The sequence below is a fragment of the Pteronotus mesoamericanus genome, unplaced genomic scaffold, assembly GCF_021234165.1.
Source record: "Pteronotus mesoamericanus isolate MK-2021 breed Mesoamerican mustached bat unplaced genomic scaffold, CSHL_Meso_final contig_947, whole genome shotgun sequence".
Lineage (NCBI taxonomy): Eukaryota > Metazoa > Chordata > Mammalia > Chiroptera > Mormoopidae > Pteronotus > Pteronotus mesoamericanus.
The window spans coordinates 182,147-232,641 of NW_026555287.1; the positions used below are offsets into that span (position 1 = coordinate 182,147).

A 50,495-nucleotide genomic window follows, 5' to 3' on the forward strand; every position below is an offset into this window, starting at 1 on the left:
CCCACAGGGTATGATTCTGGGAGCAGGATTAGGTGACCCCATCAGGGGCTTCTGGTTCTTTGCTGGGATCCTATATCTCAGACACCCAGCCGCAGAGCAAAAAGGTGCCACAGGAAACCATAGGGTCTGAGGCAGCAGGCCCAGTTGAGGAAGGATTACCAGAGGAATGCCACTCCCTGGTGTCCAGGCCTTGGGGACAGAATTGCTGGCTTCCCACTCAGCAGCATACCCTTGTGCAAGGATGTCCTGGGGCTGAGTGCCTGGCCTGGCCTGGCCTGGCCTGGGGACTGACAAAGGGACAAGACAGCACTCTAGCCCCCGAGGGACCAAGGACGAAGCAGCTCACATAGCCTTCTGCTTGCAGGTCCTGGGCCGGCCCTGCTGAGGCACTGCATGTTAGGTGGTTGAGGAGGCCCGGGAACTGTCTCCCTTGTGGTTCCCACACCCACTGGCTCTGGGCAGGATGGGGACAGGCTTCTAGACCCAGCCACTATTCAGGTATGTAGTGGGGGTACAAGAGGAAAGGTCTGGGGTATCTTTGCCCCTTCCCTCCAGGGGACCCACTGTCCTTTATCCTGTACCCCAAGCGCTCCCCTCTGAGAAATATCTGGGGTTTAACCAATGGGGCAAATGGACCTTGGCCCTGAAGCTCTGGACAGAGGCTCTCTGGGAGCACCCACAAAGGTTTCAGTTGCTCCGGACATCCTGGTCCAGGTTTGGTGTCATGGAGAGGTCCCACTGAAGTCCCACAGGTGGATGGAGCCAGAAACCTCTCTGTGTATGTCTGGCAAGAACCAGGCCTGGCACCAGAGCTGTCACTCAGGAAATGGGCAGGCAGCCCAGAACCTGACACAGAGGGTCATAGCTGTCAGGCTGACCTGTGACATGGCCACCATCTTGTAGTGGTCCAGGCCAAGCAGCAGGACCCTCACCTGACGGGAGCCACAACAGGAGGGGTACAGGGCAAAAGTGAGCAAAGGATGAGCCGGCTGGCCAGGGAGAGTGGGGAGAGAATTCTTCAAATTCTAGAAATACAGGCGTGGAGGTCATTCTCAGCAGGCGCTGGAGGCACAGTCCCTGCCCACCAGAACCCACGGGGGCCCACTGGGGGTGGAGGTGCAGGGCTGGAAGTTGCTGAGTGACTTCTCTGGGCCAGCTCCTCCCTACACAGTCAGGACAACAGATGCAGAGGAGGCCACCCGAATATTCCTGGAGGCTGTAGGACAGTCAGGGAGTGCCTGTGTAGAGCCCTTGAGTTTCAGGTGATGACATATTCATCAGAGCCAGGAGTGTGGCTCACCCTCAACAGCAGGGGGGCCTGCACCCTTGACCTGGGGGGGCCCCCCCCATGCAAGGGCAAGGCTGAAACCAGAAAGCAAGTGGTCCTGGGCCCACCCAACCACGCTAGAATATCTTCAAGGGGCCAGAGCCTACAAACCCACCCACCCACTCACCAGAGCTGCAGAGAGGCCCGCTCCAAGAGGGAGGGTGCCCAGTGCCCCCAGTCTTGGCATCACCAGAAAAGATGTGGCAGTCACCTCAGAATAAACAGTGGAGACCAGCTGTCCCACCCCCCCAGGAGAAAGAGGTCCCCCACTCCCACTGCACATGGGGTGATGAAAAGGCAGTGTCACACTCAAACACACGGAAGACTTTAATGTCACAGCAGAGAAAGACAGAGCCAGGACTGGTCCTACCAGATGGTGGGGACTTCCCCAGCAGCCCCGCTCTGTGGTCTGCAGCCCAGGAGTGTGGGAGGCAGAAGTGAACAGTCCTGAGTGCCCACGATGGACAGGGAGCGCCATCCCCACTCCCTGGACTGTGGCACGAAGTTTTCAATTCCAAGGTGACAAACTGCATGGAATGCCACCGTACCTTCAGGCTTCCTCACCCTGGGGACTCAGTGACTCACACTTATACAGATTTTGCAGCCAGCCAGCAGGCAGGTGCAGCCTGAGTGCCAGGACCCTTCCCCAGGGGGACACGGAAGCATCCTCCCAGGAGCTGCCTGATTTGGCAAGAAACTAGTGAGAGGAGATGCGAGATCTGGCCAAGAGAGCTGTTTCTGCAGGAGCATGGAGTGGGAATGGGGCAGGAACTGGGCAGCCAGATGGGCGGGCACTCAGCTTGTAGCAAGGCAGCTCTGAGTACCTCATATAGCCTGGCTTCACATCACACAGGGACTACCAAAGGCCTGTGAGTGGCTCCTCCTGCGTAGCAATTTCCCTAGGAAGCATCAGGAGTAACCCCGTGCAATTTAGGGTGTGGGGGCCACTGCTGCTTGGCTTCCCGGAAGGTCCTGTCTCACTGGGGTTGCTGATTTGGGCCAGGAGTCAGTGGTTGCTTAAATCCCCCATATTGGCTGGTTGCTGTTCCACTGAGGCAGCTTGGATATACTGGGGACCCAGAAGTGTATATGCAGAAAAAAACCCAAGGAATGAGATGTTTGAGAGTCAGGGTCTCAAGAACTGTTGAGAGGCCCCTGGGAGGAGTCCCTCAACCCCAGGGTTGAGCTACCATGGAACATCCAGGGAGACTTGTCAGCTCACCCCACCAGGAAAGGACATGGTGGGCCGAGGTGGGGCTCTGTAAACCCCTCCGAGGCAGAGTCTGGGTCTGAAGGAAGTCAGTGGGCGCTCCTGGGTAGGCCTGGGAGGCTGGAGGGATTGGGCTAATAGTGTCATCATGACAGATTGGAAGTGAGTCCTGAAGCAAACAGGGCTCCTTATAGAGCAGAAGCCAGCTGACCTGGCTGGGCGCCCCCTGCATCCTCCTGCTCACCACCCCATGACCTCAAATTCAACCTCATAATTGGGGGGGATCTGCGACAGGCAGGGCCCGGCAGGGCCTGCAGAGGTCCCAGACGACTCGGGGCAGAAAAGTCAGAGTGCAGGACAATGTGCTGCCTGCCAGTCAACGTCACCCCAGGGTAGAAGGCTGACCGTGGCCATGTAGTGGTGCTGGGCAGGCCGGTGGCTGGCGTCCCTCAGTCCTGTTTGTCCCCTCTCTGCCTCCAGGGGTAGATGAGCTCCCCGAAGAACAGCTTGCGGCACAAGGAGCCCCAGGAGTGCTTAGGGTGGCAGCCACAGCTGGGGAGGCGGTAGGTGTCTACCACACGATAGTAGGGCAGGGGGTTTATCTGAAAAGACAAGGGCAGCAGTCAGCCTCAGCAAAGCCCCCAACTCCCTGGGGCTTGAGGTCTCTGGGCATGGAAAATCCTTGTGGGAAGGTCCCTGGGCTAAACAATTGTGTGACAAAGCCAGCTCTGTGCCAGATGTGCTCTCACCAGTGGTCCATGAGTTGGATGAGCAGCTCAGGAGGGAATGATCTGCTCTGAGCAGGCTACGGGGAGGACTGGGCTGGCAGATGGCAGACCCCTCAGCATCTGACCTCTCCCAGTGATCATCAAGCCAACCCCAACACTGGCACCCAGTGAGTCACCCAGAGGGGGTCACCCGGCAAATAGCCTGCTCCCTTCTGAAGGCCAGGGGCCCCAAGACTGTTCCAGATAAAGGAATCCAACAGAGAACACATCTGTGTCCTGAGACTTTGGCCAAATCTGTGCTACTCTACCAGGAACAAAAGCTCTTTGGACTCAGGGCAGGATTCGGGGACCCAGGGACAAGCAGGCAGGAGCTCTAGGTATTTGACAGTGCAGGGGATTCAGTCCATGGGCTCTTCTGGGGAAGGTTCCAGGCAGAGATGGTCATGGTGCCCTGAGGCCTTGGGGGTGGGAGTCTCCCCTTGGGCTCCACCTGTCAGCTCTGCTGGGCCCTTCTGCTTGTCCCTTACCCTGGGCCCCTGCTGTTCCAAACCCAGGGTGGCAGAGAGGAGCCTGATCCCAGCTGCCCAGAAATGTGATCAGTATCATGGCGGGAGGGTGGGATGTGTCCACAGGCAATAGTGTTACAGGTGCACAGAGGCCTTACCTGCATTAGGAGGCGGAGAGGCCTGCCAGCCTCATGCTCTAGGACTCGAAACTTCACACCGGCTGGAAGGAGAGCAAGGCAAACGCTCTTTGTGAAGGAGGGGCGTGGCCTCCCAGGGCTCCAGAGCCCAGCAGGCAGCCCCCTTTAGTCCTTCTGCTGTGTGTCAGCAGAGGCAGGCATGGACAGAGGGGCTCTGGCAGTGAAGGCCCCTTTGTCTCTGGGTGACATTCAGAGGGCTACCTGGGCTCTTCCGCCCCTCTCACCCTTTCCATCTGCCTCTTTGAATGGGTTGCTGGGCAGATATCAAAGCCTCCTGCACAACTCCACTGAAAGGAAAAGGCTGAATGGCCAGCAGCAAAGAGCAGCTGGGCGGTGGCGCACAGCCTGTGCTGTTTTCCAAACAAGACGGGTTTTCCCACAGAGCCAACGGGCACTTTATAGGTGGCGGCTGTCCTACTGGCATCTAAATCTTCCAAATTCTGTGTGCATGGTTGACTAAAATCCACCACGTCCCTGGCCTGCAGTTTGGACCCCCAAGCCTGGGAATTCCCAGGCTGAAGATTTTTTGAAAAGAGAAATAGGAGCTAATTATCATTTGATGAAGAGGCCCAAGGCAAACTCAGGGAAGAAGAGAGGAGGCAGCGGCATCCGTGGCCTTTCATGTGAAGTTAAAACAACTCTGCTCTGGCAGTGAGCCAGGGTATGGGGGAGGAGGCTGCCGAGTCTCGGGCTCTCCACTTGCATTGTTCTAGCATTCTGAGGTGGGGGTGGAGACGGGGGGTGAGTGAACATGAACAGTAGATGGGTCCCTGGCCTGGCCACTGGTGGGGAGAACGCCTTGGAAAGAGGATTTGAGGGTATTCAGCAGGCAGACTTTAGGCCCAAAGCCCATGGAAAACCATATTCACGCCCTCTGGCTCAGAGCTGGCTGGGAGCAACTACCATGAGCTCTGGGGTGTGCCCCAAGCTGCCCAGTTGCAAACTGGGTGCAGGGCCTCCTGGGCATTGTGATCACCTTGGGGCCATCTGGACAGCTGCTAGATAGGGGCTGTGCTGGAACTCTCCAAGTTCCCTGATATGTTCAAAGCCCCTGCAGCAACCCACAACCTTATGGCCAGTTAGGTGGGCCCCCTGAGGTCTGAAGTAGGGACAGCCTCCAGTTAGGGGCATGTGGCCAACACAGTGGTTAGTGTCAGCATGCAAACAAGCAGCCACCTGCAGAGGGGATGGCCAGAGGCAGCTGGGATGGGGGAATGTTGTCCCAGCAATTACTGGTGTGCTGGGTGCAGAGCGGGAGGGCACTCTTGTCACACAGATCTGGCCCACCCAGTGTCCTCCATCCAGGCCTGTTGCCTCCAGAGTTGAGGGGCACCAGCAGGCACACATAGCCCCATACAACCACACAGGGACACATCTTCTCTGAGCCACATTCAGGTACTACCTACACCACTGTGGACAGACCTCAGGGCAGATATTCACGGTTGTCACAGAAAAAGGTGAAAACAAAGAAAGGTCATCTCTACGGCCTCTGAACCTGAACACCAGCTGAACTCTCTACAGCCAGCTCAGCGCAGGCAACTGGCCCAGCAGATGCCCTGGCACCAGGGGTTTCTGTCTTCCCTGCCTACCCACCCCATGCACACCACCACTTCCAGACAGGAGGCACAGGCGGTGCAGTTGGTGCTTCTCCAGGGCCCACAGGTGTGTGCCTGTCCACCCAGCACGCAGACCTACCTGCGAGTCTGTAGGGTCGGCAGAGCCGGAGGCCGAGTGCATACAGCGGTAAAGAGTTGATAAGATCCACGAGCAGATGGATCAGACCCTGCACAGCAACCACCAGGAGCCGGAGCTGCAGCACAGACAATGCTCAGGGCCTCTGAGCCGGGACCACGGCCAGAACCACACTGGCATGCCCATAAGCAGAGCAGCCTGATGGGTCCTGGGCCACAATGAAGGGAGACCAGAGTCTTGGGAGAGCATGTAAGAGCATGGATCCCACCCTGAGGAGGGCATGAACCTTGTCTGGACCCTGAGGCCCAAGCACAAAGAGGTGAGAGTGGGTGGTCCTCCCATAAGATCAGAGGGGATGGTGCTCTGATCCAGCAAAATGAGTCACTGACATCTCAGCCCAGGCTACCTAGGTGCTGCTCCCCTCCTTCTGTCTGAGCCCCCATCCCCATGCCAGGCACTAGAGGGGAGACCACCACTATGACCCACCCACCATGAGTCCTGCCCTCCCTGTACCCAGCTGAGTGTCCCAGAGCAGTGGGTGGTATTCCTGTAGAGTAAAACCCCTACCCACTCCAGGGCCCAGCATATACTGCCCAGAGAGTCTAGAACAGCCATACCCCACATGGCCTGCAGCAGTGGATGGCTTGCCCAAAACTGCCAGACTGGCAAGCACAGCTAGCAGTGACAGCTCTAAGCACTGTGGGTAAGGCCCCTCAGCTAGGTGTCACACCCAGAGTCCCCCATGGCTCACCAGGGTGAACACCAGGTAGTACAGGGCCGTGGTGGGCAGCAGGAAGACCAGGACGGTGAAGAGCAAAGTCCCAATGAACAACTGCCGGGAGAAGAGGCACCCTCAGCATCAGCTGGAGCTTGCTCATGCTGGGGACAGCCCCACTAGCACTGGCCACACCCCTGCTTCCCGTCCCCACCAAGCCTATCCTATAACTGAGCAGAAACGGGGGACACCTGCTGTTCAGACACTGGCTTTCTGAAACAAATCAGGAAAACCCACTATGACAGCCCGCTCCAGTACTGGGAGGGGAACGACTGCATGCCCTCCAGACTTAGTGACACGTGGGAGATGGGGGAGGGGGAGAGAAGACCAGCCAAACAGGCTGTACAGCCATGTGCACCAAAGATAAAACAGTTGTGAAAATTAGGCAAAAACAAAAACAAAAAATAAACAAAAAAATGTACCTAGGAGAGCACCACTCAGGGTCCATATGTTAGGTCTGAGCAAGCTAACAGGACAAGCCAGAGCCAGGCCCTGTGCCCAGGCCACCTCTAGGCCCCCTTTCTGGGCCATCTTCAGGGCCTACTGCCAAAGTCACTTCTAGTGCCCGCTGACCTGAGGCCCACTGGCCTCTTGAGAGCAGGGTCCACCTTCCGCCTGGAGCAAAGTTCTGCACTGTCTAAGGGCCCCACACTGGCCCTGTCCCTTGCAGACTCCGCTGCAGCAAGTGAGCTTCTGGGCAGGAGAGTGGTTGCCCCCTCATTGTGCCCGAGCAGCTACATGGGTCAGGGCCATTCAGCAGGGTCTGTTGGACTGGAGCTGGGAGGTCACACTGGCCACTTGGGGCTAGGGTGCCGCCTCCCCTGCAGTCCTTTCCAATACCTGGTCCAGGTCGTAAGAGCAGGAGTCCACCCGCTGGCGCAGAACATTCCACTTCTTCCCCCGGAACAGGCGCCAGAGTGAGGACAGGCCACAGATCTTCAGGCAGTAGAGCCTATAGGACACAGGCGCCATCAGGGCCCAGATTGGGCGCTGCACTACCCCATAGCAACTCAGTCCAAGGAGCCTGTCTGTGGTGCCCAGGGCATGGGAGAGCCACACCGGGCCAGCCTGTAGGGGTTGGGAGCACACACCCACCTGGCACCATAGACATAGAAGCAGTAGATGTGGAAGGTGAGGAGGGCGATGATGTCCGACAGGGTGGACAGGGCAACTGTGAGACCCAGGCAGGCTGAGAGGCCCACATGCCACAGGATTCGCTCGATGAAGGGGGACATGAGGTGGATGTAGCCTGGCAGGAGGGGGGGTCAGCCCTGAGTGGGTGCTCAGGAGGTCCTGGTCCCCCCAAGTCCTCACTGAGGATGGTGCCTGAGGTTGCTGGAAAACTGAGTGACAGACTACGCCACTGGCCATCCTTAAGGAGAGCAGCCAGCCTAGCACAGTAGGGCTCCACACACAATGGGCGCAAGGAGGGCAGGACACAGGGACCAAAGGGATGGTTCCCGGTCTGGGCCCCACTGCCCTGCTCAATCAGGGCCTGCATCCCTGGAGCCACACGCTTTAGGAACCAAGTCGGGGGTCCTTGGGAAGTACCTCGTCCCACCCACCCACACCACTCACTGATCCACAAGTGGATGTGGTACAGGAAGAATCGGCCTAACACCTGGTCCAGTGCCCGGTTCATCTTGAGCCCAGCAGGTGCACCCATCAGCCACTGCAGCAGATGCTGGAGCTCCTCAGCCACTCGCTGGGAGAACACAGAGGGGCAAGTTGTCCATAAACTGGGCTAGCCCATCTGCACAGGGCAAAGGTAGACTGCGCTCCCTCCTCCAGGTGTCTAGATTGCCATCTCCTATCATGACGGGCACATGGGGTTTCCCACACTTGTCTGGCCATGGAACCCGTCCTCACAGATGTTGGGGGATGTCAGGTTGAGGCACAACTTTCGACGCTGACAATCGGCTCATGGCCATCTATAGTTAGGTAGCCCCTGATGGGAGTCAACCTCCAAATAAAATGTCCTCTTCCCATCTCACCACTCTGGCCACTAAACCCACAGGAGCCCTTGGCCCTAGGCTCCAGGATGTGGGTCAGGCCCAGGCCCACTTTGAACCTTTCACGGGGAACCCATTATGCCCACCCAGTCTTCCTCCACCAAAGACCCACCCCACCACCTGCCACAGCAGAGGCCTGGGCCTGCCCTGGTGGATGACCTCAGGTGAGGGCGAAGGTGTCATGCCCATCAGGGGCAGAGATAGAAGGGAGGAGGGCAGGAGTGTCCCCTAGAGGGAATTACAGATGGGAGCTCAGAGTCAAGATCAGCATTGAATGAAGGCCAGAGACAGCACAGGGAGCCTCGCAAGCAAGCAGGGAAGCTGACCAGTGTCCTAGCTGCCTCAAGAGCAAAGCCAATATCCGTGCGCCATGCCAGCCCCAGTGGGCAGGCCCTGAGGACTCACAGCCTCATCACTAATGCTGAGGCCACAGGAGTGACATCCCTGCCTCACAGTCAGAGGTCTGCCCCCACCCCCACCCACTCCCCTTGCAGGCCTCTCCCAACCCTGCATGAAGGCTTTAGCCACGTCGGGAGCAATGAGAAGGGGAACAGAACATTCTTTATAAAGAGAGCTTATTTAATATTTAAACGATAAGAGCTTGGCAGCAGGAAGAGGCTTTCATTTTTAAATTAAATATTTATATTTCTGAGCAGTTTTGCAGAAGAGAGGTCTAGGGTGAAGCTGGCCACAGGCAGAGCATAGAGGAGGAGGCAAAGCAGCCAAGCCCCTTTCCCAGCCCCCAGACTCTCCTTCCTCCTTCCTCTCAGCTGGGCCTGTGAGGGCTCCTGTCCAGAGTCTGGCCTGGCCACAAGTAGGCCCAGTAAGCACCAATGGCTGGACACTGTCATGGCCAGTAGGGGTTGAGCCCATATGGGCCACCCAGTCAAGCTTCAGCCACTCAACCACAAGAGGTCCCTGAAGAGGCCTGTGGGTAGCCTGAGAGATCAGAGGGACTGCTCTAAGCAAGAAAACCAGCTCCCAACAGAAGTGACAGGACCTTTGGCTCTGAGGAAGGGAAGCAGAGAAGCTGAATGCAGCAGGTGGACCCTGGAAGAATGATAAGGCAGGGAGGAGGGCAATGGCACCCAGGGCCTGGAATCATTGCCCAGTGTGCAAAGCAAGTACAGGAGCACAGCAGATGAGCTGGTGCCTCTGGCTCTCAGCATGGGAACTGTAGAACCAACGCTGGGAGCGATGTGACCCCTGAAAGGAGGGAGGCCACAGCTCAACTGCACGCAGACACCCCTGGACACATGTATGTTTCCACAATGCTGACTGAGTAGAGGTGTCAAGCCAAAGGCCAGCCAGGAGAGCAGAAAGAGCCATGCACTGAAGGAGGTAATGGGAACAATGTGACACTGGGCTGGGTGGAGGGAGGTGGGCTCCCCATAAAAGCCTCGACCACAGGATGGCTCCCCAGAAACAGCCACCTTCGGGAAGAGAAGGTGGAAGGCAGGAGCAGCAATGTGATAGGAGAGTGGGTGCCTGGCAGACCCAAATCGCTGAAGGTCTCAGGGCCCATGGTAAGGGCTGCTCTTATGGCCACAAAAAGTAGAGGGGAAGAGCTGCTCTGGCTGGTTGAGAGGCCTCTGGTGCCCCCAGAAAGGGCCCCATCCCCACCCCAGGAAACAGGTGCTGGAGTCTAGACCTGGCTTGACCCCATCCAACTCACATCTGCCACAGGTACTAGGGCATCAGCCAGCTGCCCGATTCGGTCTTTCCCATGGAGCCAGGACAACAGCGCGAGGCCTAGGGCCACATCAAGGAGCACGGAGACAAGCATGTTGGCCTTCCTGAAAGGAGGGGTCCAACAGGAGTGGGCGGTGAGGACAGTCTGGCTAGAAAGGATCAGGAAGGATGGGTCTGGTGCAGAGAAGGGGGTAGGGAAGGGGCTTGGCCTATGATGCATCTGGCTGCTGCAGAGAAGACCCAGGGCAGACCCCAAACCTCATCAGCTGGGCGGGGTTCTCGGCCTTCTGGGTGCTGAAGACGAGTGTGAGCTGCTCCAGCCGATGCCTGAGCTGCTCACACGTGGAGAGCTTGCTCCAGATGAAGGACAGTGGCCACAGCTTGAATACCCTGTGAAGGAGCAGAGACAGACAGGCCTTCAGCCCCTCCTGGGGCTCTCCTGGCTGCCAGGGAGCAAGGGCTGCCTCAGTGTTGTCAACAACCCTCACTGTGCAGACAGAAGTACCAGGCCAGGCACAGCCAGAGTCACTGGTGGCTCCAAACACTGACTGACACACCCCTGAACTCAGCAGGGCAGGAACACAGGTTAGAGGGCCCAACGAGCAGTCCAGTGGGACTCATGGTACATTCACGACCATTAACTGGGAGACCAACCATCTCACAAAGTGCTGACCCCAGGCCACCTGTGCCCCAGCAGTGAGAGAATGGGCTGTCTCGTCACCCAGCGCCTTGCTGTGCTAGATAGGCAACCTTCGTCAAGGGTCTCTGGGCTGACCTGGCTGTCCAACAAGACTGATTTCTCACCAGGCAAAGGAAGCACTGAGACGCCTCCAAAGCATTCAAATGTTCAGGGGAGAAGCTCGCTAGCAAAGATGAAGAGAGCGCTGCACTGCCGCTCAGCCGTGCCCAGGGCCCCTTTCCACTCACAACCTTGCTGCCAGCAGGGGACAGAAAGGGCTTGTGCAAAGTGTAGAGCCACTGACCAGCACGCACTTAGATTCTTGGAAGGAAGAGGTCTAGACTTGGAAAAGTTTAAAAGCTTTGTCTCCGACTGAGCAGCTTTAAAACCAATGCCAAGAAATGAAAATGAGAAAGCAAGCAAGCAAGCATTCAGTATACACACCGCACCGCCCCCCCAACTCCAATCAAGTGGCAGGTGGCCTCGCATTGGCTGCACAGAGACTCCTGCCTGCACAGCGGTCTCCCCAATGTTAAGACCAGCCCTGGGCAGCCTAGGCCCCGAAAGCATCCCTGGGCCTGCCTGGGGGAAACAAGGGGGCTCCATTACTGCAGTGACAGCCATGACTCGTATGAATATCCCTGTGCTCATAACCACTACCAGTCATTGACCGACACCTGACGGATGGGCTAGTCCATATTCGGGGCACATGAGCAGTTCTTAACCTTTCTTGGTTCCTTTGAAAGCTGATAAAAGCTAAGAACCTTCTCTCCCCCAAAACTGTACCTAGGCCCAGACATACTTTGACATGCTTCATTCCAAGGGAGTCATGAAGCTCTGAAATCCACCCATCCCCTGCAGTCCCCACAACCCATGGTGTGTCCACACACAGCCGCCAGGCGAGCAAGCAAGACCAGTCCGCGAACCAGGCAACTTGAACCCTGGACCTCAGGAAGGGGGTGCCTGAGGGTGTGGCACAGCTGCTCCCCAGTAGGGAGATGGCATCTCACAGAAAGTGGAGCCCCTACAGCCCAGCCTGAACACCCTGGTGCTGACCCCAGCATTCCCTAGGGCCCTCGGGGGCCTTTGCAAATCCCTTGGCCAAGCCTGTAGCCAGGAGTGTTCCAGGTGACTCTAGAAAGTAGCCAAGGCTGGGGACCACCACCCCATACCCATGGCTGTCAGTGAATGGCTGCGCCCCCACAGCCACCAGGGCTGTCCGTCCTCCTATGGGTGCCAGGGCCAAGGAAGTGGACAGGCCTATGTGGGTTCAGGAGCACAAACAACTCCCGGGCAGGGCAACATCGGCGGTTGGCCAGCAACAACCCTATGTGCCCATCGCCTCATCGCCCTCTCATGGGCTGGAGCCGTCTGAGTTTCACCCAGTACCCCTACCTGGTGGGTCCTACACAAGTGCAGAGGTTGCCAGGAAGCCTGGCTCTTCCTCAGGAGTGAGGGGCACCAGAACAGCCACCACTAGGACACCCTCTGACATACCAGGGGTGGGAGTATGAAAGAGCAGAGGTGTAGGGGGCAGCTATGAACCTCAGAAGGGCTCGTCTGGGCCTCCGCACTGAGGGGGTGGGCCTAGAACTCAGGAGCACTTACCGGCAGGTGCTGGCAGCTGAGATGAATGAGAGCAGGCAGGCCAGCAGTAGGCAGACAGGCCCCGAGGCCTGCTTGGCCAGCTCCACGAGGATGCTGGCTTCCACACCATCTGACTGCCAGTGGCTCAGCCGCACGAGGCCCTCGTCAAATCGGTCACTTCGAAAGAGTGCCTCACTTCGCGCCACTGTGTCAAAGACAGCAGCCAGGCCGCAAGTGCTGGCTGTGGCATCTCCAGCCTGGTGATCAGGCACGGCTGCAGGCGGGTGCAGCTGGGACAGCAGCACCTTGCGCTGGTCGTAGAAGATGAGCATGACCTGGTCCTCCCTGAGGGCACCAGGGGAGGTAGGCACCTGCCGATACATGGCCTTGCAGCTCCAGAACTTGCTGTCCCTCTCCCGGCACAGTTGGAGCCAAGGCTCGTGGGAGAAGATGGCACCCAGGCCTTCTAGGAAGTGGCCTAGGCTCTCCTCAGGCTCCTGCCGACGGTGGCACCAGGTGCCCAGCACGGCCACACCTACTTGGCTGGCCTGCTGCACCTGGGCCAAGAGCTCCTTGACCTGGATGGGGATGAAGGGAAAGTGTACCACAGCCAGGACCACAGCGCTGCTCTGCTCTGGGACCCATCGTCCAACCAGTAGGCCGCTGTCCACCGAGGCGCAGCACGTGGGGAAGAAAGCTTTAAGCACCATGCTGTAGACACTGGAAGAGAGGGGAGTGGCTCAGCTCAGAGCTGTTGCCACCACCACTATGCCTGCCTCCATGACCCCAGGGCGGCTGGAAGCGCTGTGGCTGCAGGCCACAGCCAACATGTGGCACAAACACCCTGAGGAGCACATCCCACGTGGCCACATGGTTGGGGTCACCCAATTTGGGCTTTGGTCATGAAGGTTGATGGGGGGGTCCCTGGCTGTCCATCTCCCATGGGTGCTGCCCTCATTTTGCCCTGGGCTGTTGTAAGCACAGGCCCCCAATCACCCTTCATCCTCACCCCAAGGCAGGTCAGTGCTTTCCCCTATTTCAGGAACAAGCAGGCTGAAACAGGCGTGAGGTTACATGACCTTCTCAGTACCACTCGCAAGAAGTGCGGAGGTGAACAAGAGGTTTTAAAGAAACTGATTAGTTTTTTTATGTGTAGCACATGGAAAAAACATACAGTCTCATTGACAAAAATAACACAAATTAGCCCTGACTAGTGTGGCTCAGTGGATTGAGTGGTGGCCTGCGAACCAAAGGGTCGCCAGTTCAGTTCCCAGTCAGGGCACATGCCTGGGTTGCAGGCCAGGTCCCCAGTAGGGGGCACTTGAGAGGCAACCACACACTGATGTTTCTCTCCCTCTCGTCCCCTCTCTCTAAAAATAAATAAAATCTTTAAAAGAGAAAAGTAATGCAAACTCTGAAAAACCTTGATTTATTTATTAAGCTAGCAAAACTAAAGATGAAAATGTAAACAAATTGCTGCTGAGCTGAAGGAAATCAGACATGGGCACCTTGCTGGTGGCTGTGGACACCAGTAGAGATACCCCAGAAGATACCCAGAAGCATGCCTGGTAACCTAAGGCCGCCTCCCTGCCCAGTGAGCCTCCTAGAGAAGCCTCAGTGCTCAGAGAGCAGGCTCAGCTCACAGGGCTTCTGCCTATACTCTGATCCTCCAGCCTACAGCTGGGACTATCCTGCCCTGGGAGCCCCATTCACATACCCCTTCAGGGCAGGGTTCCCAACAGAGGAGTGTTTCCTCTTGTCACAGCTGAGCACCTCCTTTGGGACGTATTCTTCTAACCAGGTAGCTATCTCCAAGTGGGAGTGGGAGAAGTTCACCAGCCCTGGGACATGAAGAGATACCATCATCTTCTCTCAGGATGAGGGACACCAGCCTTCCTGAACTCTCACTACCCTCACGTAGCCCCTAAGGATTAGGAATCCTCCCAAGCAGCTGCAATTCCTGAATTCTGTGGGATCCTAAGCCTTAACTTGCCCAGAAGTAAGCTCACTGGGGATGAGCGTTTCTCAGCAAGCACCTCATTCTTCCACCTGAGCCCCTCTCAAACGGGGCCAGAGAAGCCGCATGACATCACCCAGCACAGACTGAGGGTACTCATCGTGAGGCACGCCCATCCTCAGACACTGACTGCCACCATACCATCAGCACACAGGGCAGAGCACCACCTTGAGCTAAAATCCCCAAGTTGGAGCCCATACCAGAGGGAGAAACACAGGCCTTGGACTGAGGCTGGGCCTCCAGGCCTCAATGCTCACCAGCCTCTTGGGGACAAGGGGACAGAGAGAGGCACACATGTTGGGGCAGTGTGGCATTGTGGGAGGCAGAGGGAGCCTTGTCCTGGGGATCAGGGGGCACTGGGAAGCCTCACACAGACAGAAATGCCCAGGGCTTCAGAGGCCACTGATGCAGCTGCTTTCCTCCCCCGTGGGTAGCCCAGACTGGGGCTGGAGGGCGAAGGCCTCTCACATCCAGCTTGGAGAAGGGACCTCTCGCAGCTGTAGGTTCCAGCTGAAAAGGGTCCCTCTGAGTCCAGCAGCAGCAGGACTCAGTGACCAGGGGGAGCAGGCAACAGTGGAAGCTGGCAAGCAAAAGCCTGGAGCCTGATAACAGCCTAGGGCCAAATCCATCATCAAGGGCATCCAGGGCCAACTTGTCTTCCTTATCCTTCTTCAGGGACTGTCCTCCTGATGACATCGTGAGAGGAACAGAGCAATTCTGCCTGCAAGGAACCTGGTGCGTCTGGCTTGGCAACTATAATGAGGGCCAGCCAGCACAGTCCAAGCCTCTCAGTGCCAGCCTGTCAGGACATACCAGTTCAGCCAAATGACAGCATCACGCCCTGCTTGGGGACTCCTTTCACAGGAGCTAAGGAAAGCTGTTAATGGCTACTGTTGGAAAAGAAGCACGACTGGCCTAATGACAAACAGATGCTCTGGGGGAAGCTGGTTACAGGATGTTCACTGTGGGCAACTTTGTCGCATTGTACACTTTCTTTGTCCGTGTTATGCTTCATCTACAAAGTTTACTGAAACAAAAGAAAAAAGAAGCAGCTCCTCATGTTTAAGGAACAGCAGAAGGCAGAAGTTGATGTTCTTATCCGTGGGGTAGTGAGAAAGAACTCTTAACAGATTATGGGGCAAATTCCCATTCCTGCTCCCACCTCAGCCTCTGGGAGTGATGAACACAAAGAAGTCTGCTCACATCACACAGACAGAAAGAGATGAAAGAGCAGGCAATCGATAGCAGAGGTGCAGATGGGAGAAAGCAGGGCAGCAACTTAGGCAACGTGCACATCTTTAAAGACTGTGATTTAAAAAAAAAAATTAAAGAGAGAAAAGAAAAACCCCCCAAACCAAGAACATACACCTGGAAAAGCCTCCCCTGTTAAGAAAGACACCAACTTCCCTTATGAAACAACACATTCCCAGGTCAGTCAGGATCTCTGGGACGCCCCTTCCCACTGAGCGAGAGGCCAACAGTATACCTTATTAAGTGGGACGTGTACTTCCCTCTGTCCTCTGCACGAACTGATTCCAAGGCAAAGCCCAGATATAACCCGCCAGGGACATCTCACTGGCTGAAATCCTCCTCTGTGAAGCCTCCCAGTCACTGCTCCTCAATAGCTCACAATAATTAGCTTTTACCCCATGTCGTTTGTGTTTTAAAAAACATTTTTTCCTCATGTTTTGTGAACAGTGCTTTTCCTCCTCTCATTTCAGAAGAATGGACATGAATCTAGGATTCTATGTTTTGCCCTTTACTGCAGTCAGGGACAACTATCAACCGCCTCTGACCCTGAATACCCTTCCAAAGAGGCCACAGCGGGGCCCAAGTTGCGTGGGTCAAAGGAACCCAGCCAGGCGCCCTTCACTCTGCAGGGTGTTGGAGGCAGTCTCCTCACCAAAAGAACCCACGCCACCCTGCCACAAATCCTCCAGGTCTGAGAAAACGCGCCCCTGGGGCAGGAGACGCTGGCGGGGGCGGGGGGGCGGTGTTGGAAGCTGGCGGGGGGCCTCCTAGGTTGCGGGCCGGCCCTGGGCTGTGGCCAGTGGCGGCCCCATTTTACGGATGATGAAACAAAGGCTCCGCGTGGCAAGAGGCGTGCGTCGGCCCAGGGAGGAGGCTCAGGTATACCCATTCGCTCTCCTTCGCCTGAGCCCAGTTCCGCAGCCACCAAGGAGTCGGGGCCCACAGCCGGGTGCCCGTGGCCGGGAGGGGCGGCGCTCCAAGGTCAAACCGCGCGGACGCCGGCCCTCCCCGCGAATGCTCACCGGCTGCTCCCGGGGGAAGCGCGCCCTCGGGCGGCTGGTTCGGGATGGGGTTGGGGACAGCGTTAGGCCGGCACGAGCGGACGACAGCAGTCGCAGCTCCCACCCCAACGGCAGCAGTGCCACGGGACACGAGCCCCATTTCCGCCGGCTCCTAACGTTGCCGCGCGACGGTCCGGCCCCCAAAGGCGCTCGGACTGCCGCCGGCCTTGCCCGAGCGTTCCGCGCACGCAAAGTTCCCGTCCCCGGAGCCCGTGGCCGGCGTGCGCAGCGTTCTTGTCCCTCCAGAGCCGCCTTGTTACCCAACCCCGCAGCGTCCTTGCCCCTCCATGCAAATTTTGTGCTCCCCAGTGTCCTCGTGCCCCCCTCATCGTCCTTGCCGCCCTCCCATCCGCTCTACGCGCAACATCCCCGGCACCCCTGCCTCACAGTCCCTCCACCTTCCCACAGCTGCCAAACCTCCCCGGATTTCCTCCTCTGAAGAACTGGGGCTTTTGAGGGGCCCCCACTCTCCCAGAGTGAAAGGACCCCCAGGCTCTATGTGTGATTCCAGAAAGAGCTGCCTCCCAGCCCCAGGCTGGCCCCTTCCCTTAGCACACTGGTCTCTGTAGAGGCTGCCCTTAGGCCCCATCCCACCCCGCCTTGCTCCAGGGACAGGTGGACTAGGAAGTGGTTGGGCCCTGGGGGGCCAGCCCAGAGGCCTCGGTCACCTGATCATCAGGAGGCCTCCTGGCGCCCCCTGCTCTGGGGAACAATCACCCTAACACCAGCAGCACCAACTATTGAGCACCTACTGCACACGCTTTACACTGACCCATTTAGTCTCCCGTCCACAGGGCTGGGACATATGGAGGGAAACTTATCAGAGGTGAATGACCTGAAAACCACGGACCCCAATGTCCTGGTGATAGACAAGAGCACCCCCTCATCAGCCCTCAGGGACAGGACCAGGCACTGTCCCCTCCTGCTGAAGACCCCTCACTGGGACTAGGAGCCTGGCGAGGCACCAGACACAGTCACCCAACACTTCCCCACCCTTTTGGGGCCTCATTTCCCTGCCTTTTTTTTTTTTTTTTTTAATGTATTTATTGATTTGAGAGAGAGAGGGGGAAGAGGGTGGGGGAGAGAAACATTGATGTGAGAGAGAAACATCGATTTGCTGCCTCCCACATGTGCCCTGACCTGGAATCAAACACACAACCTTTTAATGTATGGGCCTTTCCAATCAGTTGAGCCACACTGGCCAGGGCTCCCTGCTGTTTTTAAGCAGCAGGAGTCTGTCCTCATAGGAAGGCTCTCCTAGACTTGACCACCACCTAGAACCCTCCTAGCACCCCCACCCATGAACTTGGAGCTGTTCAGTCCTGGTTTACAGAGGAGAAAATGAATAATTAGACAGACTGTGAGATAGTCTCACATGAGAAAAGTGGCTAGGACTATGGAAGCTCCCAACCCAGCCATGTGACATCCCAGGGTAGCCCTTCCTCTGCCTCCCCCTTACCTTAGCTAGGCCCAGAAAGGCTGCAAGAGGCTTGGAACCTGGGGTGTTTCTGAGGATGAGGGACTGTGAGGGGCCGCACCCTTGCCCAGGTCACCCAGCCTAGCCTACCCCAGCCCAGCCGCACCCTCTCTGCCTGCCTGTGACTGATTATGAGACTGGGACGGGGGCACTTGGCGGGAGAACCTGCCTGGGTAAGTACTGGCTGCTGGCCTAACACACAAAGATCTCCAGGCTTCAGCTGCTGGCCCCAAAGCTCAGGCCTCCTGGGCCGTGAGCCAGCAGGCCAGGTCCTGAGTGGACATGAGGGCGGTGAGTGCTGGGGCACAGCGAACTGGGGCATGGAGAGGACGCAACTTTGGAGGCTGAGAGGCAGCTGATTTGTGACTTCTGACAAAGTCTGAATTCTTTCCAAGAGGAAGACAGGGTCTGGCCCACTAGGTGCTCAGCAAAATGTGCAGGATCAGGAAGGCATGGCTGGCGGCCCTGGAGGACTCCACCACCCTGAATGCTTTTCTCATGGTGGTCTGGGAACCTGGAGGCTGGACCTACGCACAGTGAGGGGGCTGCTGCGTCTGAGCCCACCTGGTCGGGCCAGATGCAAGTGCTACTGGTGTTACGGGACAGAGGCCTAGCCCTGCGTGGGTCTGCCTAGGGCCTGCTGTAGAGTGTGGGTTCCTGACTTCATGTAGGAAAGACTTCACAACACAAGTCCAAGTGACTGTGCGGATACATTTGTTAAAGCTGGGGACAATGAGTTAAGGAAGGGCTTAGCATAGAAGAAGCAACAGGAGAGCCAAGGCTGGGCTGCCTTAGCTCACTGGGAAGTCAGAGAAAAGGGGGCCTTGGGGACGGGTTCAGGGGGTTACCCTGGGACAAGCTGCCGCTGCCCATTGCCTTAGAGACACGTGCCTGTGGGGGAAGGGGTGGGGGAGAAGAAGGGAAAGGGAATGGTGCAGGCTGCTCCCCAGAGGGAGAGTGCTCTAGCTGGGTCCTTCCTCTTGAGGCTTTTATCTCTCTCTTGCAGGTGGGAATCTTAGGGGAGTCTCAGGGGAGGCTCCAGTAGACTATTCGTCAGTTCTCCAGGTGTGTCCTTTCAGGGTCATGGTCTCCACTGATTGGTCAATGACATGGCAGGGGGTCATTGCAGTTGGTCCTGGCATCACCCCCACCCAGTTTTTGCTGTTTTTCTGGGCCTGGAGCTGAAATACAACTGAAGCCTAGCTGTTATCTCCAGGAAGGAAAAGCCAGGAGAGAAGAGGTTACTCTTGGGGCAAGGTCCTTGTTTCCCCAGTTTTGCCTTGTGCCAGGCACTTGGGCTCCCCCGGTGGCAATCTGCACCTGTCTGTAAATCGCTCGGCCATTGTGTTCAGCTCTCTGTCTCAGTTTCTCTATTCAATTTGCCAGAGAATTTTCCTAGCTTCTCACTATCCTGTCTCACTGGTACATCTTGATGTAGCTGTCTCCTGCATCCACCACCATGAGCTGTCCCTGGGGCACACAGGTCATGCACAAGGACTGCCCCAGCCCCTCAAACACCAAGCAGATGGGTGCCCCAGCCCGGGGAAACAGGGTCAACTTGGCACTGCTGCTTGCCTGTCACAATAACACTACCCTCTGTATCAGTGCATACACAGGCTGGGCTGCCAAAGGCATGCCTTGTCAGGCCCCCCAGGAAGCCCAGGGGTGGCAGCCACTGCTGAACAGCTGAACATCCCCAAATTCTTCACTCACAGGAAAGCCCCCATTGGGCCCCAGGCCCACCCAGCAGGGGCCCTCCAGACCCAGCATGGAGGCTGGGGCCAGCAGCTCCAACGCAGGCCTGATGTGAAGCTGTGTACAGGCATATAGTCTGTTACCAGGAAGCAGCCAACAGCATCCACAGTCAGCCCCTAAGGGGCCAGGAAAGTGTCCCCTGCCACCCAGTGGCCTTGGGGGCTTGGGAAGTGTGCTGTGCTGGAGTGCATGGACAGCCCTGTGGACAAGGTCACCGACCACCATGAGCCTAGTAGCTGTCACAGCTATATCCTCTAGCGGGACGTCCCTGACCCCCGGAACCTGGCAGGGTAAGCGGCAGAGAGTCTCTCAAGGTCCAGTACATAGATGCAGGGAGCAGACCCAGCTGTCAGGAAGGACAGGCCATCTGGGGAGTAGTGCAGACCCCGGGACGGGGGGCACCCATCCAGCCTCTGAAGGCACCGAGACCTGCCTGAGCATCCAGGAGTGAGTGGAGCCTCCAGGTTGGTCCAGAATGAGGTGAAGGCCCTGGGGGCAGCTGACCAGCTGGCGGGGAAGGCCGAGGAGGTCAGAGCAGGAAGCCAGAGGATGAGGGATGCTGGCTCAGCCTCTCTGAGGTAAGTTGCTATGGTTGAGTCAAGTTTGGGGCTGCTAGAGAAAGAGTGCCCCACTGTGTGCCAAGCAGCAGCTACCTCGGTTCCCCTGTGCACACCCAGGCAAGTGCTGGTGTTCTCCTGTTTTACAGATGAGGCAACTGAGGCACAATTGAGGGGTGGGAAGTGGAGGAGCTAGATTCAAACTCAGTCCCACCAGGTCCTGAGTCCAGCTCAGCCTGCAAACCCAGCAGCTAGCTGTGTCTCTAAGTCCTGTTTTCCCAGGTGTGGTACCTGGAATACAATTCTGGGAAACGTGGACCCATGAAGGTCACTGTGGGTTTTCCTCTGATGCCTGTAAGAGCTCAAGGGCATTGAGGTGTCCCAAAGTGGGGGCTGGGATGATGGATGAACAGTTTCGCAAATTCATCTGCCCACAAAACCCTTCCTCCCCTTAGGCAGGGAAAGCGACCCTTATTGTGGGACAGCCCAAGCCCTTGCCCATTGTCCTCACGCAGTCCCCAGAGACTTCCAGTCCCTGAGGGATGAGGCAGGGGTCCTGTCCTAGGCCTCTCCACCTGCCCTTACCCAGGGAGGCCAGCGGGAAAGGTCTCCTCCTACCTGGGGCCAGGTCCTGGGCCCTGCTCCACCAGCGGTTACTAGAGCCTGAGGGAGTGGGAGGGCCCGCCTTGACATGGGCAAAGGAAGAGCCGCTGGACGCTGTGCAGTCCTGACACTCCAACCCCAGGGACTCCCCAGTGCTGCTACATTCCTGCCTTGTGGCCTTTGCACTGGCCTCTGGGACATTCTTTCTGCTGCCCCTGCTTGGTTGGATGCCACTCTTGGTCAGCCCAACAAACCCCTCCCCAGGGAGGCCCCCCCAGCCGTCCACACCCCATACCCCACACCCCTCTGCAATGTCAGTCATGGGCAGCCCCACCTACCATCCCCCAGCGGGGCCGGAGTCCAGGCCGGAGGACCGCTGGGGGGCCATCTTTTCCCCCCACCCCCAGACTGGGCAGGTCGGACCCTATCTTCCTGATCCCATTTCTGCACCTGTGAAGCTGGGGTGATCTCCCCCAACAGGGCCAGGCTCACATCTACCCTGGGGGTGATGAGAAATCAAGGACACCATGCCGGCAGGTGCCGATGGGACGCTGAGGGCTCAGGACTTCCTAACTCAGCCCACAGTCCCCTGCAGCTCCTCCAGGAAGCCCCTAGCAGGTGAAGGGTCAACCTTGGCCTGTGATTCACAGCTTTCCCCACCTGGCTGGCCTGCACCCCCCTCTCTGGACACTGGCTCTTAACGCCCCTTGGTGGGGAGGGCAGCCGATGCTATCTGCTGCCCGGTGCAGTTAATGGGGCAGCCACAGGTCCTGCTCCGACTGGCCCAAGCCCGGTTGGCCCAGCTTGGGGAGCCAGGCACAGGCAGGAACTGCATTCCCTGGGGCCATTCCTTGAGTGGGCACGGAGGTGTGGCCAACTCACAGGGAAAAAGTGATTAGCTGGGTCCAAGGGTCCCCTGGGAACCCCTTCTACCTGCCCCCCACCCCTGCCTGTGGGAAAGGCCAAGTCCGGCCCAGCTCTGCTGGGAGGGAGGCAGCGAGCTGTGAAGGCCACCCGATGCCTATCATGGCTGCAGGGGCTGGCAGGGACCCAGTGGAGGCCATGCTGGGCAAGCAGCCCTGGGCCACAGAATGTGGGGGGCACTTTTTAACCACTGTGGGAGCAGCCTCCAGCATGCATCTCGCATTCGGGCTGTCCTGCCAGACACAAGGGCTGGAGGCGTGCCTGGGGGGCCTGCCCACCACCGAGGCGCTGGAACACGCCTGACCGGCCCCCGGGCCACACACACCTGCCTTTCCCTGCTCTGCACCCTCTGATGGGAAGCCCCCGACTCTATCCCCAGATTGTGCCACCTCCCAGGGAGGGGCCAGTCTACAGGAGGCAGATCAGGACCTGAAGGTGGACCCCTGGCAGGGAGGCCCACGACACTGCGCACCCCGGATGCCCAGGCCGGAGGCGTTTCCGCCGGGAGGTGTTCTGGTGGTGACAGTGGAGCAGCAAAGGAAAGAGGAGGCTCAGACAGGGCATGTGAAGGTGGTTTCTATTTTAATGTCCATAACTGTGATCAATAAAAAGCCATGATTCTCTGCTGTCCCTGTGTGACCCCAGAGACAGGCCGCGGCTGTGGTGGGTGGGGTCAGTGCTTGGGCATGCTGGGCAGGCTCCAGGCCTCACCCCGGGGGCTGAGGCAGGCAGAGGGCCAGGTGGTGGGCATGGGGTTGGGAAAGGGGCTGTAGTTAGACCTCGGTGCCTGGGGAACTCTGTAGGCCAGAGACAGCCTCCGTCGGCCAGGAGCCCCCAGCCCTGCCACGGGGACCCCAGCTGCTGCCAGGAATGACAGGGTCATCTGGGGCTTGGAGGGGGAGCCCCGGGGGTGGGACACTGGAGTCGGCCTCACACTTGGTGGTATGGCCAGAGAAGGGCTCAGCTGCTGTGGGGCCCAGCATCCTGGGTGGCTCGGGGGTCCCCTGGACCAGGATGGAACCCAGCTCTGATTGCCCCCAGGTCCCCGAGGTCACCTCGGGTAACTTGGAGGAGGTCCGTTTCACAGAGAGGTCAAGGGGCACGTCTGGGGGCCGCACGGCCTGCTCTAGCACCTGGTGGATGGTGAGCAGCTCCCGGCGGATCTTGCCCAGCTGTTCCCGAAGAGGCCGTGGAGCCAGGCCCCTGGCAGGTGCCAACTGCCCCAGGCGCTGCTCCACCCTAGCATAGTCACCGAGGGCTCGTGTCAGGTCCTCGCACACATGCCCAGGGACCCCCAGCATCAGGCCCGATGGCTGCTGGGGCAGGGGGGAAACAGGGCCCAGGGTCTCAGGGTCGCCTGGCTCCTTGTCCTCAGGCCAGAGAATCACGGAGGGGCCAGTCCGCAGGCTAGGGAGTAGGAGCCAGTCAGAAGGCTGTACTGTGCCCCCAGCACCCCAGCCTCTTCCCCCCCAACCCCCGCCTTGTGCCCCAGCGCAGGCTGTGTCCCTGGCCTAAAGACTCGGAACCCCAGCAGGACAAGCAGGCTGGCTTTCTGGTCTCAGTAACCTCTCTGTGGCCTGAAGCCTATAATCCTGGACACTGAGCTGAGGACAGGGGCCCAGCCCTCCTCCCCCAACCTCAACCACCCCCCCACATGACTGGGGGACCCTGACACCTACCTGCTCTGGGAACCAAAGCTGGCCATGCTGGAGGGGGCCTTCGGGGGCTCCAGCCTGCTTCCCAGGGGCAGCTTCCTCTTGGGGTCACTCTGGGCAGCAAGCTCCAGCCCACCCTCCTGCCCTGGGTCCCTGGGGGCACCACAGAGCCAGGGCCCAACCAGCCCAGGTACTGGCACTTTCAGCAGCCCCGGGGCCAGAGTTCCAGGGGGTCCCTTGGGAGGGGCAGGGGGCTTGGCAGGGGCAGCCTTGCCTGGCTGCAGCCCCAGGCTATGCTCCAGGAGCAGAGGGTAGTACAGGTGCGGGATAGGGGTGGGGTGCTCGGGGGGCTGCAGCGCAGGGAAGGCAGAGGCTGGGGGAAGCAGGGGACCGGCTGAGCCCAGGAAGGGCATATGGGCTGCAGCGGCCAGGGAGGGACCCAGGTAGGAGAAGAGGCTGGGGCCCAGAGGGTAGTTGACCCCTAGCAGGGACAGCTGGAGGCTCTGGGCCTCAGGGAACTCGCTGGAGGTGGGCGGAGGGTAGCAGGGCGCGCTGCTCTCAGGGCCCACGGCAGATGAGTCCACCATAACCGTGCTCCTGGGGCCCCTGCCTGGCCTCGGCTTCCACGACTCAGCCAGGAGCCCACCAAGGCCTGTACCCTTCTGGGCATCCTTGGCCACAGGGGGTGGCATCTCTGGGGACCCCTCCGCCTCTGGCTTGGGGCCCCCAACACGGCAGTGCTGGGAGAGTGTGTCGGTGACAATGAGGTCGGGCGTGACAGGATTATCCGGGAGCTGAGCTCCTCGGGGAGGCCGGCCAGGGTCTGTGGGGTCGGGGGGGCAGTCTGTGGTGGGTCCCAGGGGCCGGGGTGTGGTCGGGGCCCGGCGGCATGCCCAGTCTGGAGAGTCGAGCAGCAGCGAGAGGGAGTCCTTGCAGAGGCTGTACTTCATGTGGTTGTACAAGTGCGACTTCTCCAGGCAGGTAAATGGGCACTGGAAGCACTTGTAATTGTAGGGCTTGCCCCAGGGCCGAGGGATGTAGTGTGGCTTCTTGGGCTTCCGTGCCCGGGCCCGGGCCCCAGAGCCCAGGCGGCATGAGCCTCCCACCTCTCGGGACATGGCAGCCTGCTAGCGGACAGGCCACGGCACCATGGCCACCTGCAGACAAGGGGACCTTGGTCAGTGCCTCTGTCAGCTCCCAGAGCTCCAGGAGTAGAAGCCTGGCACAGCACCGCCTCCACCCTGCAGCCTGGGCCTCCCTGGACTTCGCACAGGCAGCCCCCTGACCTGGAATGCCCTGCCCACCTCACCTGTTAGTTCCTCTCTGCACGCACGTCTAAGGTCACCAGGTGTAGCTGATAAAAATGCAGGCTGCCCAGTTACACCTGACTCAAATAAACCACAAGTACTTTTTTAGTATAATTTCTAGCCAATATCTGGAATATACTAAAAAGTATTTGTTGTTTACCTGAAATTTACGTTAACTAGGCACCCTGTATTTTATCTCTGCCCCAGCCCTGGCTTGTCCCCAGCAGGCCCAGCTGTGGGGTGATTCCATCCAGGCCTGTTTCTGTCTACACTACAGGCATTTGGTGAGTGACTGGAGGAAGCCAAGTATGACCAGGCACATTTCTGGGGGACATCAGCTCTTCCTTGTCTTACTCCCCTCCAGAGACCCCCTGCCTGTGCCAGGAAGCTGAGATAAAAAGTCACTCAGATGAGAAGCCGGCAGAAGGCTCTGAGCCTCCATGTGTGCACCAGTGTGTGCTCCTGCTGGGTACTAGAGGTCTCGGAGGGGGTCAGCCTCACGTGGGGCTAGGCCAGGCTGGGGGGCGTGGACGTCACAGCACGGCCCCACAGCACAGCCACCTGCTCAGCCTGGCTCCATCTGGGTGGCTTCGGGCAGGTCAGCAGCCGAGCCTGCAGTGGCTGAGCTCGGCCAAGACCTTCCTCTCCCCATGCCCTGCATGTTCACTCAGAAGCCGCTCTGCACTCCATCTGGGCCGCCACCTGGGCTGTCCACCACCCTGGTGCCTGCCTGCGTGGGGCACAAGGAGAGTGTATGCACACGCGCGTGGGAGGCTCTAGATGGCTCTCACCCAGTGCCTTGAGGGACAACCTCTGCACGGCTGGGCCGACTCAGGACAGAGTGGACCACCAAAATGCATGGGGCCTGGGCACACACACACACGAGACTCACCCCATACTCCAGGTAGACACAGTAACTGCATACAAATCCACTCATAGTACAGGCGGGGTATGAGCAGGCACTCAGACACATTCAGACGCGATGATCACACACACAAATACACTACACACCCCAGGATAGACGTGGTTACGGACACTCCCATGGATATGGACGCACACGTTCGTCCTGCTCCCTGGGGCTCGCGGATGGCCAGTGGGTTAAGCAGCGGGGCTGGGGCAGCTGGGCAGCCACTGAGAGCAGGTTGTCCTCCCTGCTGGCCTTCAGGCTCTGCACATGGCAGGCAGTCATGTCTGCTGCCCTCAAACACTGGGTGGGCACCCCCATTATGAAAACAGCCGGAGGGATAGAGAGGCCTGTTCATCCGAAGAGGCCCTTGAGAGGGGGGTCAGCATGGTCAAGGCCAGGATGCGGAAGGTAGGGCAAGAGGAACTATCTGACTGGTTTATGGGTGTTCACATCTGGGAGGGGAGGGGGCTCCAAGAGGGGTGCAGGGGTTGGGAGGAGGGGGCTGGGCCAGGAAAGGGCTTGGGGCTTCCTGAGAGGCTGCAGAACCCCCTGGACTTGGTGATGGGTGCAGAGGCAGGCCTTTTCCCAGCCCCCAGCCCCCCCTAAGACACAGATGACAAATGGGCATGTGTGCTGGGGAGATAGAGACGGCTGTGCTGGGGCCATCGATCACCCAGCCCTGGGAGCCACACAGCTGTGCTGCCTGGTGCCACCACCCACCTCACCTCCCAGCCCAGCCCCTGGACTGGGGGCGGGGGTCTCTTTCTCGGCCTGACAACTCAGGAGGCAGGGGGTGGGGCAGCTTGTTCAGGAACCACTTCGGCAGCTGCTGACCCCACGGGGACCCAGAGGGTGCCTGACACCCACCTAGTATGCTTGCGAACAAGCAGAAGACACCCCCGGACACCAGCACACACCCGTATACACCCAAAGGCACATTCATTTGCACACGTGCCCCCACCCGTGACTGGACACATGCTTCCAGAGGGGCCTGCACCCACGCCCGAACCCCACTAATTCCTTGCCTGGGGAGAACTGGTGGCAGGCCAGGAGCAGGAGTCCCCGCAGCCATCGCCTGGAGCAACCCCTACCCACCAGGACATCACAGCTCACCCATCCCACTGGCTCCCTTGGGACTTGGGGAGCACCCCAAAGGGTGTGGTGCAGAGGGGATGACCAGACTCCTCCTTGACTGAGGACGAGACTCCCAACTCCCGCCCCGCTTGCCCTCCCCAGCCTCGTCCTGCAGGGACGGGGCTGCTTCGTTCAGATGATCCGGTGCAAGGAGCCTAGAAGCTGGGAAGTGGGGGAGGTAGGGGCTGGGATTGCCTGAAACGCGCCAGATATTCCCGGCGTCCCCCGTCCCCCCAGCGTAGCCCTCGCGCGCAGCCCGGCCCCACGCGGGCCCCGAACTTCGCAGGATGCGCTGATGCCCGCGCCCGCCCTACCAGCGTCCTGGCTAGAAACAGAGACTGGGTCGCCCCGAAGATAAGGCAGAAACTTCTCGCCACCGCCCCACCCTGAAACCTTCCCCACCCCCCACGCCCTGCTCCCCGATCTCGCCCTCCCCCCGCCGGCGCCGGCCGCGACTCCAGACCACGCGAAACCTGCTCAGGCTCTCGAGGCAGCGGCACGGGATCCCGCAGGGGAAACTGAGGCCCGGTGCTGGGAGCGGACCCCGCGCAGTCTGCAGTCACTCACTTGACAGCGAGTCTCCGAAGCCTCCGCCACCGACCGCGTCCCCCCGACGCCGACTCGCACCCACCGAAGTTGGCGGCAGGAGCGGCCGCGCGTGCGCCGCGGCGCCGGGCTCGGGCTCCGGGGGGCGCTGCGACCTCCGACACCCGCTAGAGGGAGGGGTGGGGGAGAGCAACCGCAGGTTGCGGTCTCCCCTTGGCCACCCGGTGACCCGCTTCCTCCCCAGCCCCCGTCTCTCCCCCTCCCCCTTGCCCACAGTCACCCCCTCGCGCGCACTAACCAACCTGGCGCGCCCAGGACCTGCTCAGCTCTCTCTGCAGCGCCGTTAACTCCTGGATAGAGCGGTGGCCGGTGACACCAGTGGCACCACCAGGGACAGGCAGCGTCGCGGAGGAGCCAGGAGTGGAGGCGCAGGTGTGCAGACGAATGCGGGGCGCCTGGCACCGTCCCCACCCCCCGTCGCCTGCAGGCTGCCGCCGGGGTGCGCTGAGGCGGCCAGGTCTCTCGGGGTCCCTGCAGCGGTGTGATGGGGTGTCAGCGGACGAGGGCACATGGAGAGCGGCCGTCAGCATTCATCCGTCAGGGCAGGGCTCTGGCCCCTGACAGCTGCCCTCCTGAGCCTGGGCCTGGGGGCCAAGCCCCAGGACAGGAGGTGTTATGGGGAACAGAGCCAGCCTGGGGAGGGCTGCAGCCCAGCCCAGGAGGGGACAGAGCCTAGTCCTGGGAGGGTGGGAGCCCGGAGCTGAGTGGCATAGCCCAGTGCATAGACACCGGGGCAAGAATACTTTTCTGGCCAGCTCTGCCTGGCCAAGCCTTGCCTCCAGTGCTGTTTCCGCTTCTCCAAACAAGAGGCTGAATGGATGTGCACCCCTAAACCCTTGCCCTGCCCACTGACCCACGCATTCGCTCCCCACTTCCTGGAGGCATTACCACCTCCCCTGTTCCCAGTCCAGACTCCTCACTCTCCTGGCCAGTGTCCTAGGAAGGTCGTGCAGCCAGAGCTCCTCTCCACTCCTGGAGGACCTGGAGTAGGTGAGAGGAGACGCCCCGGAAAGGCTTGGACACTGATGGCCCACCATGACGCCTCTTCCCTCTAATGTCCTCATGGCCACAGCTGCTCCCAGCCCTCTCCAGGGTGTACCAGGTTTCACCTCGTTCCCTGAGCCTATCAAATCTTAGCAGTCTGAGGTCCCGCTGCTTCTCAGCTGGGTCCTCATGGAAATTCATCAGGCCAGTCAGTTCCATGCTGGACATAGACACAGGCATGCCAGGACAGGGCCAGGTCATGTTCCCCCCAGTGAATCTGCCTCATTCAGGGGCACCCCCGAGATATGTGATGCATTTTAGGCAGGGTATGGGGTGTGCAGCCAGAGAGGCGACTGCTGCTCCAGGCTGGCTCTGCAGAGGCACAGAGGGCCCCATGGCAGTTCATTTGGCTTTCCCTTCCTGGGGTATCCCCCAGCTCAGTTGGGGGACAGGGGCACATTGGGGAAGGAAGGGGTGCCCACTAGGGGCTTCTGGGTGTTGCATCTTGAATGGGGAGGAGAACTGGATCCAGAGTCTAGCATGTCCAGGGCCCTGTAAGCCAGGCCTCAGTTTCCCAATTTGTGCAGGAGGGTGACAGGTCATGGCCCTGTTATTGGCACAGCTCTCCCTCTTCAATGACAACAGGCGTTCATAAGGAACAGGGCCCTGTGGCTCTGGGGACACCCAGTGTGAGGAAACTGATGTGAGGGCGAGGGCCCAGTTCGATCTCCCTCCTTGCCCCACTGCCACCTTCCCCGATGCAACAACTGGGGAGGCTCCATTTCTTCCCTTCCTGTCCACAGGGCAGGAAGGGCTGCTGTGGGTGGCGCAGAGCGCCAGTCTTCTCCTCTGCCCGCCTGGCCTGGCCCCTGGCTGACTAGCTGACTGTGCAGGTAGCCCCAGGCCGAGAGACAGCTTGAGCAGTTATCACGCCAGCAAACCCTGTGGAGAGTGAGGGCCGGGAGGCCTGCTCCTTCTGCACACAAACCCAACCCTGGACATGTTCACCCAGGCCCAGGCCCTTCACCACAGGCACTGCCCAGACACGGGAGGGGGCACCTTGGAACAATGGGAGTGGGGATCCTAGGTCTTGGCCACTGGGTCCCACAAACAGCTTTGTGCTTCCCCACCCCTCACTGGCTGACCCCTCTGAGGAGAGGCAAAGGCTACCACCACGGGATGGGCTGGCAGCTCTTGTTATCATTCAGGGGAAGGAAGGTTATGGATCAGGAGGTTTGCTTGAAGCACTGGCAGAGCGAACAGGCCAGTGAAGTCCAGGTGACCAAGGAGCTCCTCAGAGGGGAGAGGAGGCTAGGACCCTGGGTTCTGGGAAAAGGAGGCGGCCAGGAAGGGTGAGCTCAGCACTGGGGCATGGCGGCTGCCACTGTGGCTGGTTTTTTCCCCTAGAAATGAGGGTGAGAGCAGAGGTGGCAGCACCTCCAGAGGAACTCAGCACCCAAGGGGCATGGCCTGGGTATGTTTCTAGGCTCCAGGAGGGTTTTCTAGGCTTCCAGGAGCGGTCTGTGTAAGGGGCACAGGTGGGCCATGAGCTTGTTGCCTGGGGTTGGGGGTTCCTAAGAGCTCGGTTACAGCTGCAACCTGGTGGCCCATGTATGGGGGTGCGAGGTGGGCCAGCCCATCAGGTGCACAACCATCCCCATCATGCAAGACTGGGCGAGGCCGCCCATGCCCCTGTGCTTTCTGCTCGAGGCTCTCCAGGCACATCTGCTCCCTCATGGCTGGTAAACATTGTGCCTGGGGCCCATCCTACTTTCCACCCAAGTAGGGTGTTGCCCTGAGTCCTAAACTCTTGCCTCAGTCCCCTCACCTGCAGAATGGGTGGTGGAGACTTAGTCTCTGGGTCCATCTGGCAACAGTAAGGTTCTGGAGAGGAGCCTTCTCTCCTCAGCTGGTTCTAGTGCAGGGTGGTGTGGGAACACACAGCTCTTTCCTCTGCCTCCAGCCAGAGCTCACCTTGGCCGTTAACCTCTGCCCGGCTTGCCCACAGCTCCCCACCTGTCCCCTCCATTAATGCTGGTATGTGCGTGCTGGCAGTTGCAGGGGCAGAATGGACAGTGAGCCTAGAGAAGGCAGGGGACGGTGGCACGGCGCTCAGTAGGCCTGTCTCATCCCCTCGGTGCACACACACAGCCCTCACCAGGACAGGGACAGGGGCTGGGCCAGCCTGCACCTGCCCAGTGGGTAGAAGGATGGGGGGCAGAAGCACCCAGGCAACGCCTGTTAGCCCCTGGGAAGGGTCAGCACTATGCAGGCTGATGACCACGGCTCATGTCCACCCACACCCTGACGAGCCCTGGAACACAGGGCAGCTGCAGAGTGTTGTGAGTCTCTGGGGCCCAGAGCATGGATCACCTTTGGCACTTCTTCCACCTTGCCCATCGAGGTGGCCTCAGGGGCCCAAAGCTGGGATGGATGGGCCCAGGGCTTGGCTGTTAGGGGGATGGTCATACCTGAGGCCATTGACCTCAAGAGCACTGGGGACCCACAATAGGGCTATTGAGGGGAGAGGCCAAGCCAGATTGATGGGTTTGGGTGACTATGTGAATGGAGATTCAAACAGGTTTTCAGGACCCCACTGCAAGCACACAGAGGGCTGGAAATTCCCCAGGGAGTCTGTGAAGGGGGCTGCCCGAGCTGACAGAGCTCTGAAGGAGAGGGGCCCAGCTAGGAGACTTTTGATACCAGGGGCCCTAGAAAGGGCCTGTTATCTGCTCTCCTGGGCCAGCAGACTCTGCAGGGTAGCTGGCCCATGCCTGCTTTGCTGTGCCTCATTCGCCAAACCTGCAAGGTTGTCTCCTTTGGAAGCCCTGCTGGCCCTCCCCTTATGCTCTACCCCTGGACCCACTAGGTCATCGGCCACTCTGATGTGGGGGCCCTCTGCGTGCCTCGGGCTGCTGTGAAGGAGAAGAGGGGCTGTAGTGGGAGTGAGCTCCTCATCGTAGGAGGCATGCAAGCTGGGGCCAGAGTCTTTGGCTCACTGAGGGAGCAGGCTGGCCAGGCAGGTGGGATGAGAGGCTTGGGCCAACTGAGCCCCCACCCGGCTTCGGAGGCAGCACTGGCCAAGCAGCGCCCGGGGCCGACAGCAACCATATGTTGGAAGAGGAGCTGTGTGCAGTGCTCCTCGGGCCCCCGGGGCCTGGCCTTCCTGGGCCTGTCACAGCCGATTTTTCCTGCCTGAGTGGCAGGCCGGCCAGCGGGTGGGGGCTGCAGAGCCTCTGCATGGCTCATTTGTCCCCCATCGCTCTCAACACTGGACCTGACACAGGGGGGCGTGGATCCAGGTGTCATCCCCCAGTATATCCCTGCACATCCCACCCAGGCGAGGCTGGGCCCCTGAGAGGAGCCCCAGTGGCTGAGGGCCACCCTCCTGTTCGGTCGTGAGTGGGTGGCCGGAGGTGCACATGGGCTGCGTGGCCCCAGGGCAGGCGGGAAAGGGCCCGGAGCCGTGGCCCTGTCAGTCCAGCGCCCAGAGCTGTGCAGAGGGAGGTGGGAAGCAGAGGCTAATTTGTACACTAAGTGCTTTTGACAGGGATGCTTCACAAGTGAGAACACACCACCACCCTCCCTGGGAAGGCCGCCATAGCCAATGGGTGGGCAGAGGAAGCCTGGGTGAGGGGCTGGGAGGGCCATGGGGACACAAAGGGCCAACCCAACTGGCAGAGACAGGGAAGGGGCCAGGGATGCTGGGAGCGGGGGGCATAAGGAAGAGAAGGGGAGAAGAGCCTAAGGGAGATGTGCCCAGAACCAGAAGTCCCGCAACCAGTCGTGGGGAGCCAAACCCAACAGTGAGGAGGGGGGCTGCCTTCCCCACCTACCTCGCACCCTCCCCCTGCTGTGGTCATTTGCTCTGTCCGCTCCTCACACCTGGCCTGGGGCCCAAGCGCCACCTTGAGATGGCTAAGAGCACGACTTAAGTCGCCCTCGCAGGCGGGCCTGGCTGGCTCCCAGCGTCTTCCCTCCCCACCAGCCGCCTCCCCCTGAACCTGACCCTGGTCAGGCCTCACTTCGGCCCTACTAGTGTCTAACCCTGCCAGCACCACCCTCCACCTCAGTGTCACGACTCAGTCTTGTCTGTAGTGCCCCCTGGGGGCATCTGGCCCCCCTTTCCTTTTCCCCTCCCTGTTAGAACCTCCTCCCCTACAGGCTGGGGTGCACGGGGGCGGGGCGCTGGCTTGGGGTGGTCCCCAGGTTGGCCAGGGGGTGGCCATGCAACCCCCTGCCTCACTGTGATGACCCCTGAGTGGCCTGACACCACAAGGACGTCAGGCACCCATTGAAACACTAGTCTAGGCTGCCCAGAACGCCCCAGGGGTGACTGAGTAGCTCTCTGATGGCTGGAGGGTGGACCTAGCCCGGCCCCTGCCCCACGGGAGAGGGTCCGGCGTGGCTAGCGCAGCCTCTGTGAATCAGGGCGGGCAGTCTTCCGGCGTCGATGCGAGATGTGTTGTGGCAGCTCCCCCGCTGCCCGAGGCCCGCCTGGAGCGAACACTGCTGGTGGCTTTAATTGCTTTCACATTCCATAGGCTGGCCTGTGACAGGCCTCTTACACCCGCCGAGTGCCAGCCTCTACATCCCAGCCCCCCATTCATTTGAGGAGGCACTTAGACGGAGACCAAAAACTACAGACCAGACAGAAAGAGCTGCTGGACACGCCCAGCCTCAGTTGCTACCTGTGAAATGGGGATGGTTACCTCCTGGAATGAACAGGAGAGGACCCAGGGCAAGGCAGGAGCATGTTGTACCCACTGGGGGGAAACTGTTCTCCCTCTGCGGGCCCCACCCCCTGCCCCCACCCCCGCCATGCTCCATCTGCTCCTGTCTGATGACTGATGACTTCAGACAGGCACCCCCAGACACAGACGTCTCCCTGGGAAAAGTCGCAGACATACTATCCTTCTGTCTGAGGCTGAGGCTACGGGGGACCAGCCTGTCAACCACCACAGGGTCTGGGCCCAAGTTTCTGCCCTGCCTGGATGCTTGGCCTTTTCTGGGGTGAAGGCAGCTGTTGAGCAGGGGCCCCCTGAAGGCTGACCTCGGGTACCAGCAAGCTACCCCCACTGTCACCAGGCAGGCCTGGGTTGCCCTCAGCAAGGCTCTACACAGAGAGGGGAGGTAAGGACCCCAGGCCCCATGGCAGGAGTGACGGACAGATGAGGAGGCATCGTTATAAAACAAAACATTTTCATTTGGTCCATCAGAGCCTGAGTCTGGAAATACCCACGGAGAATCATCCTAGAAGGCTGGGAAACGGCTGATAAAATAGTCTCTGTGTCAGAAGAGCTGGCTGTATGTACAGGGTTAAAAATATTCACAGCTCAGAGTACAAGGAAAAAATATAAAGGAGGCCCAAAGGGGAGTGTAGTGCTTCCTGGTGTTTCTCCAGTGGTAAAAAACCCACAAGCCCCACAGGAAGTGAGGGGCGGTGGGCAGGGCTGCCTACTTCCTAGGGGCTGGAGGGCAGCAAGGCCAGGTGGGCCTCCGGAAGTCGGCCTCAGATGTCCACAGGCAGATGCAAGACTTTAAGCAGCCATAGGGGAGGGCAGTTGGGAGACAGCCCAGCCACCTGGGCTTCTGAGGCAGGGGAGGGGCTGGGAGGAGCCACACCCTGCCCCGCAGGCGCCTAGACAAGGCTGGCCAAGGATTTCTGTTGGACCCTGGTCCTCCTGGCAGAGGTCAGGTGGTGCTGAGGACAAACCACCTCACCAAATGGCAGCTTCTGTCCCACAGCCCTGGGGGCATGGCTTCAATCCTGACCAGCGCTCCAGGAATTGCATAGTGTAGCCAGAGGGGGCAGCTAGGACTCTCCCCTCCCCTGGTCCTGAGCCCATGGTCACCAGGCACCTGCCTCCTGGGACACACTGCTGAGACTCCAGAGACCGCTGCTTGCCTTGTGGGAGTGCAGGGGGTGAGAGGATGGGCTCTTGGGGCAAGCTGGGGAGAGAAGGCTCGTGCCCCACAGAGGGCGTGGTCCCTCCTCACCTTGGGGTTCTGGCCTCTGACCCCCCAAAGGGGGTGGTCCCTACCCATCTCAGGGTCCCAGCCTCTGATCCCCACAAAGGGATGGTCCCTGCCTGCTCATCCTGGAGTCCTGGCCTCTGACCCCAAGAGGGGAGAGGTGGTCCCTGCTAACCCTTGCATCCTAGCCCCGGACCTGCCCAGATTTGGTTTTGTAAATGGAGCTCGTGGCTGCCTCACACAGGCAAGGGGAAAGGGGCGACCTCGCCTCAGCCCTGGCAGTCTGAACCCGACCTCGAGGCAGGCTGGTCAGAGGGGCCGTGCAGAGCCCCCTCATGCTAGAAGCGGGTTGGAGGTATTCTGCTTGGCAGCGAGGAGGCCCTGGACAGGAGGGAGGGGCAGGGAAGAAGGTCCAAGGAAAGCTGCAATCGTGGCTGGCAGCTCCCTGGGCGGGGTCCTGAGATTCTGGTTCAAGCGTCCTCTGTTGGGGTCTCCCTCCTAAAGTGCATGTGGGGGGGCAGGCGGGCGTGAGCATGGAGGTCACAATGGCCGGGGCACGTGCAGGCCAGCGACCTCGGGTGTGAGTGGGGGGCTGTGGGTGCCCCTGGAGGACGTCCAGTCGCTGAGGAAGGCCTGGGCTGCCTTGCGGTGTGCCAGGCGGTGGGTGATGGAGAAGCCGGCGTTGCCCTCGAGCTGGGACAGGATCACCAGGACCTGCCTGGGGGAGGGGGCTGGTGAGGGCCGGTGGAGGCCAGGGAGTCAGGGGATCTGGGGCGGTGCCCACCTGTGCAGGGGTGGTACACTGTCCTGGGTGCGCAGGCTGCCGCGCGTGGACACCACATTGAAGCTATCAGAGCAGTCACACTGTACATGCAGGTAGGACTTGGGGTGCCGGTTCTCTACCACCACGATGAGCCCTGCCCAGCCGTGCGTCAGGTAATAGCAGGTCATGCCCTCACGTCCCTGGGTAGAGAAAGGGCAGGTGTGGGCGGGGTGAGGCCTCCTCCCTGCCTCTCCTCTTCCCTGCCCACCTCACCTCATGCCGTTCCCCTCGGCTCTCTGTGAGCAGGATGATGGCGTCCGCCAGTGTGGTTGGCTGGGCCTCCACGGGCTCCACCATGACCAGCCTCGAGCTGTACACAGCCAGCACATGGCCAGGTGGCTCCAGCGAGCAGCGTGGGCTGGAGGCTGTGGAAGGCGTGCGTGAGGGGAGCCTGGGGCGCCATGGTGGGGAAGGTGCGGGGTCAGGTGGGAAGGGCAGCGTTACCCTGTGCAGCAGCTGGGGGGCCCAGCGTGGTGGGGCTCCAGTGGTTGAAGGCACAGCACACCACAGCGTACTCGCCAGGCTCCAGCATCACATCACAGTTGACGAACTTTTTGACAGCTCGCTTGCTGTGAGCCAGCAGGCGGCCCAGGCTCAGGCGGCCACCGCTGCCGAAGGAGGCTCGGAACACCAGGACACACAGGTCCAGGAGGTGGCTGTCTGCTGAGTCTGCACGCCTGCAGCCAGACCCAGGAGGGGTCACAGGCAGCACCTGCTGTCTGTGGCCCCACTGGCCCACAGCTTCATCCTGCCCGCCACTTCCACACATTCCCCAGCTCTGCCCACCCAGCCCAACCAGTGCTCTAGCCCCCCCACCCTCTCCCCCTCAGCTTCCCCCACCTGCTGCCCTCCTGGAAGAGGGCAAACTCCAGGGATGCGCGCTCCAGCACGGTGAGCGCTGTCACCCCCACGGGCCCACTGGCCGAGTTGGGGAAACAGCCCTGCACCCGCACCTCCTGCCAGTCTGAGTGCACTTTGCAGATGTCCACAGAGTCAAAGTACCTGAGCAATGAGAGGACAGCTCCACTGAGCAGCTCCCACCCCAGCTCCAGACACAGAAGCCACACTCATCAGGAGTTCAGGCACCTCCCTAAGCCCCTTCCCCGAGCCAATCTCTGCCTCTCTGTGCCCTGAGCCTTCCTTGGGACCAGTATCCTGGAAGCCCTGGTCCTGGCTGTTGCCCATGGACACCACCAGGGGGGCCCCAGGCGCCAACGACGACCTAGAGAAGACAGAGTCCTGAGGGCAGAACCCAGCTTCTCCCCTACCGCAGCCGCCCCCCCCCACACCCTCGTCTGAGGTCTGTAGAGGGACAGGCCAGGCTTCCCAAGTGGACACACTGTGGGTCACAGCAAGGGGGCACCTAAGGCATCAAGTCAGGTGGGCCAAATGAAGGTGGCTAAAGCATGGGGTGGCTGTGAGGTAGACGCCAGACGCCCACTTCACGCAAAGTTCAGGTACCTGATGAAGTCACTGTACTCCATCCAGAAGACACCTTCACTGCTGCCGTGTGGCATGAGCTCACCACGCAGGTGCCCTGGCCAGTGTGGCCACTCATCTGACCAGCTGCCGTTCCAGGAGAAGCGGCCCCATGGGTTCCGGAGGCGCAGGAGCCTGCGGACCACGGGGCTGAGGGCCACAGCTTCCACCACACATCCACACGCCCTGGCTCCCCATGGCCAGCCCAGCCCCTACCTGGAGCCCTGGACATCACGGACATCCAGGATGGAGTAGGCATGGCGGGGGCGCAAGCCCAGGCTCTCGTAGGCAGCATCGTCCACCTTCATGTTGCCCCCACCACAAGAAGCGCCCATGAGGAACCTGTGCAGGCAGAGGGGCCTGACTGACCGGGGAGGCTCACTGACTAGGGGGCCTTTAACAATGGGTGCCCCTCAGTAACCAGGGGCCTCGGGCACTGAGGAGGGCTCACTCACCAGAGGACCCCTGTTGGCCCTGAGGTGGGGTGGTTCTTCCCTGACTGTGGGGGAGTGCAGACCCCGGGGACCCAAAAGAGACACAGAGAACTCAGGAAGTGTTGGTCTGCTCCCTGCAAAGTGGCCCAAGAGCTCAGAGGGTTTGGGTTTGGGGCTGAGGGTCGGGAAGGCCTGGGTCCTGCACGCTCAGGGCTATGGCTCCCTAAGGGGATGGGGCAGCAGTAATGCCCGGTGTCAGCTGAGAGGAGGGGGTCTCTGCACCAACGAGCCCTCCCTCTCAGGCTTAGGGTTTTGGACGCCCCCTTCAGACATGCTGGCCAATTCAAGCCAGGTCTCAGAAGGCAGCCCATTCCCACCAGGTGTCTCCGTGGGGCTTGCTCCACAGGGCTCCAAGCAGGTGCTAATGGTCATCACAGGCCCAGGTCAGGATGCGGCCTTCCATGTGTGGGCTGATCAGCTGTCATTCTGCCTGCTGCCCTGGCCTGGGCAGGTGGGAACACCAGCCAGCAGTGGGAGATGACAGGGCTGCAAACAGGCCTCCTAACTGGTCAGCCCACACTGGAAACATCTTGTGAAACACAGGGTGCGGGTCAGAGGACGCTTGCCCCTGCATCTCCCACCACGCCAGGCCCGGGCCTGGCTGTCCCCTCGCCTATCTCTCCTCTCCTCCCAAAGCTGCTGACCGCCAGAGCGCCCGCCCCTCTTACCCAGCCTCCTTAGAACTCAGCATTTTGGCCCAGATGAGGTCAGTGTCAACGGGTTCCTCGCGGGGGTTAGTGGAGCTGACCTGCAGCGCCAGGCTCTCACAGGGGGCACCGGTGAGTGTGGCCAGGCCTTCGATGGCGCGCCCTGCCTGGAGGGCAAAGTAGGAGCCGTGCAGCTTGGCCAGCGCCTTCTCGATGAGGGCCACCCACAGCTGCTTCCGCTGGGCCTGCAGGGAGGGGCTGGAGTCATGAGGCCCACCAGTGCCCACCCCTCACTCACCCCATGCCCACCCACCCAGCCACCTGTGAGAAGAGGAGGAAGCCGGCTTCATCGCAGGGCAGCATGTCATCCACCAGCACCGTCGTCCACGTGCCATCCTTGCAGAGCCGCACCTGGTAGGCGCCCTCCGTGCACAGACTGCGTGTGACCATCACCCGCTCAACCAGGTCGGGCCGCTCAGCCAGCACAGCCAGAGCACTCAGAAACCTGTGCAGAGCCGGAGGCCTCACTGGTGAGCACGACCAGACCGTTCCGCCCCCCAGCCTGAGTGGGTGCCCCAAACTCACCAGCAGTTGCCCAGCAGCCCCTGCAGGATGTCTGAGGGTCGGAGAGTGTGGAATACAGACCAGGAGGTGCTGTGGTCCCTGAAGACAGAGCAGTTGATCTCATGAGGCCTCAGCCATTGTTTAACACGCTGCTGGACGCTGTCACCTGCAGGGAAGCCCACAGACTCGGGCCCAGGTGGGAAGCTGTCATCCACGAAGTTCACATTGTTCTGCAGAGACCACAGCCACACACACACTCAGGCTTAGCTGGGTGGCCCTGGGCCCAGGATGCACCTTGCTCCACCTGTCAGCCCAGGACAACACCCTGGAAATGCTGCCTGAGTCCCAGAAGAAAGGGGGTAGGTATGTGCACAGCTACCCTGACCCATGTGGAGAACTCAGCTGGGGCGTTATGTGGCCCATTCTACCCCCATGTGGGCATGGGGGACCACAGCCAACCAGGATGCTGCAGGCTGGCAATGGGTCAATGGGGGTATTGTGCCCCAAGAAAATGGCAAAGCCCCCAGCCTGGAGGCTGCAGGGGTGGTGGGTACAGAAAACCTGGGCAGCTCCCCGCATAGCACATGGCCCACCACGCCAAAGGCTGCAGGAAGAGAGGTGAGGGGACATAGCTGGGATGGGGAAGGCAGGATGCACGACTGGATGGGCTGTCAGGGTGGGCTGCTGGCAGTGACGGGGCAGTAGCCCCTCCAGTTGACCTGAGGGTGACGCTGTCCTGGGCTCAGGCCCCCCAGAGCTCCTTGGGCAAGAGAGCATAAAGGCGTGTCCCCACCCCGAGCTTTGGCTGGGTCTCAACAGCTGGAGGAAGCACCAAGCTTGCTTGTTGGCATGAAGCCTCCATCTGTGTCCCTACCTCCCTGTGGCTTTGATTCTATGGAAAATCACACCTGGGTGGGTCAGGACCACAGACTACGGGGTTGTATACCTTTGTGAGCAAAGACAAAGGGGGCAAGATGTGGATAGTGGGGGTCAGTCACACTCAGAGGAGGGGTGCTTCGGTGCCAGCCTCAGAGCCTGGGGAAGAGAATGCTGCCTCTCTTGCCACTGGTTCTTCCCTCTCCTTGGCTGGAGAAGGGACAGCAGGGAAGGACAAAAGATGCGGAGTGAGGCCCATGGGAAAGGGAGCATCAGCCCTGGTGCGTGGACGACTATCCTGAGGGGACTCACCTCCCGGCAGAAGGCCACGATGTTCTCCCAGAGAGCCTTGGCCTCACCCTCATCTGTCTGCCGCCGCTTCTCCACGTGCATACTCTCCCTGCGCCTCAGGGGCGCGGCACCCCGGCGCTGGGCCTCCAGGAGCTGGGGTGTGTGGCAGACGGCACAGTGCTTAGCCCGTGGCACATTGAGCAGTGTGCAGGCCGGGCAGGCCCACTGACCTAGGCGTTCGGGTGGTGCCTCGGGAAAGAGGCGGCTGGCCTTGTGGACGGTGCAGAGGCCAGGCTTGTCCGTGCTGCAGTCTGGGCAGCGAGGAGGCGGCTCGCTGTGCTCCTGGAAGCCATGCAGCTTGGAGCAGCCACACATGGTGCACCTGGGGGCTGCTGTGGGGTTCTTGAGTGTGCACTTGGCACATGACCAGGTGGTGAAGTCGGGGCTGGAGGGGCTCGCTGGAGTGTAGCGCACAGTATCGCCGGCCAGGTCAATGACATCACTGCCCGGAGCAGTGCCACAGGCTTCACACAGGCTTGCGGGGCCGGGTGCGGAGCAGGAGCTGCACCGGCGCAGCACAGTGCCGCCCTCAGCCACCTCCTCCTCCAGAGCACTAAGTCGCTTGACTGAAAGCAGCTCTGCCAAGCGGGAGGCCCCAGCAGAAGTCCGCCCTGGGACCTGAGGGGGACCCTTGGAGCCAGCAGCCAGGGAGGGCTGGGTGGCCTCAGGCACCGGTGGCTGCAGCTGGGGGGGTACCTCACGGCGGCTACGGGGCACGGGGTTGTTCTGCAGGGTGGGTGAGAAGGGGCTGAAGGGCGGCATCCGGGGTGGCTCCTGGTCGGTGGCAGCAGAGGGTGGGTCAGCTTCAGTGCTTTCCCCAGGTTGGGGCGGGGCAGGTGTGATGTGGAAGCCAGCGGGGGCCACAACTTCAGGGACCACGAGGGCCTCGGGAGGAATCCTGGGCAGTGAGAGTTTCCGGGGGCCCCCGCAGGCAGAGCAGGAACTGGCCATGGGTGTGTTGTGCAATGTGCAGCGAGGGCAGGCCCAGCCGCTCCCAGGTTCTGCTGACCCCTCCTCCTCCTCCTCCTCCTGCTTCTCCTCCTCCTCAGGCTGCCCCCCAACTGGCTCCATGGCCACTAGTCCCTCCGTCTGCGCTGGACCCGCCTCCTCCTTGCAGCTGCCCTTGGGCTCCACCAGGATGGTGGGCGGCTTGGGTAGGACCCCGTTGATGACTGGCAGCAGGGAGGTGCCGGGCACAGGCTCTGGGGCAAAGCCACACACCTCACAGGCCTCCTTGCCCAGGAAGTTCCGGAATGTGCATCGGGCGCAAGGCCATTTCTGCTCCTCAACGCTGAGTCGCAGGATCTGGTCGAGATCGGGCTTGTGCCGGGGAGCCTCACAAATGGAGCACTGGCGCTGGCCGGCCGGGTTCAGGAAGGTGCAGCGCGCACAAGACCACTCTCCAACCGTGGCCATGGACCCAGGCGAGTGTGTGTGGCTGCAAGGGATGGCCCCGATCAGTGCAGGCCCAGAGGAGGGGAGCCCAAGTCTCTGCCTGGGATGAGGGGAATCAAGCCAGCAGGATCTGTGTCCTTCTGGGCTGTGACAGATGTCAGGCTCAAGAAGGCAGCCTGTGAGGGGCTTGAGGACTCTGAGGAGTAAGGGGGACGCCAAAGCCTCCAAGGGATCCTCAGACCCTTTCTGGAGGGGTGGACCTGTGGGGGTACAGGGAGGGGGCTGAGCCACACCATCTTAGTGGCCACAGGGCTCTGGTGTGAAGGTAGTCTTTGGTAAGTCACAGGAAAGAATGTGAGTGAACGTCCTCAACAGGATAAAGGGCATCTACAAAACACTTGCAGCTAACATCATGACCTGTGGTGAAAGGTTGAATGCTTTCCCCCCAGATCAGGACCTCAGCAATGCTAGTCAAACCTTGTGCTGGAGTTCTAACCAGAGCAATTAGGCAAGAAAGAGATAAAAAGACATCTAATTGGAAAGGCAAAAGTAAAACTATCTCCATTTGCAGATGACATAATCCTATACAAACCCTCAAGAATCTACAAAAAAACCTAGTAGAGCTAAGGAATTCAGCATGAGATCAACACCCACACAAAATCAGCTGTGTTTCTGTGCCAGCAATGAACAATCTGAAAAGGAACTTAAAAAAAAATACCACTTAAAATAACACCCAAAATAATAAAATACCTAGGAATAAATTTGAGGACGTGAAAGACTTGTACTCTGACAGTTATAAAAATTGCTGAAAGAAATTAAAGAAGACCTAAATAAGCGGAAAAACATCCCACATTCATGGATTAAAAAACAATATAGTTATGATGACAATCCTACCCAAAGTGATTCAATAAAATCACTATCAAAATCCCTCTGGCCCCTTTTTCTTTTTGGGCAAGAATAGAAAAAGCTGATTCTAAAATTCTTATCAAATTACAAAACCCCCCGAAGCAGTAAAAACAACCTTGAAAAAGAAACAGAAAGTCAAGACAGCGTGGTACTGGCATAAGGACAGACTATATGTCTATACTATACGGCCTTTTTAAAAAAGATTTTATCTCTTTTTAGAAAGAAAGGGTCTCTCTAAAAGAGAAAGAGAGGGAGAGAAACATCAACTGGTTGCCTCTCGTACAGGCCCCGACCAGGGAATGGACCCACAGCCCAGGCAGGCGCCCCGACCAGGAGGCGAGCCAGCGACCTTTTGTTTTGTGGGACGACACCCAACCAACCGAGCTACATCAGTCAGGGCAGACTATATGGTCTTTTTTGTTTGTTTTTAAGAGTTTATTTATTTATTTTTAGAGAAAGGGGAAGGGAGGGAGGAAGGGAGAGAAACATCAATGTGTGCTTGCCTCTCACATGCCCCCTACTAGGGAACTGGCTCGTAACCCAGGCCTGTGCCCTGACTGGGAACCCAACCAGCGACCCTTTGGTTCACAGGCTGGCACTCAGTCCACTGAGCCACATCAGCCAGGGCTATATGGTCTTTATATGACCAATGGAATAGAATGGAGAGTCCAGAAATAAATCCTCAAATATACAGTCAAGTGATTTTTGACAAGGGTGCCAAGGCCATTCAATGTGGAAAGGACAGTCTTTTTAACAAATGGTGCTGGGATAATTAGGTATAAACACAAAAGAATGAAGTTGGGTCCTGACTCCACATTGCATTAAAAAATTAACTGAAAATGGATTAATGACCTAAATGTAGGAACAAAAACTGCAGGACTGTTAGAAGAAAACATAGGTAAATTTTCATCACCTTGGATATTTAGCACTGGATTATTTAATATGACACCAAAAGCACGGGCAAAAAAAAAAAAAAAAAGAAAAGACTTCATCAAAAAGAGTTAAAAGACACCTTGCAGAAAGGGAGAAAATATTTGGAAACTGTAATGTCTGGTAAGGGTCTTATATCCAAAATATGTAAAGAACCCTTAAAACTAAACAGCAAAAGGAAAAAAAACCAATATTTTAAAAATACACAAAGGACCAGAATAGACATTCCTACAAAAGAGATACACAAATGGCCAATGACTACATGAAAATATACTCATCACTAGTTATTAGGGAAATGGAAATCAAAACCTGCCATGAGATATCATTTCACTAGGATGGCCAGAATCAAACCTGCGGGTGTTAATAAGTATTGGTGAAACTGTGGAGAAACTAGAGCCCTTCCCTACACTGCTGGTGGGAATGGAAAATAATAGCACAGGTGCTCTGGAAAACCTATGCAGCCTCAAAAAGTTAAACTGACCAACCATAAGAGGTAGCAATTTCACCCCTAAGAACTGAAAAGTGGTATTCTAACAAACATACATGTTCATAGCAGATCTATTCACAATAGTCAAAGGTGGAAACAACCCAAATGTTCACCAATGAATACATGGATAGGCCACAAGAAAGAACGAAATTCTGACACATGCGACAACATGGATGAACCTTGAAAACATGCTAAGTGAGAGATACCAGACACAAAAGACCACATGTTGTATGATTCCATTTATATGAAACGTCCAAGATAGGCAAATCCATAGAAGCAGAAAGAGGACTGGTGTTTCCAGGGGCTGGAGTGCAATCAATTGTATGATGGGCATGAGGTTTTTTTCTGGGGCAATGAAAATGTTTTGGAACTACGCAGAAGTGATGGATGCACATTGTGAATGTACTACTACTGCACGGTTCACTTTGAAACGATTAGTTTTATGTTGCCTGACTTTTATCACACACAAAAAAGTCTGAGTACATGAGAGGAGGGCAAGGGCACACACAGTCCTCTCTCTCTGCCGTGGGTGGTGTCAATCCTGACTCAGAGCCTCCCGATGGGTCCTCCAGCCTAGCTGGCTCTCTGCTTCTGGGATTTCCAGGGATCCCCTGGGCAGGGGCCAATTCTGACATGTGCTGAGGGCTACAGATATCTGATCATGAAATACAACCTAGCAGTGTTCGTGGCCACCTGAGTACACTCCTGCCTAGGGGAGGGTACAGCCCTTCTGTCCAAGGCCCTTGGACTGACCAACTCCTGCACCTCAGCAGCCCCTCTTGATGGCCCAGCCCCTGGGCATAGCCTGAACTCTGTTGGGACTGAGCACCCTCTACTCACCTGCTCACCGGGACCACTGCAGACTCAGTTCTGCCTGGCAGAGGTTCAAGGAGGCGGCTCAGCGTTCTGAAGCAGCACAAACCCTCTTCCTCTTATAGCTCACACCCCGAGGTGGTGCGGGTCACGGTAGGCCCATGGGAGGAGGGTGGGGGCAGGCTGCCCAGCTCGGGGAGGGTGAGGGATGGTAGATGAAGATATGATATCCAAGATCAAAGGAGTGGGTGAAGGGGCCCGAAACCAGCCTGTTCTGAGCAGCCTGTGCCAAAGTGCTAGCCACATCCAGACCTCGGAGATCCTGTGTGCAATAGGGCATTGCCTTCCTGGGATGGATGGAGACCGGCTGGAGGGAAGGCACCTGCATATGGCTGCAGGGCTGACAACGCTCAGGGTGGGCTCTACCCCACCTAGATTTCCTATCTGACGAGGCCTCTGGCTGTGCACTGGGGGGTAGGCGGGCTGCTGCCAGATACACCCAGGATGGGTCTACACCTTAGGGCATGACAGACCCCACTGGGAGAGCCAGGCACCACAGGCCAGGGGTGGCCAGAGGACACGGTACTCCGAAAAGCTGCCAGGCCTGAGGCACGCATGGTAGTGTCGTAGGCACGTGGAGGGCAAAACGGGAAGGACTGAAGGCCAGGGAGGCGAGAGCCAGGAGACCCGCACTTGGCTCCAGGACCTTTCTGGCGGTGCAGGGTGGGTAGGGCATCCACCTCCCACCCTCCCAGGGGTCCCCTTGCACAGCCTGCCCTGCAGGCTGCTTCGAGCGCCGGAATGCAGCCTCCTTTGCTGGTGGGTTCTTGGGTGCTTGGCCTGCCCACCTTCCCCAGGGCTGGGCCTCTGCTTCACTCATGTGCAGAAGAAAGGCGCTCAGGCCTACAGGAGGGCAGGTGGGATACTCCCGAAGGGTTCCTCCCATCCAGTATGGGTCTCGTGTCTGGGCTAAGGGCAAGGCTGGCCCATTAACCTGCCTCTGAAGGGCTAATCTGGGCTCAAGGGGGTGTTCATACACCACACCACACACTCTCTTACATTGCTGCTCTGGGAGAAAGATCAATTGTTCTTTACAACAAGGCACAAAACTCGTGAATCTAATGCTGTCGATATTCACGCCAAACCCTTTTGGTTCAGGAAGAATAAAAAACCTTGCCCCTTCAATAACAAACAAACAAAAAATCCACCCTGGGCAACACGACTGTTTCCCAAGGCCCAGGCCAAACTCTGTGAAGCTGCCTTCCTGTGTGGACCGACCCTGGGGTGAGCGAGTGGGCACCCAGCACCAGCATAGCAGGAATGGCTAAGGGTCAGCTCAGCTTTAACCTAAGCTTCTGTGTTATGTAAATCCTAAGAAATCTGCCTGGACACTACTGGGACCCCTAGCTTCCCACCATTCCCCATTGGAGAAGGGCCCATGGTCCAAGTGTGGGGTATAGCGTACACCCACAGACATGCACACACAGGTCGGGTCCTAGGCAGCTTCCACCACAACCCCAGGATCAGAGCACGGTCACACTCACGCTGGGTACCCCACCTCGCCTGGGAGGTCTCCAGAGGGAAGACTTAGGCTCTTGCCCCATCAGGAAAGGAGGGCCCAGGACCATCTTAGGACCCACCTACATTGGGCTCCAGGCCCCTGCTGGCCCCAGGCACACTGAGCAAGGAGAGCCTTGCAAATGCTGGAGGGGAGGTAGGGAGCAAGGAACCTAAGTTCTATTCACCTGTGTTACCCACCAGCTTGCCAGTCCCTGCCTTGGGCTAGCCGCACACAAGGCAAGGTGTCTGCAGGTCCTGGCCAGCGTCTGGGGACAGGGCAGGTTTCAGAGCTGCCCTGGTAGACAAGGAGAATCAGGAAGATTCTGTCAGGAGTTCAGAAACATTTAAATGAAAACTACATGAACATCGAATTTAGCCCTGGGGAACCAGAGGTGCGCTGGATGGCGGCAGCAGCCCCTCTGGCTGGAACGAGGCTCTGGGGGAGGCAGTGGTGGCACAGCTACAGGACGGGCACGGCGCTCCCTCACTGACCCCAGCGACCCGCACCTTATAGCCTGCGCCCGTCTCAGTGCCACCGGGTGGTGAGAAGTGGCTCAGGGGTCAGTGACAGGTGAGCAGAGGAACCCTGAGCAGGGGAGTAGCGGCTCTGGTCTCCAAAACGCCAGGCCCAGCACCCTTAATGGCCCAGGAGACGCTCAGCGAAGCCTAGAGACCTGAAATCCCTGGAGGGTCTAAAGGTGAGGCCAGACCGCCAAGCAAAGCTTAGAAGGGAAAGACGGGACTCTGGAGTCATACCAGACCCTCAACAGAAAATGTTCCCAAGTTCCTGGACACTCACTCCAGAGCCTGTCACATATGCTCCAGGGCACAGAAGCAGTCACCTCTGGGGAGAAAGTTGGCTTCTCGTGGAAAACAACCTGAGTTACTCCTTAAAACAGAAAGACCAAGTCAAATGGAAAACTGAGGCAATCGTCCAGAAAAATTCAACAAGTACTTGCTCTAACTTCATTATCTGAAGGTCACCAACACTCAGTTCTAATTCAAAATGGAGGATTTATGGACCTGCCCTTGGGGCTCACTGTGAAGTCCCTGCTCCGTGCCCAGGACACACGTGTTCACAGGGACCTGGTGGTGCAGCCCCATCCTGGGCGACGGCCTTATACCTCCCCAGGAAAAGTGAAAGTAGTAAGTGAGGGCCTTGGTCAAGCCACCGGACCTGAGGCTGGGCTCCTTGGCACATCATGCCAGGAGATCCAGATGTCATGCCTAGCTATGGTGGCCCAACCCTGAACCCCCTGCTGGTTCCCAACTCTGCTGGGGGCCTCCCCTAGAGGTCACCCTCAGCCAGCCTTGGGTCACTCTCGTTGTGTCCATGTCCCCAGGGACGGCCCAAAGCTTGTAGCAGCCAATGCCCACACCAATCTTTATTGACTAAGATGAGTAGCTCCTGGGACATCAAAGATCCTGCTCCCAGCCTGGCAGTGAGTTATAGGAGATGTGGCCATGCCCGGCTCTCTTGGCTTCATTACTGCAATGGGCTGCTCCCAGCCTAGAAGGCTGCATGCGGATGGGGAGGCAGGGCCAGCTGTGCTGCTGGCTTCTGCATATGCCCTTCCAGTCCCTGACGTCCATCAGAGCTCCGGAGGGGTGTCCTGTGCACACACCCAGCTGCCCCTTCAGACTGTGGCAGAAGTACGCCTGCGGGGAGGGTATCTTGTCAGGGTCGGTGTACCATGCAGCTATGATGGGGCGGGCCACCTGCCTCCTGCACCCTTCCTGCTATCTGTTGTGCCCACCTCTTCTGCCATTATTTGTCATCTCTAGTCTGGATGCCTGTGAATTCCTCAAGGTCATTAGCACCATTTCTTCCCGATCTGACTTTGCCCGCTGCTCCCAGTGGAAGATAGGAACCGCCTTAAAGCCTAGGCCAGACTAATGGAGCCATGAAAGGAGCTGCCTGGATGCACAGCCCCACGGGAGAGGCATGGTGGGAACTGGGAGGAGAAATGGCGAGGACAAGTCGCCAGGCGCTCGGCTTAACGGTGCGAATCAAGATCCAAAGCCTAACACATACACGTGTCCCTCACAGCACTCACAAGTCTTCACGGGAAGCTGCCTGGCAAACCGCACAGGGTCCACAGCTAGGCTGCTGCTCAGCTGGGGGGGTCCAGCCTCCTTCCCTGGGATTCAGTAATTCTACTCCTAGCAATCTATTCTACGGAAATAAATGAAAATAAAAAGATGAGTGTGGAGAGATGGAAATCTGAATAGATGCTTAATATCAACAACCATCAGGGACGTGCAAATCAAACTACCACCAGACACTACTTCACATCCACAAGAAGGGCCAGGATGTGGAGAAACTAGAGCCATCCCCTGCCTTGCTGGTGCGAATGCAAAGTGATGTAGCTACTTTGGAAAACGATCTAGTAGTTTCTTAGAAAGTTAAATATAAATTTGCAATAAACTTCAGAAATTCCTTTCCAGATATCTACCTGAAAGAAATGGAAACGTGTCCACCCAAAAACGTACACACAAATATGCAGAGAAGCATGAAACACAAAAACCAAGGAGAAACAACCGAAATGCCCATCAACTGAGAAATGGATAAACAAATATGGTCTATCCGAAAAAGGAATATTATAGTCATATAAAGAATGAAGCATTAACAAATGCTGTAACATGGACAGACCGGGAAAACATGCTCCGTGAAATAAGCCAGACATAGAAGAACGCACACTATAGGATTCTGCTTGTGAAATTTCTAGAAAAGGCAACTCTATGGACAGGAAACTGGGTGTTTGGAGATAGGGAGGGATTGCTAACAGGCAGGATCTTTTGGGGGCATGGAGATGCTAAAAAACTGTATTGTTGTGATGGCTGTACAACTCTATAAATGGACTGAAACCGCTGAACTGTATACTTGTGAGGGGTAAATCCGAGAGCACATAAGTTGTATCTCAGTAAAGCTGGGATATAGAAATGTTCACTAGTATGTCATCTATACAGTAACAAGGGAATATTCTCTAACAGTTCACTAATACCTCATTCCCAACTTCACTGGCTCCTGCCACTGTCCTGCCTCCTGGTGCACATCCCTCTGGACCTCAAGCTCTGACTCTTGCCCACTAGGGTATCTTATAAGACCTCCGAGACTCTCCGACCCAACAATGCTAAACCCTCCAGCACCCTCCCAGAAGCCTCCTCTGCTAGGGACTCAGGCTACATACAGCTCCAAAGGCATCCCAGGAGGCTGGGCCCACTCCTGCATGCCCATTACAACCCTGCCTGGTAGGAGAGCCCAGCATGTGCTTTTGAGAGAGGGAAGATGTCTGTTACCTAGTGAACCAAGGCCTGGGCACCCCAAGAGAGCAGGGGCTACCCACAATTCTGCCCCAAGGTCTGCGGACACGGAGTGTATGATGAGCACTGGGCACCCTTCCCTACAGCAAGGCCACAGGGCAGGTGAAAGCAGGGGTGTTAGTGCCAATGTGGGTTGTTGCCGCTTCACCTGCTCTCCCACCAGTCATTCCACCACCTCTGAGGTGAGGCTCTCCAGGGGACCCAATGGATAGCTTGGGCTGAGAAACCGGGGCCGAGCCTGGCCATGGCCGGAGGAAGCTGGCATGTGATGGTCTGCCCCTGCGGCCTCGTAACCTCCCACCGCCCGGCAGGCAGCCATGTTAGCGCACGGTGCCACACAGACAGGCGCCCAAGCAGTGTCCCCAAAATCCTGTGGGAAGCAAGCCAGCATTCTCAGCACATGCCAGCACCACTCAGGCTTGGGGCTGGCAGACTCCCCACTTGCAAGGCTAAAGGCTTGAGAAGCTGCCTCACCACAAGCACCAGGCGGAGACAAAGCCCAGCCCAAAAAAGCAGGCTGGTCTTCCAGACCTTCTTCGCCAAGCACGGAGCAACGCCAGAGTCTCTCAGGTCTCATGCCATCGAGGGGAAGTGAGTTGCCAGAGGACCCTATGACACGGGGACCCCACTTCTCTGCAAGCCCCTTTGCCAAAGAGGGGCACTCTGACAGCAGCACTCCCACCCCTTGGGGCCCGCCCATCTTTCTTACCTTCGGGCCTCAGGGCGTGGGGTCTGGTGCTGCCGGGTGACCAGGGCACCACCCCAGACAGGTCCCCCAGGGCCGCTCCTACAACAGCCGGCTGCTGCCGGGGGCCCTGGGTAGGGCGGCCCCGTGGGGAAGCCATGGTCCGACTCAGTCTCGGCGGCCAGCGAGGAAGCGGAGCTCCCCATGGCCCCCGTTACGGTGGCCACACTGAGAGCCGGGCCTGGTCACATGTGGCCAGAGCATGGAGGGAGGTGAGCTCCCACACAGGAGACAGGGTTGCCGGGCTAGTCAAAGTCACACAACAAAAATAAACAGAGAGAATAAAGAGAAAGAGAAGAAACAGCATGATTCACAGGAACAAAAGCCCCAGGAGCTCTGGAGGGTTCCCCAGTGCAAGCAGTCTTGAGGCAGGGACAGCCATGGAGCAGGGAGTGGGGGCCTGCGCCTGACCCAGCAGCAGGCATCCTGCAGCAACCCCCCCGGTACCTCCACAGGGGAGGTCCCCACAGGGCCGAGGGCCA

At 58.6% G+C, this 50,495-nt stretch overlaps 4 protein-coding genes across 6 annotated transcripts; all 4 read right to left on the bottom strand.

The window, feature by feature from the left end:
* Positions 1 to 1,649: 1,649 nt before the first annotated feature.
* On the bottom strand, positions 1,650 to 16,826 carry PIGQ (phosphatidylinositol glycan anchor biosynthesis class Q). Of its 2 annotated transcripts, none has more exons than XM_054586727.1 (11): positions 16,696 to 16,826; positions 12,427 to 13,125; positions 10,398 to 10,529; positions 10,123 to 10,243; positions 8,014 to 8,140; positions 7,531 to 7,684; positions 7,276 to 7,387; positions 6,412 to 6,492; positions 5,664 to 5,778; positions 3,930 to 3,991; positions 1,650 to 3,139 (listed from the first exon to the last, which is right to left on the bottom strand). In XM_054586727.1, the coding sequence occupies exons 2-11, from the start codon at positions 13,113 to 13,115 to the stop codon at positions 2,987 to 2,989; spliced, it is 1,746 nt and encodes a 581-aa protein (XP_054442702.1). In that variant the 5' UTR covers positions 13,116 to 13,125; positions 16,696 to 16,826; the 3' UTR covers positions 1,650 to 2,986. The 2 variants fall into 2 exon arrangements, with proteins under 2 accessions (XP_054442702.1, XP_054442703.1); XM_054586728.1 differs by lacking the exon at positions 16,696 to 16,826 and adding an exon at positions 14,123 to 14,191.
* Positions 16,827 to 19,627: 2,801 nt separating this feature from the next.
* NHLRC4 (NHL repeat containing 4) lies at positions 19,628 to 19,981 on the bottom strand. The gene is given in 3 exon segments (XM_054586800.1): positions 19,628 to 19,765; positions 19,767 to 19,882; positions 19,885 to 19,981. Coding segments are annotated over 3 exon segments (351 nt in total).
* A 2,686-nt stretch (positions 19,982 to 22,667) lies between these two features.
* PRR35 (proline rich 35) lies at positions 22,668 to 27,680 on the bottom strand. Of its 2 annotated transcripts, none has more exons than XM_054586787.1 (3): positions 27,621 to 27,680; positions 23,730 to 24,862; positions 22,668 to 23,289 (listed from the first exon to the last, which is right to left on the bottom strand). In XM_054586787.1, exons 2-3 carry the CDS (start codon positions 24,821 to 24,823, stop codon positions 22,824 to 22,826), a joined length of 1,560 nt encoding a protein of 519 aa, XP_054442762.1. In that variant the 5' UTR covers positions 24,824 to 24,862; positions 27,621 to 27,680; the 3' UTR covers positions 22,668 to 22,823. The 2 variants fall into 2 exon arrangements, with proteins under 2 accessions (XP_054442762.1, XP_054442761.1); XM_054586786.1 differs by having other exon boundaries at positions 22,668 to 23,457.
* Positions 27,681 to 33,868: 6,188 nt separating this feature from the next.
* Positions 33,869 to 50,231, bottom strand: CAPN15 (calpain 15). Its single transcript, XM_054586729.1, has 12 exons — positions 49,978 to 50,231; positions 39,815 to 41,291; positions 38,648 to 38,856; positions 38,384 to 38,567; positions 38,084 to 38,307; positions 37,138 to 37,263; positions 36,904 to 37,056; positions 36,283 to 36,444; positions 35,887 to 36,119; positions 35,656 to 35,807; positions 35,404 to 35,582; positions 33,869 to 35,337 (listed from the first exon to the last, which is right to left on the bottom strand). The coding sequence occupies exons 1-12, from the start codon at positions 50,157 to 50,159 to the stop codon at positions 35,160 to 35,162; spliced, it is 3,459 nt and encodes a 1,152-aa protein (XP_054442704.1). The 5' UTR covers positions 50,160 to 50,231; the 3' UTR covers positions 33,869 to 35,159.
* Positions 50,232 to 50,495: the final 264 nt, after the last annotated feature.

Coding starts and splice junctions, on each gene's coding strand:
- PIGQ (XM_054586727.1), bottom strand. CDS start 13,115: ATGGTGCTTAAAGCTTTCTTCCCCACGTGCTGCGCCTCGGTGGACAGC. Junction 10,244..10,397: donor AACCCCGCCCAGCTGATGAG/GTTTGGGGTCTG, acceptor CCCTCCTTTCAG/GAAGGCCAACATGCTTGTCT. Junction 7,685..8,013: donor CCACATCCACTTGTGGATCA/GTGAGTGGTGTG, acceptor CCCTCCTGCCAG/GCTACATCCACCTCATGTCC.
- PRR35 (XM_054586786.1), bottom strand. CDS start 24,823: ATGTCCCGAGAGGTGGGAGGCTCATGCCGCCTGGGCTCTGGGGCCCGG. Junction 23,458..23,729: donor AGCTTTGGTTCCCAGAGCAG/GTAGGTGTCAGG, acceptor CCTACTCCCTAG/CCTGCGGACTGGCCCCTCCG.
- CAPN15 (XM_054586729.1), bottom strand. CDS start 50,159: ATGGGGAGCTCCGCTTCCTCGCTGGCCGCCGAGACTGAGTCGGACCAT. Junction 41,292..49,977: donor CCACGCCCTGAGGCCCGAAG/GTAAGAAAGATG, acceptor CATCCCTTGCAG/CCACACACACTCGCCTGGGT. Junction 37,264..38,083: donor CTGAGTTCTAAGGAGGCTGG/GTAAGAGGGGCG, acceptor CTGCCTGCACAG/GTTCCTCATGGGCGCTTCTT.